Source organism: Callospermophilus lateralis, chromosome 9 (genome assembly GCF_048772815.1).
Source record: "Callospermophilus lateralis isolate mCalLat2 chromosome 9, mCalLat2.hap1, whole genome shotgun sequence".
Taxonomy (NCBI): domain Eukaryota; kingdom Metazoa; phylum Chordata; class Mammalia; order Rodentia; family Sciuridae; genus Callospermophilus; species Callospermophilus lateralis.
The window spans coordinates 93,512,473-93,584,561 of NC_135313.1; positions in this window are offsets into that span (position 1 = coordinate 93,512,473).

Here is a 72,089-nt window from a genome sequence, read left to right on the forward strand (position 1 = left end):
ACTCATCAAGTCCTGCCAGAGATAAATGATATCTCTGGTAATATTGACCTTTATCATTTAATTAAGGTAGTGTCTATCAGGATTCTTCAACTTACAGATACTATTTTTTTTCCTTTCTCTGTTTTATTCTTCCAAAGCAAGTCACTACATTCCATCTTGAGAGATATTTAACTTCAATTAGTATCTTTCTTGTCTGAGAAATTCTATCTACTTCTTCAGTGAATTTGGCTGCTTAATTTTGACTGCCTCGTTTCTTCTCATGTTTCCAATCTCCAGTTTATGTCCTTAAAGACTTAAACAGCCTTATTTGATGTTTCATTCCAGGTAAGTCCAACAGGTGAAGAATTTCTAGGTCTGGGTCTACCACTGTTTGTTTCTGCCAACTCTCATGTACAGTATAATGATTTTTTAAGCATCATGAACTCAGATTTCTTAGAACTTCACACCTGAGAATTCCTCCAAGGGAGATGTTTAGAGTGCATTCCTCCAGAGATCATTTCAGTTTGATTTTGACAGAATCTAGGGGAGTGTGTAACTGTTTGTTTCTGCTAGATTTCTAATTTAATGATTTTTTTTTAAACCATGAATTCAAGTTCCTTAGAACTCCACTTTTCAAAATTACTTGAAGGAGATATTTAAAGTGCATTCCTCCAGAGATTATCCCAGTTTGATCCTTACAGTATCCAAGGTCACTACTAACTCAGGTCTACTTTAAATTAAATTCTTAGCTTGGATACGATGGTCATAGACCTTCTCTAATGTCTGGACCTAACCACACAAAACTACAGAATTTCCAGTGAGAGATTGTTATTCACTTAGTTTTTCCTCTCTACCTGGACTTACATCTGTGATAAAGAGGCTTTCTTCTGGGAGTCAGAGTTTTCCCCCCAGCTCACCTCTGAGGAATTGAAGGTTTATGAGGACCTGATATCACCGACACAGTCTGAGAATTTCTTTCTTGAAACTTCAGTTCATGGCCAGTTTTAGCCTTTGCAAGTACTTATCAAACTAGAAGTCTCAACCCACTAATGGGTCAAGAAACAAGTTAAGTGAGCTGTGACCGGGAACACTTTGAAATGAATTAGGAATAGAAGAGACAGAAGAAAGGAGAGAAAATCTATCTGGTTGTTAACACAGTAAAATCCTACCTACTCATTCCTCAGGGACCCCACCCCACAATGGCTTTTCAGATATATATATAATGGTTTTTCTAGGGATTACAATATGCATATAAACTTTGCACAATCTAGTAATGTTTTACCACTTCAAATATCACATAGACCCCTCTTCAGTTCTCCCCTGGCTTCTTGTTAGAGTACATATTGAAACTCCCCAGTGTTAGGATACTTGCATTCAACAGTCATGTGTATTTTAAAGAACTTAACAGATGGAGATACAGCTCATTACATTTTCCCAGATATTTATCAATTCTCTTCATCTTCATTCCTAAAGCTCCAAGTTTCCCCCCAATATGACTTCCCATTTTCCTGAAAAAAAAAAATGTATCAGCGTTCATTTTTACAGTAGATCTGCTGGTGATGAATCCTTAGGTATTTGTTTGTTTGTTTTTGTTTTTTTCCATCCAAGAATGTTTTTATTTTGCCTTGATTCCTGAAGGGTAATTTCACCGGATGAAGACTTCTTGGTTTGTAATTTTATTCTTTCAGGACTTTGAATATACGGTTCCTCTGCCTTCTGCTTCCATGGTTTCTGATGAGAAATTTGCATTTATAAAAATAATTGCTCCTTCCAGTAATATGTTGGGTTTTTTTTTCTGAAATCATTAAAGATCTTTGATTTTTTTTTTAGCAGTTTGATTATAATATGTCTGGCACTGGTATTCTTCTTTGATGGCTTTAATGAGATAGAATTCGTACACCATACAATTCACCCACTTGCTGCAATTCAACAGATTTCAGTGTATTCACAGTTGTGTGACCTCATCATAGTCAATTGTAGAATACGTTCATTTCTCCAAAAGAAACCCTCTTTTCTTAGCTGTTAGCACCACCCTCACAGTCTCCTCCCTTACCAGCTGTGGGCAATGACTAATATGCTCTCTTACCACTCTGGACTTGTCAGAAAAACTGCATTCTCAAATATGTGGTCTACTATGACTGACTTCATTCACCTAACGTTATGTGTTAAAATTTATCCACCTTGAGGCATGGGTTAGCACTTCACTTTTTTTAATTGTCAAATCATATACCACTGTATGAATGTGCCACATGTCATTAATTCATTCACCAAATCAAGGATATTGAGTTATTTCCAATTTGACTACATGAGCCATGCTGCTAAGAACATGTGCATACAAGTTGGTATGAGTGTGTGCATATATATTTCCAGTTATCTTGGATCTATATCTATGAGTGAAATGGATCCATAGTATGATAAATCTGTGTTTAATAGTTTGAAAAACCACAACTATATTTTCCAAACAGGCTGCACCATTGTACATTCTTACCAGCAGTGCATGAAGATTCTAATTTCTCCACATCTTCACCAACACTTGTTAATTCTGTATTTTTGATTACAGCAATCCTGATGGGAATGGAGTGGTATCTCATTGTGCTTTTGATTTGTATTTCCCCAAGAGTTAATTCTACTGAGAATCTCTTTAATGAGCTTGTCTGATATCTGTATATCTTCTTTATAGAATTTTGTATTCAGATTATCTTTCTATTTTTAGAAATTGGGTTATTATTGCATTGTAATAGTTCTTTATAGATTCTGAATTCAAGTCCTTTATCAGATACATGATTTAAAAATATTTTCTTCCATTCTGTTGGTTTTCTTTTTTCATGATTAATGGTGTCTTGTGAAGCACATTTTTTACTTTGATGATACACAGATTATATATTTTTTTCTTTCGTTGCTTGTACTTTTTTTTTTTATTGTTGGTTGTTCAAAACATTACATAGTTCTTGATATATCATATTTCACACTTTGATTCAAGTGGGTTATGAACTCCCATTTTTACTCCGTTTACAAATTTCAGAATCACATCAGTTACACTTCCATTGATTTATATATTTTTTGTATATCTAAGAAACCACTGCCTAATCCAGTTTTAAAAAGACTTATGCCTATGTATTCACTGAAGGGACTTACATTTACATCTTTGATCTAATTTGGGTTAATTTTTGTAATAGGACACACAGAGGAGGTTGGAATACATTCTTCATTCATAGGGATAGTATCTTTGCATTTAACTTATTTAGATTTTATTGAGATTGTTAGATATATACGTTTATGTTTCTCAACAAATCAAGGAAATTTTTAGCCATTTATTATCAATTTTTTAGCACCATATTCTCATCTCTATTAGAAGATCAAAAACACGAATGTTGAAATTTTTCATATTGTCTTACAGGTCCCTGAGGATCTATATATTTTATTTTTAATTTCTTTCTGCTCTTCAGATGGAATTATTTCTATTCTTCTCTCTTCAAGTTCACAGATATTTCCTCTGTCAGCTCCATCTAACTGAGTCAAACTATCAATTTATCTTAAATTCAGATATTGCATTTTTTTCAGTCGTAAAATTTATGTTTGGGTTCTGTTTTTATAATTCCTATTTCTCCACTGAGAATTCCTGTATTTACACTTATTTCAAAAATGTTTGCTTTGACAGGGTGGGGCTGTAACTCAGTGGTGGAATACTTGCCTACCATGCATGAGGCCCTGGGTTCTATCCCCAGCACTGCCAAAAAAAAAAAAAAAAAAGAAGTTCACCTTTAATTCATGGATCACTGTTTTAGTAGTGGCTCTACAGCCTGACATGTCAGAGTTGACATCTGTTGTTTGGATGTTCTCTTAAGAATTTGTCACATTTTCTAATGGATGGAGTTAGAGAAAATAATGCTAAGTGAAGTTAGCCAATCCCAAAAAACAAATACAGAATATTTTCTCTGATATAAGGAGGCTGACTCATAGTGGAGTAGGGAGGGAGAGTAATGAACTCTAGATAGGGCAGTGGGGTGGGAGGGAAAGGGAGGGGGCAGGGGATTAGCAAGGATGGTGGAATATGATGGACATCATTATCCAAATACATGTATGAAGACACGAATTTTGTGTCAACATACTTTATATACAAATGGAGATATGAAAAATTGTGGTATATATGTGTATTAAGAATTGTAATGCAAAAAATACATGTATAAAGGCATAAATTAGCATGAATATACTTTATATACAGAGATATGAAAAATTGTGCTCTATATGTGTAATAAGAATTGTAATGCATTCCACTGCTGTCGTGTATTTAAAAAAAATCAATACAAGATAAAAAATAAATAAATAAATAAAGGTATGAAGACTACAATATTAAAAAATAAAATAAATTTTGGTTTTCATTCTCTCATAGATTTCATCTTCTATTGGTAGTAATTCATAGCATTTGCATGTATTATTAATGTTTAAACGTATACTATCCATGGTCTTTTTCATAGAATCTGCATTAGAAAGTGTCAAACATAGTATATTCATTATGTATGTAAAACTAAACAATAAATGGAATATTGGTTTCTTGTTTAAAAAAAAAGAATTGGTCACAAATTTTCTGATAACTTCAGATGTTATGTTGTGTGACTCTGGCTCAAGTTAAAATTCTCTGAAGAACATTGGTTATATCTTTGTTTTACCATTTGCTCAATCTAAAGAGTTAGATCATGAGTTCTGTCTTGTGCCTGGGATGGTAGTTCTGGTTCAATTTTCACAGTGTTAGCTGTGCTCTTTGGTCTACTCTTCACTCATGATCTGCCCCTGGACCAGGGCTGTGGATTTTATGGAACATCAGTTCTCAAAGCCAGTGCTAGACTGGTCTAGTGTATTCTGTACAGTCTCAACATCAAGGTGGTCCCAACCATAGACTAAAGATCCCTTCTGCAACTTTTTCCCGAAGTCTCCACCTCCACAAACATCCAGACATCCTTTTCTGGATTCTTCTGTCCAGAGTGACTCCACTGTCTCAGAATTCTAAACTTCTCTGCCATTCCACACCATGATGCCTGTCCTCAGGGCAGAGTAGAGAGGCAGAGAGAAGACAGCATACCTGGGAAATCCCCCCACCCACATACTCCTTTCCAAGCCCCACTTTCCTCCTAGGGCTGTAGGTGCTCCCGCCAACTTCACAGTAGTGCATTATTTGGTGGAACAGGTATTGGAGAAAAAATAGAGGAAAATCCCTGCAAAGATTCTCTCTACACCCACTGATTCACAGGTTTGTTTGTTTTTCTTCCCTGTCCTTTAACCTGAAAGACAGACATCTTCTGGAGTTTTTTTCTCACACCATCTGCTCTATGGTTTTCTACTTTGGAGTGTACTTGGTTTAAAACTAAGACTTAGAAAACAGAGGGGGTGGGAGGAGAAAAACCAGAGCTCATCACCACCAAATTGGCCTTTCTTCCCATTATGAGGGCTATCTGCCACCATTTGGATGCTATTTATTTCCCAGCATCCTCAGGTAGTTGGTGTGTGTTTGGTTGGTTGGTTGGTTAGCTGATTGCTAGCTTTGGCTTTCTTCTTTCTTCTTTTTTTTTTGTTTTTTGTCCAGCATGTCTGTTTTAAACTACTGTGAAAAATAATCTGCACTTTTCAATTCCCAGCACTGAAAAAGAAAGAAAAAAAAAAAACATCTTCAGTGAGCTTAATTTGTTTTGGCCAGAAATGGACTACTTTAAGACACTTTTAATAACATGTAATCCCCTTAATTCTTTGTTTTTTATTGACAGATACAACTTGAAGTAGCACTTGTGTGCTAGGTTTTCATTTTTAATTCACTGCTAAATTCCTGGTGTTCCAAAAGCTATCTAGGACATAGTAAGCCCTCAATAAATATTTATTGAGTAAATGAACCTTTTTATGCATCATGATTTTTCTACATTTTACTTAATATAATTTTCTAAAAGTTAAATTACAGGCCAAAAGGCATAATTAGCTTTTAGGTTATATTCAAGTTGTCAAATTCTTTCCAAACGTGTTCCACTCCACACTAATAAAGGAGAGTGCCTGTCTCATCACAATAGAAAGGAATTTTTTTTTAACATTTCCTAATTTATAGGTGAAAATGTTATCTCAGTGTTATTTTTATCTGTGCCTAATACATTTAACTCAATCATAGCTGGATCTTCTGAAGAAATCTTCATCACAAAGACAAGGACATTCTGCCATGTTGTTCTGCATGCTCTGGCCTTTAAAGTTCCTCAGCAGATTCTCTTATTGATGAAAGGAGGGAGCAGGAAGCTACTCACAACAGCCTTTTGCAAAAGTCACCTCAGGTTTGACCACTTTCTGGACCTTCCTATCCAAATACTTGTTGGCAATGCTCTCCCAAAATAATTACTGTTATTTTTCAATTAGAAAATCACCTGCAACAATCATCCCGTGGACTTCCGGTTTTAAGAAATAAGGCTAATTCATCTGAGCCCACCTTGCTAGTAGACAATTTTAAATGCTGGATAAATATCTTTTAAAAAAAATCACATATAAAAGAACAGAAAAGCTGAAGGTAGGAAATCTCATATCACCTTTTAAAGTCTTTTTAAGTAATTTCTTAAAGTTTATTTAGGCAATTGCATTGGTGTGTGTGTGTGTGTGTGTGTGTGTGTGTGTGTGTTGTTCAGGATCCAACACAGGGCATTCTGCATGCGAAGCACACACTCTTTCATGAGCTATATTCTTGGCCCCCTTAAAGTATTTAGCCAAGGAAGTATAATCAAACACCAGAGTTCCCAAGTCCTATGGGACTTGGCCAGTGTGAAGATTTTGTAATCCAGGACACCCTCAAGCTGGGAAATCTTAGAGGTGACATTTTAAACCTAATCCCTTTGCCTCATGGCAACTGTAAAACAAGCCTCGCCCCTACCCTGCTCTTTCTAACTCTAAGGGAGTATAGAGAAAACCGCCTTCTTAGGAGAAGCAGAGCAAACAAGTTAAAGAAAATGTGAAAAACAGAAAAAAGTTCTGGAAAAGTTCTGGCCTTCATATATATTTCTCTCTGAAAACATGTAACCAGGTTCTGTCCAGGGAGACTCTGCCGCACCTCAGCTGAGGCCCTTGCAGAGCTACTCATGACCAGTGTTATGGCTTGCATATGAGGCATCTGCAGAAAGCCATTCTGTGAACACAGGAATATCCACAGGTGAAACGACTGGATTATGAACTTAATTATGAACAATTATGACGGACCCTGATCAGTCCTAGTTTGAATGGCCTAGCTGGGTGGTGACTGTAGGCAGGTGGGGGGGGAGGCCAGGCACTGGGGGCACGCCCTGGAAGTCTTCCCCATGAACTGGCTGGGAGATGCCCCAAGGGTAGGTACAGAGGATCTGCTCTCTACTTTACTTCATCTGGAGCATTAAATACCATTTTTATTACTGCAGGCTCCAGTGTTGGCTAGTTCATAAAATCAGACACTGTGTGCCTTGGCTATGGGATTCATCTCCATAACATGCATTATGAGGGTTTACAGATACTCAAAAAGTTACTAAAGCACCCTTGGGTTCTACATATATAATTCTAGGATTTGGATGTGGTTTGAATGATTTTCCAAAGGTTCCTGTGTGGGAATCTTGATGCCCTGTGCGGTGGTATCGGAGTCATAGGACCTTTAAGAGGTGTGGCCTAGAGGGAGGAATTTATACCATGGAGAACCACCCTTTGAAGGGATTACTGTGATTATCCTGAAACCCTAGGTAGTTCCCAAGAGAGTACATTGTTATAAAAAGAGCAAGCCAAAACCCTGAATCTCCCTGGGCTTCTTATTTTGCCATGTGATCTCTTCTACACAACTATTTCCTTTCCTGCTACTCTGCCAAGTTATGACACAGGCAGTGAGGTCCTCACCAGAGGCCAAACAAATAAAACCACCAAGTTTTGGACTTTCAACCTCCGGAATTGTGAGCTAAATAAACCTCTTTTCTTTATAAAGTACTCAGTCTCGGGTATTTTATTATAGCAACACAACACAGAATAAAACATATTTAGAATTCAAAGAAGAGGAAGTGTATAATAAACTGGGCATTCCAGAGAGATTTGGTCAAATATTATTGTTATAGAATTAATCCAGGCACAGTTGTTCCTGCCTGTAATCCCAGCAACAAAGGAGGCTGAAGGAGTATTGCAAGTTCAAAGCCAGTCTGGGCAACTTAACGAGACCTGTCAAAAGAGAAAGAAAGAAAGAAAACAGGGATGGGATATGACTCAGTTATAGAGAATCCCTAGGTTTAATCCTTAGTGCTATACAATTCATGTAAGACTTAACAACACTAACATTTGAAGCTGGTTTTGATAATTTTCCTATTCTCTTTCTCTACTGACAGTAACTCCTGTTTAGACCCTATTCCGTTGTATGGCAAAGGCTTTTCTTCACTGTTAGAAGTCAAGATTAAGGATATTGTCTTATTCTCTGTAACCCCAAATGCATCAATGTCTTTGAAGGAGTGGATGTTAATTCTTTCATTAACTCTCATTCAGCAAAGTCTTATTGAGCACCTACTGTGCAATAGGCACTGTCGTGGACACCCTACCAGGCAAAGAATAAATGCATAAATTCTGTTCACATGAAATTTATATTCTAATGAGGGAGTAGCCAGGATATAAAAGTAGAAATTAAATACATAGTATGTCAAGAGTTGAGACTAAGAAGACAAATAGAACAGAAAAAGATCATAAACAAGGAATGTCAAAGCCAGCTGAAAATTGCAAAAGCCAACTGCTCTATTTTCAGAATTGCATGATCATTTTCTTTACTTTGGTAGCCTAAAATTGGCCATGGCAAAAGAATTTATATCATGAAAATCAGCAAAGTACTACAAATTGATGAGCCCTACCCCTCAATCTCAAACCAGTCATTGTACATTTACCAAAACACTGTGTACCCTGGGCTTCAGCAAGCATGAGGGAGAGAGAGCTCCTGTTTCAGAGAGGGTGTCTAAAGAAGGCATCCCAGATCCTGGAGGGACTTCATAATCTACCTCAGGTCTTAAAGCAGAGCAGTGCGTCTCTTCCTTTCGGGGAGATACGGCTTTTGTTCTATTAAAGCTTTCAACCGATTGTTTGAGGCCCACCACATCATAGAAGACAATGTGCTTTACCCAAAGCCCACTCTTTAAAATGATAATCTCATCAAAAAATACCTTCACAGAAATATCTAGAATAATGTTTGACCAAATATGTCGAACCACTGCCCAGCCAGGTTAACATACAAAATCAAACATCGTGGAAGGTATTTGAGAAGAGGCTGAAGTGAAGCCACCATGTGGCTAACCAGGGAGAATAGCATTTTTGGCAAACGGCATATTAATTGCAAATGCCATGAGGCTGGGTGGAATGAAACCGGACAAGAGTCACTGGGGCCAGGGAAAGCCCAAGTGCCCGATTACAATTTGAGGGGGTCACCTTAAGGACGTTGATTTTCATTCCAGGCTAGACCGAGACATCAGAGAACTGAAGAGAGGGGTGATATGATTCCATTAATATCTCAACAGGCTCATTTACACAGATCTATTCAGAACAGACCCAAGTGGACAAGGATGAAAGAAGCAGGTCCAGGAGAAGCCATCCGAGTCGCCCAGAAGGAGAATGGAATAGCGTGGTCCAAATGGAAGTGGTGAGAAGCAGTCCGTTCTCGCCTCTACTTTTATAGTAGAGCCTAGAGGATTGACTGACATCAAAAGACTCCAAATTCCCTTGAGCAAGCGGAAAGGCTGAATCGCAGCTTATCAACATCATGGAGAAGACAATGGGAGGGACAGATTGCGATGAACTTGAGACATAGAGTGGATCACCAGTTCAGGGTGGGCATGTTATGTTTGACATGCTTATTAGCAGCCCAGTGAGTGAATGCCTCCAACATGAGATTACCCCTGGTCATTCGAAGACTGCCTCCTTCCAGTTTTCCACGCACTCCCTGCCTAGAATAGTGACCTACAAATGAGCAGCTCCTCCGTGTGTTTGCAGCAAGATAGGGACGAGTCTCTTTTTGTGTTAGTTTTCCATCACTGTGGAAAAAAAAAAAAAAAAACCCTGGGGTAATCAACTTAAAAGAGGAAAAGGTTGATTTTAACCCCCAATTTCAGGGGTTTTAAGCATGATCACTTGGCCCCATTGCTTTGGGCCCTGGTGGTACAGTGTGTCATGGTAGGAGCACATGGCAGAGGACACTGCTAAGCTCATGGCAGCCAGAAAGCAAAGGGAGAGATGGAGGAGTGAGGGTTCCCATATCTCCTCCAAGGCGTGCATCCAACGATCCAACTTCCTTCCTCTAGATCTCATCCCCTAGAGCTTCCACAGCCTCCAAAATGGCACCATGTGCTGGGGACCACACACTGAACACACAAGATTTGGGGGAGAATCAGGATCCAAGCCACAACCCTCCTGTTACAGAGTTCCAGGAAGCCAATGCTCTGCCTGGAGTGGCCCAGCCCTGTTGGAATTAGAGTCACAGACGACTGGACCGACCTTGTGAAAACCATCCTTCAGCTGCCAACTGTTAATTTGGTCCAGGGCCTGGGAGGGGAGGGAGGATGGACCCTTGGGCCTGGACTTCTGATTGATACCTCTTCAGTGACTCTCCTAGGAGGACTGCCCTGTGTCTGGTGACTTTATGATCAATAGACTCAGGCTCCAAGGACACCATGGCAGGCTGCAGAAGTCAGGTCACCGCATGAAAGAGGGAAGTGGGGACAGAGTACCCACCTGCAACTAGCTGGAGAACAAGCACACAAGGATCTGGCGGAGAGTCAAGCTGTACGCCAGCATTTGCATGAGTGGGCGTGCATCCTCTCAGCATCCATCTCTCATTCCCCCAGTTTCTAACCTTGGGGCGACTCGGGAGGAAAGGGAGAGATTAACATGCAGCTGGAGTCTGGATTTTACACCTTCATGCTGCGTCTCAATTAATCAAAGATTTGCCATAAAAGTTAACCGGCAGTGCTCCACACCAAGTCAAGTCATAAAGTAGGAGCTGATTAATTTCCTTCTAATTTGTATGATAATTAAAATTCTAACTTTTAATTCCACTCATTGTCCTCCCACAAGGAGTCTGATCGGACTTTTCCTAATGCACTCAGTGACAGTCTTCTTCCCACAGGGTGGTTTTGTTGCCTTTCTGGTGCGACGTTCCACTGTCATTCATCAGGGCCCAGAGATAAATGTGTGCTTATCGCTCTCGCCTGCTCTGACATGAGCCAGCAAGGAGCTGAGCCTGTGCCCATAAATCAAACACTGAAAGTCATTTGGTATTTTATCAGGATGTCAGGCGAGCTCTGTGAATGTCCCCTTCTCCTTAATGAACAATTAACTTGCTAAATGCAATGAGGCCCCCGATGCATCTGAGCTACGCAGGGCGTGGCTGAACATGTCCTGGATGAACCAGGAGGCAGCTTTCCCATCTGCATGCACCAAGGAAGTCCAGGTGGACTCCACTGGGTTGGTGATGAGCTTCTAAAGGGCAAAGATGTCCGTCTAGACCCTACCTCAGAGCGCAGGAGTGGAGAGAGAAGAGGGATGAGCAGGAGCCAGGCTTTTTAAAAACATTGCATTGCCAGCCTTCTCTGTCATTCAGAATGGCGTAGCACCTTCACAAGTTACGTATTCCATGAGGGAAATTTTATTATATCCACCTTACATTGGAAGAAACTAAGGTGTGACAAGACTAAGTGAATCTCAAAGATTATAAAGTTCCGGAGTGACGGGATTTGAATTCAACACTATATTACGCCAAATGTCTTAAACTGGACATCATCCCATGCAGGCCTAGAAGAATTCCCTATTTGATCGAGCATCTATGGCGTGCCAGGTTCAATTCTGGAAGCTAATATATATTATCTCTAATTTTACCATAATTATCAGACCTCATCCCCCTTAGCCAGGTCAAAATAGATTTCATTGTAAATCTGTAGTATATTTTAATAATGGTCAGCTCTACAAAATGTTGAGATTAAACAAAGTAATCAAGTTCTCCTTATTATGGAATTTATGAGTGCTTTTATTCACTGAATGCTCACTCCAAAGTCATATCAGCGAGACAGCACACAATCTACCAAGGTCTGTAGCATTAGAACCCTTTATTGGGGCTCACTAGATGCTAGTGTTTGGGAGGGCACATACTGGAGGGTGTCCCTCCCACGTTTCCTCAACTCTCTCCCACTGTCCCCACTACAGCTAAAAACACACCTTCATTTCCCAGGGTGGCCACAGTCTTCGGCTAAGTGCCTGCCCTTCCTCGAGGAAGCCACACCCAATATTATAATAGAAAGACACCACTAAGTTAGATGGTACCAGGCCCCCACCAAGCCCTGGCATTTAACACCTGGGTAACATTTGGCAAGTACTACACTTTTGTCAATGATTCTGGCCAATTACTAGGCCTCACTGTGCCTTGGTTTCCTCACGCTGAGTATTTTCTATACATCAAGTGATGAACTAAGTCCTCTAATCCTCAAAAATTTTGTAGAAATCATCACCATCATCATTATCATCATTTTATATATTAAAATCCAGGACATATGATTTGATCAGCATCATGATGTGTGTTTGAACTGCCTTATAGGGCTGCCTTATAGAGCTGCAATAGAGAACAAACGTCTTGCTAATGTGATTCCTCAAGCTGACTTGTTGGTACATAGGAAACAAATAAGAACATCATTCTTGCTAACTAACCATGGTATCAGGGATAGCCAGTGTGACCCACGATTCTGTTCAAGATCCAATGACAGGAACCTGATTTGTTTTTCTACCCCCCACCTGCAACAACAAGCACATAAAATATAGTAAACATCAGTTTCTAAATCCCTGGCATCAGACAATGCAAATTGTGTATTTCTGGGAGAAGAGAATAAACTAAATGATTCCTGTGAATCCTCCAACCTGCCACTTGAAAGAGTTTCCAGGCTGGTCCACAAAGAGGGATGAGACAGAACCCAGTGTCCACAGAAGCAATAACAATCAGAGCCTGCATGATTATGGACCAAAGAAAGGAGCTTTCCCAGTGAGACACTTGGAGCTCTATGGATGGTCCTCTTTGAGATTCAGCAGAATGGTGATCAGCATCTGCACGTTAAGAAACTAGTGCAGGTTATTGTAAATGGGGTAGTTTTCCTCATTTCCCTTTCAGAGGATTTGTCATGATATGAAGAAATGCCTTCAATTTATGGGTGTTGATTTCATATCCTGCTACTTTGCTGAATTCATTTACTACTTCTAGAAGTTTTCTGGTGGGACATTCATGGTCTTCCAGGTATAGAATCATATCATCAATAAATTGTGCCAATTTGAGTTCTTCTTTTCCTATGGGTATCCCTTTAATTTCTTTTGTCTGTCTAATTGCTCAGGCCAGTGTTTCAAGAACTAAGTTAAATAGAAGTGGTGAAAGAAGGCATCCCTGTCTTGTTCCAGTTTTTAGAGGGAATGCTTTCAATTTTTCTCCATTTAGAATGAGTTTGGCCTGGGGCTTAGCATAGGTAGCTTTTACAATGTTGAGGTATATTCCTGCTATCCCTAGTTTTTCTAGGGTTTTGAACATGAAGGGGTGCTGTATTTTGTCGAACGCTTTTTCTGCATCTAATTGAAATGATCATATGATTCTCACTTTTAAGTTTATTGGTGTGATGAATTACGTTTATTGATTTCCATATGTTGAACCAACCTTGCATCCTTGGGATGAACCCTGCTTTATCATGGTGCACTATCTTTTTGATATGTTTTTGTATGCAATTTGCCTGAATTTTAATGAGAATTTTTATGTCTATGTTCATATTGGCCTGAAGTTTTCTTTTTTTTTATGTGTCATTGCCTGGTTTTGGAATTAGGGTGATATGGGCCTCATAGAATGAGTTTGGAAGTGCTGCCTCTTTTTCTATTTCACAAAATAATTTGAAGAGTATTGGTATTAGTTCTTACTTAAAGATTTTGTAGAACTCAGCTGTGTATCCATCTGGTCCTGGGCTTTTCTTGGTTGGTAGGCTTCTGATGACATCTTCTATTTCATTGCTTGAAATTGATCTGTTTGAATTGTGTATATCATCCTGATTCAATTTGGGCAAATCATAAGACTCTAGAAATTTGTCAATGCATTCAATATTTTTTATTTCTTTGGAGTACACGTTTTCAAAATAATTTTTAATTATCTTCTGTATTTCTATAGTGTCTATTTCGATATTTTCTTTTACATCACATATGTTAGTAATTTGATTTTTCTCTCTCCTTCTCTTTGTTAGCATGGCTAAGGTTTGTCAATTTTGTTTATTTTTTCAAAGAACTAACTTTTGTTTTGTCATTTTTTTCAATTGTTTCTTTTGTTTCAATTTCATTCTCTTTAGCTCTGATTTTAATTATTTCCTGTCTTCTACTGCTTTTGGTGTTGATTTGTTCTTCTTTTTTCTAGGGCTTTGAGATGTAATGTTAGGTCACTTATTTGTTGACTTTTTCTTTTATTAAGGAATGAACTCCATGCAATGAACTTTCCTCTTAGTACTGCCTTCCTAGTGTCCTAGAGACTTCAATACATTGTATCAGTGTTCTCACTTACCTCTAAGAATTTTTTAATCTCCTCCTTGATGTCTTTTGCAATCTATTGTTCATACCATAGCATATTATTTAGTCTCCATGTGTTGGAGTAGATTTTATTTTTTATTTTATTATTAATTTTTAAATTCATTTCTGCATTATACAATGCAGGGTAATATCTCTACTATTTTTATATTTGCTAAGAGTTGCTTTGTGGCATAATATATAGTCTACTTTAGAGAAAGATCCATGTGTTACTAAAAAGAAAGTGTATTCTCTTGTTGAAGGATGAAATATTCTATATATGTCAGTTAAATCTAAGTTATTGATTGTATTATTGAGTTCTATAGTTTCTTTGTTCAGATTTTGTTTGGAAGATCTACCCAGTGGTAAAAGAGGTGTGTTAAAATCACCCAGAATTATTGTGTTGTGATCAATTTGACTCTTGAACTTGAGAAGAGTTTGATTGATGAATATATATGCTCCATTGCTTGGGGCATATATATTTACAACTGTTATGTCTTGTTGGTGTATGGTTTCCTTGAGCAGTATGAAATAAAGTCCTTCTTTATCCCTTCTGATTAACTTTGGCTTGAAATCTACTTTATTTGATACAACGATGGAAACCCCTGCTTGCTTCTGCAGTCCATGTGAGTGGTATGATTTTTCCCAAACTTTCACCTTCAGTCTGTGGTTGTCTTTTCCTACGATATGAGTCTCTTGGAAGCAGCATGTTGTTGTTGTTGTTTGGATCCAATCTGCTAGCCTATGTCTTTCAATTGGTGAGTTTATGCCATTAACATTCAGGGCTATTATTGAGACATGATTTGTATTCCCAGCCATTTTTGTTATTTAACTTGACTTGGTTTCTCCTTTGATTAGCTTTTTCTTTATTGTAATACCTCCCTCTGCTGATTTTTATTGTTATTTTTTCATTTCCTCTTCATGGAATATTTTGCCAAGGATGTTCTGAAGTGCACATTTTCTAGCTGTAAATTCTTTCAATTTTTATTTCTCATGGAAGGTTTTTATTTCTTTATCAAATCTTAAGCTTAATTTTGCTGAATATAAGATTCTTGGTTGGCATCCATTTTCTTTCAGAGCTTGATATATGTTGTTCCAGGATCTTGTAGCTTTCAGGGTCTGGGTTGAAAAATCTGCACATAACCTAATTGGTTTCCCCCTGTATGTAATCTGATTCCTTTCTCTACTGGTTTTAAAAATTCTCTCCTTATACTCTATGTTAGGCATTTTCATTATAATGTTCCTTGGTGTGGTTCTGTTGTGATTTTTTACATTTGGCATCCTGTACACCGCCTCTTGTATTTGGTTTTCCAATTTGTTCTTCATGTTTGGAAATTTTTCTGATATTATTTCTTTGAACAGATTGTTTATTTCTTTGGTTTGGAACCCCATGCCTTCCTCTATCCCAATAACTCTTAAATTTGGTCTTTTTATGCTATACCATATTTCTTGAATGTTCTGCTCATGATTTCTTACTATCTTCACTATGTGGTCTACATTCTTTTCAAGATTATATATTTTGTCTTCATTGTCTGAGATCCTGTCTTCCAAATGGTCTAATCTGTTGGTGATGCTTTCTGTTGAGCTTTTAATTTGGTTTATTGTTTCTTGCATTTCACAGATTTCTGTTTTTTTTTTTTTTTGTAGAAACTTTATCTCCTATTGAAGTAAACTTTTGCTTCCTGTGTTTGCTTATGTATCTCTTTATTGACATGATCTTGTGCTGCCTATATTTACTCTTATATCATCCTTGAATTTGCAAAACATTTTAATTATGTACACCCTGAACTCTTTTTCTGTCATTTCTTCTGTTGTGCTGGCCATGGATTCTAATAGTGTGGTATCTTGATTTGTTTGGGTCTCCATGTTAGTCTCTAAACTGTGTCACACTCACCCTCTCCCTTTCTACTTCCTATTAAGGGACCTTTCTCTCCAGGGGTCTTGTGTGTTGCACTTTGTGCACTGTGCACCTGAGACACCTGTCTGGAGAGCTGTTTTGTGTTGGACAATCACTATGCCAGGTTAGCAAATGCTGAGGAGAGGAGGAGGTTAGAAACTGGGTGCCTAGCCAGCCGGAGTTCCAAACTGGGAGTTGCCCCCAATCAAGATGGTAATGAAGGTGACTCACAATGGAGGAGGCTGCTTTCAGCTATGGGGTGTTGGGTTGGATGGGGGGAGCTGAGCTATTGTGTTGGATGATGTATTCAGAGATGAGCTCTAAGACATACAGTGTGTGGCTGGCAGCTGTCTTTAGAGCCTGTGTGATGTCCCCAGGTGCAGGCAGGCTACCATGGATAGTGGACTATCTCCATTGCTGCAGAGTCCCAAGATGGAGGCCACTGGGGGAGCCCCACACTGTTAGATAGGGGCCCACACTGAAGTTGTGGCTGGAGTTCCTGCACATGGGTAGCTGTTGGATGTCCTGCATGAGAGCGGTGTCTGGAATTTCTGCTTGGATGGGTGGCCAAAACTTCTGCAGGGGCGTTGATGCTGGTGGTCCCACTGGGGTGCCTGGCAGCCCTGCATGGGCAAGTAGTTGGGAGACCCACTCTGACACTGAGGCCTGGAGCCCTGCACAGGCCCAGCAGCCATGATTCCTGTGCATGATTCCTGCACAGGGGCAGCTGTGAGTGTGTCCTCTCTTGTTGGCAGTGTTCTCACTACTTGAGTCCCAAGTCATGGAGCATCACAGAATGCTGGCCCACCATCTTCGTTACTTATATTCTTAATAATTGCCATTCTGATTAAAGATGAGATCTCCATGTAATCTTAATTTGCATTTCTCTAGTTGCTAAAGATGTTGAACATTTTTTCATGTATTTGTTGATCACATTTCTTATTTTAAGAAGTGTCTGTTTAGTTCCTTTTCCCAATTATTGATTGGGTTACTTGGGTTGTTTTGTTTATTTGTTTTGTTTGGGGGTTTTTTTGGTGTTAAGTCTTAAGTTCTTTGTATATCCTGGAAATTAATGCCCTCTCTGAGGCAAAAGTGGCAAAGATTTTCTTCCGTTCTTTAAACTCTCCCTTCATGCTCTATGTTTCCTTTGCTATTAAAAAGGAGTTTTAGTTTTTTTTAAAATTAGTTGTTGATGGACCTTTATTTTATTTATTTGTATGTGGTGCTGAGAATCGAACTCAATGCTTCAAGCATGCTAGGCAAGCACTCTACCGCTGAGTTATTGATTTTTGATTTTTACATTTTGTTTTAGTAACCTTTTGAGGAAGCCAGTTCCTATATGAAAATGTTGAAGTGTTGAGCCTATATTTTCTTCTAACAAGTGCAGGGTTTCTAGTCTAACTTGATGCATAGGTTTTTGATCTACTTTTAGTTTTGTGCAGAGTGAGAGAGAAGGCTTAACTTTCATTCTTCATATGAATTTCCGGTTTTCCCAGCACCATTTGTTGAAGAGGATATCTTTTCGCCAGTGTATGTTTATGGTGTATTTGTCTAATATGAGACAACTGTATTTATAGGGATTTGTCTCTATGTCTTCTGTTCCATTGTTCTTCATGTCTGTTTTGGTGCCAATAACATGTGATTTTTGTTTCTAGAGCTCTGTAGTATAATTAAGTTCTGGTATTGTGATGACTACTGCTTCACTTTTCTCCCAAAGGATTACTTTGACTATTCCAGACCTCTTATTTTTCTGTATGAATTTCATGACTGCTTTTTCTATTTCTATGAAGAACATCATTGGAGTTTTAATAGGAATTGAATTAAATCTGTATAGCGCTTTTGGTATTATGGCCATTTTGATAATATTTATTCTGCCTCTCCAGGAATATGGGAGATTTTTCCATATTCTAGGGTCTTCTTCAATTTCTTTCTTTAGTGTTCTATAGTTTTTATTATAGAGGTCTTTCACCTCTTTTGTTAGATTGATTCCCAAGTATTTTTTTAGGCTATTGTGAATGGGATGGTTTTCCTAATACCTCTGTAGCTGATTCATCACTGGTGTATAGGAACAAAATTGATTTATGGGGGTTAACTTTGTATCCTCACATCCTTATTTGCAATAGCCAAAAATGAGAAACAACCCAAATACCCATAAACAGGCAACCAGATAAAGAAATTGAGATGATTCAGAAAGAGAAATATGACTTGGCAATGACAAGGAATGATCCCCAACCCATGCAACAACTTGGATGAATGAGTTATTTAAATGATGAGTTATTTAAATGATGAGTTATTAAAATTATGAGTTAAAGAAGCCAGACCAAAAGAGAGTACATGCCATAATATTCCTGTTCCAATATAAAACTGTAGAGAATGCAAACTAATTAATAATGACAAAAAGAAGATCAGTGTTTGCCTAGAGGGGTAGCTGATTGAGGGACGGAGGGGATTACAAGGAGGCACAAGGAACTAACTGGGGTTGGTAGATGTGTTCACTCTCTTGATTGCAGTGTCAGTTTCACTGATGTGTACAAAGATAAAAACTAAGCAAACTGTACAGTTTATATACGTTTAATTTATATGATTTTAATTGATATAATTGTATATCGATTATACCCCCCAATAGACCTGTCAAAAATGCTGTCCAACCAAGCTCACTCCTTCCTCACATTAGCTCCAAAGCTCTTCCTCCAACCCACCAGGCACGGTTATGCTCTGGCCTTTTGCTCCCTATGGTTCCTGTTTACTGCATCAGATATTTACTCAAATTTCTTTTTCTCAATGAGCCCTCCCATGCACTGCCTACTGTCCGTTGAAACAAATTCCCACAAAATAATATCTTAAAACATCACACATTAATTCTCTTATGGTTTTGGAGATCAGGAATACAAGGGTATCTCAAGGGGATCGAGTCAAGATGTTGGCAGGGCTGGTTTCCTTCTGGAAGTGCTTCTAGCTCGGAGGCTGCTGCTTGGCCATATCTCTTCAATCTCTTCCTCTCTCCCTGCATCACTATCTTCTCCCCCATAAAAGGTCCCCTGTGATTGTTTTTAATGCTCACCTGGGTATTCCAAAATCATGTGCCTATCTAAAGACATCTGCAGTGTCCTTTTGCAACAAAAAATAACATAGTCGCAGAACCATGGATTAAGATGTAGAATTCTGGGGCACGCATGAATGCTTCCTATCCCTCCTACACTTCCTTACTTTTTCTGGTTGACATTTCTTAATGCCTAAAATGATGTGCATTTTAAGTATTATGTGTCTTCGCCAATAAACTCTAATATTCCCCAAAACAATGATAGTTTTGTCCACTGTGCAATGTCCTAGTATTGCTCTTAGCCTGCGGAAGGGGTAGAAGATAATATGTGATCATTAACTAAAAGAATGGGTTATGTCTGAGCCTTGCACACACCTTGCTTCCCACATTTTCTCTATCCACTTGGCATCTCAGGGGGGGAGACACTCTTACTCCCCGACTTCTATGTGGCCACTCTAGGAGTTGTCATGGAGGCTTCTGGAAATTAAGAAAATGGGATTATTCAGTTCTATCCCCCAAATCATGGCCTTTTATACCAGCATCACAAGGGCAATCATGTGATGTTAAAGAATGCGATGTCTGGGGAATAATGCTGCCAACCAATGCAGCAGTCAAGGGAATTCAGTCCAAATTCCACCTCGAAAGCCCCCCTCAGGCCTTCTTGATCGAAAGTTCTCAGTGAGTAAGACTTTGTCTTCACTCTTCTCGAACCACCTTCCTCACAAGAAAAGATCCATGAATCTTCAACTAATTGAGTCAGATTGAATGGACAGAACCTCCTGCTCATTCTTCATTTTAATAGGGTAGATTTTGTCTTAAATTTTTAATGTTGTCTTTTTAAGTGTACTTAACTCTTTATTAGGATTCTAGAACTTTACAAGCAAAACACCCCTCAACTTTCAAATGATGTGGTGGATTTCCCCTTAACAGAGTAAACCACATTATTGGGGAAAAAAAATGATAATTTTGCTACCCAGTTAGTAGCGTTGACCCAAGGTCAAGGCAGATATGTTTTTCTGCTTCCCTCAAGGTCAAGTGCAAACTTGACCCAAAAATGACTCAACGGGGAAGAAACTTACAATGAAGACAAAGGAAGACATTTGGGATGACAAAATCGACTCTGATATTTAGTTATTTGTGGAGTACTGATATGTGAGAAACCTTGTATAAACCACTGTAAACACAGGCTCGCCTTTTATCACTAAGAGAGCAGAGGATCAGAGAAGCAATAAGTGGCCCAGTGGATCCCAAATCACACACTTCCCACTTCTCATGATAATGTCAAAGCTGAGTGAAAGCCCTTATTTTTTTTAAAGGGCTTTAATGATGTTAGTTAATAGTGATGATGATGAAGAAGACTGTAAGTACCTGTGCTGTCATTTCCACTGAGCATGCCATTGACCAATCCCCTCTTTAAATGTTTAACCCTCCCTCCCTCCCTCCCTTCCTTCCTTCCTTCCTTCCTTCCTTCCCTCACTCGGTAGGTAATTATTCACCTACAGAGAAACTTTGATGATACACAATATAAATTTTAGGTGCCAATTCTCAAAAAAAAAAAAAAAAAAAAAACCTAATCCCCAAAAAAGAATTACTTTCAAAACTATGAACTATGATCTCTGTTGTGCTCTTTTATCACTGTTGATGTATCATTTCTACCCTTTTGCTCTTCACTATAGAAGTTGCTTCTTAGTGGATTCTAGAAGAAATAGGAAAATACAGTAGGGTATGTAAATCACTTATGAACAGGAAGGTGACCAGGTCCTTTCCTGCTCTTCAGAATACCATCTCCTGTACAGGGAAATGTCATGCTCAGTGGCAGCCTGTTTCAAACACCAGGAGCTGTTTTCTCTCCTACTTATCATGGACACAGCCACCTTGAGAACCCACAAAGCTTCACCCCTCACTGCCATCCGGGCTCCTCTGAGTCTGCTCTTTCAGAAGATAACCAGGGGTACAAACAGCAATTTATCAGCTCTCCCTCCAAAAGCCTCAAGAACAGGAATCTGGTAAAGGTAGATGGGAGAAGATAGGCTCAAGCTATTAGGACAAGAAAATGATCAACTTTCAGGAAATTATTCAGATTTAGGAAGAACTTGAATGGCCAAGGAATAGGTAGGTAAGAAGAGAGTAGGAGTAGATATACTGCCAATTTCCCCATGAGAACCAACAAAAAGACTAGGATCTTTGATCAAAGGAGAGAGTCTTGCTAACCATATAGACAGTGGGTGAGCTCCATACCAAACACCAAATGCAGCTGCAAAGAAGCTGGGTGCCACAGGTGACCCTGCTCCCAGCCAAAGCAGAGACAGTTCCTGACTCAGGCATGTGGGTAACTCATGGTTTTTACTTCAAGGCACTCTTTTGAGAGTCTGAGGGGTATGATGAAAGAGGAAGGAGGTGTTAACTATTATGCAAATTTGGACAAGGTAGCTACAACCTAGTTCACTTACCTCATTTATCAAAAGGAGCCTATTGAGTAATTCAATCTCAAGTAACAGAGAAAGCATGCTTCCAAGATTTGGAAGTCTCTATTCTAAAACTGTTGGGAATTGATGGTTGTCCATAAATAAGGAAGAGTACACTCATAGTGACAAGAAAATTAAGAAAAACAAGTAAGAATAAGGCCAGCAAGTGGGGAAAGCTAGTGTTTCCAATGAATGCTTAGGAACTGGCCCTCCCTTTGCTTTTTCATGCGCCACCCAAGGAATCTCGGGCACAATTCTGTTCCTGATGTCTGAGACCATCCACGTCCAGCAACGACACACATGGCATATTTAGATTTGACAGATGTGCCTTACAAGAGGCCTGTCATACAACCTTCACAGGCGGAAGAATCCTCCTCTTCCAAGAAGGCCCATTTACCCACTTGCCTGGCCTTTGTCCACCTCTCTTCCTGTCTCCTCACCACCTCTCTGCCTTCCAGAAGTGCACGGCTCTCCAAGGACCAGCCAGCCTCCTCTGCCTTCCCCGATTCACAGTCTCACCTGGGATTTCTCAGAGCATCTATGACATCCAACACATACGGTGTCAATCACTTATTGTCCCGTAGGACCACTGGACTATTCCATGTCTGTTTTCTGTCTAATTAGATTCTCATAGCACATTGTATTTATTGATTTTGAGAGAAAAATAATACATATTCATATTATCAACTTTGGACTTTGGAAAAACAGACAAAGAGGAAAATAAAAACCACTCTAACCCAATCACTCAGAAATAACTCTAAATTTCATATAACTATAAATTTCATATCTATATTTTTCTCATCTGTTTTCTGTGTGTGGAACATAGTAGTTTAACCAATTCTCCAAATAAACTTTAAAGCATATTTTAGTTTCTTTTTCATACCATCTTTAGAACCTAGCAAAAAAATGCTAATTGTTACGAATATTAATGAAAATTCAGAGATAAAATAGGGTGATAGAGAAAAGACCTGGGGATATTAGTATCTGAGTCTATAATTAGCCATATCTGAATCTATAATCCTGAGTAATTTCAGTTAACTTTTCTGATCCTAATTATACGAACTGGTAAAAATGGAAGTGATAGTTTTTTATTAATGTTTGTTGTAAAACTTGAAAACAAATAGGCACTACTTTCCTTAGTGTATGTGATCAATAAACTATTCTACTAATAATTATTATTAAAAATGAGTTAATTTATGTTGAAAAATAAAGAAAATGAATCCTATAGAAACTAGATAATAAAAACAGAAGATGCCTTCTAACATTCTAACCGCTATACTGCAGATGTTAATCAAACACATACATATACTTAAAAACATCTGTAACAAAAATGCATATTTTTTATTCTCATAAAACATCTGCTGCCTTTTAAATAGGAAAGACAAATGTTTATGTAAAATTTTAAAAAGGAAACCACACTATTCAAAGTTAATACTCATGTTTCCTTCTAGAAATATTAGTGAAATTTTCGTATATTCCAGTGTCAACCTCAACACAAGTTCTGGCCAATTAATAAACTTTCAAGGATTTGTTTTTGTTTCTCTGCCCTGTATGAAAAGGCCCAGGCCTCACACCATGGGATACTTTGCAGAAAACACCCACCACATTGATGACCAAATAGCAAATAGGCTCAATTGGTCAGAAGATGGTTTCTTGGAGACAGTGGATCTTGAAAGATGGGTTTGATTTTCCTACAAGGAATGGAGGAGAAAGGGACAAAAACACAAGAATTCTGCCCCACTGTGGAAGAAAATGAGCATAGAAAATGAGAATCTGGCCCTTCCTCTGCTGTTTCATGTGCCACCATCTGAGGAATCTCGGGCACAATTCTGTTCCTGATAGACTGAGACAATCACATCCAGCAACGACACACATGGCAGATTTGGATATGTCAAATGTGTCATTTCTTGGGTCTCCCAGGGGGAACTGAAAACAGCAAGGGGGAAGACCTGAGAAGAGACCAGCCTGCAGGGGGCTGACGATTCTGGAGACTTGACGGAAAATTTCTCAGATTTAGTAGTCAGTAGAATCACCTGGGAGCTTTAGAAAGTCAGATGCCCAGACTATACACAGGACAGCAATATCAGGATTTCTGGGGGAGGGACCTAGGTATCGGCATTTTATAAATCTGCCTGGGGATTTCAACTCTCCAGCTGTGAATGGCTAGAGATCATGGTAGTCGGCTTGACGTGTTGTGGCCACCTGCGGCTTGTTCCCGGGTGCTGCTGTTCTTGCTGTCTTTGATGACAACCAGGATTTCACTAACAGCACTGGCCTTGCCCTCAGGGGCTCACCACCCCCTCTGACAATATTGCTTGGCACTAAAGATGTTGTCACACCACCATCATAGTGCGCCATCCATCAGCCAAGGCAGCAGTGTGTCCAGGGGCCTGGGTTGGGCTCTTGCAAAATATTTCTTTACTTAAAGTATTTGATGCTCTCTATTCCCTTAGGTAGAAGTAATCTAACAAACTTCCTAACAAGTGTGGTTAAGATCAATTGTTTCCAACTGTTAAATTGCCATGCTAATGGGTTGGCGGTATAATTCCACCATGTTAGATACTTGTTTAGCATGTACAAGGTCCTTGGTTGTATTCCCAGCATTTGAAATATATATATGCACACACATACATATATATGTGTATATATATAAAATTTTATATATACATAAAATAAAATGTATAAACAAACATATGTGTGTTATATATATACATGTATATATGTGTATGCACACACACAAACGTATATATATATATATATATATATATATATATATATATATATATATATTTTTTTTTTTTTTTTTTTTTTTTTTTTTTTTGCTACCTTAGACTTCTTCCCTATTATCTCAAGATCTGAGATCATTGGAGGAAAAGTTAATGGTGAAAACAGCACTGGCCAATCCTTGGCATCTCATCTTAACCCATAATATTATGACAAGATGCTAGGACTTTTTTTTCTGGTCTTAGAAAAACCTTTGCTTTTTTAAATTTGATTTTTAATTGGTACATATTTGCACATATTTAGGGTGTACAATGAGATGTTCTGATATGTATATGCATTGTTCAATGAGCAAATCAGAGTAATTAGCATGACTATCATATCACACATTTATCATTTCTTTGTGATAAAACACTCAAAATCTTGTCTTCTAGCTATTTTTAAATACCCAATATATTATTCTTAGCTATGTGCAATAGCACACCAGAATTTATTCCTCCTACCAGTAACTTTGTGCCTTTGACCAACCTCTCCTATCCCTCTCTTCCTATTACTCTCTGATGATCACCATTCTACTTTTTCTACTTCTTTGAGCTCAGCTTTTTCGGATTCTTCATATGAACAGCATCCCATGGTATTTGACTTTTTGTGTCTGGCTTATTTCACGTATATTGGTCTCTCTGTTCATCCATGTTGTCACAAATCACAGGATTTCAACTGGCTTTGGGGAATGAATAATATTCCACCATAAATACGTACCATTTTCCTTATCCATTGATCTGTCCTTGGATTACCTTCTCTCAGTGTCTCTGTGGCCTTGCCCTGTCTGTAGGCTGCCCAGAAACTTATGAAGATTCCATATTTAGGACTTGCTTTCATAGCACATGGAAAAGAAGGGGCCTGGAAGAACCTCCCCCAGTTCCTGCTCCTGCCTGGACTCAGCTGAATCTGGACATCACCTGCCTCCTCTCAGAGACCTGCCAAGCCCTCAGCCCAAGGCAAAGCCAAGACCAACGTCTGGATGATTCAGCAGGTGAAGTCACAGGTTCAGAGAGTGTATTACTGACATGGGGGCAACTAAGAGTGACCAAAGGTGTCAGCTCTCCCTGACCCCTGTTCCACACACCAAAAAGAATGATGCTGAACAGGAGGGGCTGGATGAGTGGGAGTGAATGGAGACATTTGTTCCTGAGGAGGCCAATCTAGACTGTAGCTAAGGTGTTCCAGAGTTGGCAGCTTGAGCAGGGCTAGAGCTCAGGCCTCATCAGAATCTGGGAGGTGATAAGAAACTGTCCCATGACTGCCTCCTAGAGGTAGATAGACCAGTGAGATAGAGTCTCAGAGCATCTCCTTATAGACCTTCACCCACTGGTGCTCCAGGGGGACCAAGGATGTCCTGCCAAGATTCAGATCTGTGATGAGTCTTTGGCTGTGTGGTCTGTGTGGGTGACCGTGAGGTCACTGGGTGTGCCAGATAACTGTTTGTCACTGTGACCTTGGTTAATCTACTTCATTGCTCAGGCCTGAGGTGAGGCACAGCATCATGGTGGAAGGGCTTGGTGAAGGAAAGCTGCTCAGCTCCTAGAAGCCAGGACACAGGAAGAGAAAGAGAGATTCCCAGGGACAAAGTATAAACCCCAGGGACCTACTTCTTCCAAACGTGCCCTACTTGTCCAGTGCAGTAGGCCTTTCAAATGATTAATCCATCCAATGGATTTAATGCATTGATTAGGGTGCAGCTCCTATAACCTAATCATTTCACCTCTGAACACTCCTGCGCTGTATCTCACACACGAGCTTTCAGGGGAAACCTCTGGTTCAAACCCTAACACTGGGGCACCAGGGCAGAATCCCTTCAAGTCTCAAACACTCTCATATCCGCTCAGTCTGTACCCCAGTGCAATGGGCTGAATGGACATCCACAGGGCCTGAAATATAGGGCAAGGGTGTACAGCAGGAGGGAAGGGGCTCCAAAGGCTGGGCCCCAGACTTGTCAGTCCCAGCTCCAGCACGGGTCAAGAAGTGGAAGAGGCGATATTACACTGAGGGCTGTCTCATTAGTTCAGACAGATGCAGGCACGTGTGTAAGGTATAGACATGGACAGAACCCAGAGCTGTCTGGAGGCAGGGGAAGATATCCTTCTGAGTGTTGAGGGCTTGTGAAGTCAAGGGGACACAGGGAGTCAGATGGATGCCCTGCCCTCCAGCGTGGGGGACTGTATTCTCTGAGACAGGGAGCACTAGAGGGAGCCCACTGGGGAAGACCCTGGTGAACTCTGGCCTAGACCATCTGCATGCCAGGTCAGGGGTCCTGACAGCAGCAGGCAAGGCCACGTGAGTCTGCACATCAGGTGGGCACCATGCAGAGACTCTCAACAGGGCCATAGCAAGGGGAAGCCCAGGCAGGATCCTGAACATTCTGTGAAGATGCCTCAAAGTCAGAGCAACAAAATAAGAGTGGCCCAGGGGAACACATAGACAAGGAATTGCAATTAAAACAGAGAATCCTCTGGCCTAAGGGAAAACTTAGCCAGGAAGGGATACAACCTGCAATCTGAGGTTTGAAGCAGTAATGATATGGCCTGAATGCTCCCTCCAAAAATCATCTTGATATTTAATTGCTACTGTAATAGTAGTAAGAGAAGGGGCCTTCAGTAGGTCAGTAGGTCTTGGGAGCACCTCCCTCATGAAGGCATTAACACTATTTTCACAGGAGTGGGTTCCTAACGACAGGATGAGTTGGGCCCCCACCCTTCTCCTCTGTCTTGCACATGAGAGCTTGACCTCTATGATGTTACAGTGCAGCACCAGACTCGCCAGATGCCAGCACCACACACTCCAACTTCCCAGCTTCCAGAACTGGGAGTCTGATCAGCTTCTATTACTTATAAATTACCCAGTCCTTGGTGTTCGGTTACAGCAATAGACAATAGGCTAAGACAAGAAATAAAACATAAGCAGGACATGGGAAGGGGGTATTGGACGGATAAGAGGCAGAAAGCCATCTGTCTTGAGAGGCAACTGTAACACAAGGCTGTGTCCAGGGTGCTCACAAGGGATGGTGACAGAGGGATCCATACTGACAGGGTATGCACAGACCTAATAACCACTCACAGGATGTTGGTTGCCATGCCCAGTGGAGTCATGGCCTCATCCCAAGCTCCTTGGCTTTGACCCATCATTTGTACAGACATTGCCAATTCTCCCCCAAGCAGGACAGAGTTCAAACAGAACAGTCAGGCTGTGGAGAGCCTGAGCCAGGATATGGTCTCTGGAAAGAAAGCAAATGTATAAATGACAGTCCCTCCTGGACTCCCATTTGCCCCATCTACATAGGCTTTGAGACATTAGTACCATGCATTATAGGGAAGCTATGTCTGATCAGGGATTTGAATAATGGAGGAGGAAAAATAATCCAACATCAAGTGAGCACTAAACGGCTTATTTTTTCTTTTTCATTTGGTATAGTGAACTAGAATTCTTAGAAACATTAAAGCTTAAAACATAAAATAAAAATTGATTTTCATCTATTTCAATGAACTGAAAGAAGTGAGTCCTAACAAGCCTTCCTCTTTCTCCATTTTAAATGACATGATGGGCTTCTCACAGTTTAGACGTCCTGGGAAAACTTCCTCTGGACACAGATTTCCCTGTAGGGAATTTTTGCCTTCTGGGTGGCCACCCAACCTAAGAAGATTTTCCATAGTGCACATCTCTAGGAATCTGCATGCTAAAATTTCCTAATATCATAGACTGTTATGGATACCTTACATATTCTATATTTTCATTTTTGACAATGAATGCCCTAAAGTGCATTTGCAGGTGTGTTCTTGTTTAATAAGCACATCTAAGATTTCTCACCCCTGCATGTCCAGTAGCATGCATGTAAATTCCATTGCTCTGTTACAAATTCCATGCATGCTAAGAGACTTTGTCCTGTCTTTCATATAACAATCGTGCATTTGTTTAAGTTTTTATTATAAAACTAATGAACAGTCATTAATTTAATTTTGAGAAATAAAGAAAATAGAGTCAGATACAAATGCGCTGTTGAAACAAGGCCATTTTTCTTTTGATTCTATCACCCAAGTTCAAAGGCATGCCTCTTGCATTCTTTGGGGCTGCCATGCAACACAGGCTTCTGCTTTGGCCTCTCTCTCGGAGCCTAGGGACCTCCTCCCAGAGCTTCCTCTGTGCTTCCCAAAGCACTGGACCAGTCTCTCCTGGACTCCTCTCTACTTCAATAGAAATTTCAACCCGCAGGGTGCTTCTCCTTGATTCTTTTCATTAGGAGAGATTCACTCTTAATTCCTACTGAAGTCAAAGTTCATGAGATTGCCAAGCAGGTACTGTCTGTTTACTCTGGGAGACTGTAAGAGGGACCACACACCTGGGCAGGAATGTATGTCATGTCCAGTTAAATCTCTATTGCTCTTGCCTCCAGGAAACTGAGAGCCAACTCTGTTGGCTTTTGGTCTCTTAGCCTTTAGGCTCTGTGAACCATCCAGAAAGAAATGAACTCAGAAACTGCAGACTGTCATGGGTCTTTCTGATGCTACAGCATAGCCTGCAAAGTCCAATTTAGGGCACTTATTATATATAGAACCAGTGCCAGGAAAAAAACACACATTTTTTTTTTTCTGTTATCTCTCAGGAAACCTTATCTACCATTATTTAGAGGGAAATAGAGTGGAAAAGTAAGGCCATTATCCAGTTGATCAAAAGTAGAAAAAGAGTAAGGCAACTGCTATTGCTGACAAAGAAATGTTTAAATCCAGAGTATCCACAGGCTCTACCTTGACTGAATCCAACAGGCACATCACCACCTTCACAAGGGCTCAGTGTGGTCATTAGGAAAATCACAGGCTCTCTCATTGCATGGATCTGGGGTGTCCACCCTGGGTTCTGTGATTTCCAACATTCCTGGGGTATTTTAGTGAAATTCTGTGCTTCCCATCAAAGCTGTAGAGTCTAACTGCAGTTCTCAGTTTGTTAGGTGAGTCACACTTCATTCCTTTGCATTGCTAAGCAATATTCCATGGTATGAATATGCCATATTGTGCTTACATCTTCACTTACTGCTGAACATTTCCTACGAATGCTTGTCTGCAAAACATCATAAGGACCTGTGCCATCATTTTGTTCACAAGGTCCCTGTGCTATCTGCAGTAGGGTTCTGTGCTCTCCATCAACCCTCAGTGCCCACATCACCCTGTGTTCCTTCACTCTCCGGAAGACCTATAGTGTCCACACTAAGTTTCTTCTGTGGTCACTATGGCTGTGCTTAGCTGTCTACCCAGTCATACGGTGACTGAGTTGCACAGGACCATTTCTTCAAGACAGGCTCTGTGCCAGGAGTTGGGTATAAAGATGAAACAGAGTTGCTACCTTCAAAGACAATAAAGTAGATGTCAAGGAGTGTCAGTGACCTCTTGCTTGGTGGCCCAGCATTGAAGTTCTGTTCTTAAGGATCCTAATCTGACGTTGTGGGTGGGCCTGGTAAGTATAGACCCTGCACACACCTGTGCCCCTGCAATATTCTTCTTTATTTCAGGATATCTAGAAAAACTACTGGTACATAGCTGTAACTTAGCCAGCTCACCTTACCCTAGATACTAGTATGGATAAGTCAGAGGAAGGCAGATATAAGCCCAAAAGTTCAAAAGCATTACGGAAAATCAACCTCCAATTGAAGAAAATGCATCTCTGTACTTTTATTGAGAATGAGGAAGGATTTAACCACAGAGCCTCTTGGCTCAGCTTGTTTATCCCCAGATTTAAGCAGGAGAAACACTAATCTACCTCATTAATTGCAAATATCCCAGCCATTGTGGAAAACTAATTAATGAGGGTTTGTAATGATGTCACGAGGCACAGGCCTGTCTGTCTTTAGTAGCCACTGCCTCGGGAATGCTTTCTCTTTTCTTAATTATGTGGAGATTAGATGGTGCCACTGAATATCAAATAAATAGTGTGAATGAGCTCATTCTGCACTCAGGTGCCCACATTATGAACCTGCAGGTGCAGAGATTCAAAAAGACACTTTCCATCTCCCTGACTTCCTCCTGCCCATCCATATTTTCTTCCATTTTTGATCCAGACAAGCAATATCACTAATATCAGGAAGAGAATTTTCGAAGGAAATGTTTAAGGCTGGTTAATATACAATTTTATCTCTGGTGGAGCATCACCTCAACCAGAGTCCATGGGAGCAGCCACATGCTGCAATGTCCCTGGTTTCTGGTATATCTACCAGGGCTGTCCCTCACAAACAAAGTAAAAACTCACTGCTCCATTTTGGAAGAACATATCTTTTTTGGCTAGAGCAGTCTGTCTATTTAAAACACTTAACATCTACTCATTTATTCTCATCTATTCTGATGTCTGAATAGTTTTGTATTCTCTGTATAAATAGATCACGAAGGGTTTGTTAGGTAAGTCACACTGCACGTTCCTTTGCATTGCTAAGTAATATTCCATGGTATGAATATGCCATATTGTGCTTACATCTTCACTTACTACTGAATATTTCGCACGAATGCTTGTCTACAAAACACTATAAGGACCCGTGCCATCATTTTTGATCAGAAGGTCTCTAAAAGTTGAATGATTGGATCATATGATAGGTTTATCCATCTTAGATTTTTAAGAAATGTTGAATGGTTTTCCAAAATGATTGAATCATTTATCATTTAATATGCCAACTCTTACATTATGTTACATTCTTTCCAACACTTGGTATGGACAATTATATAAATCTCATTGTTCCAATAGATGTGTAAAGGCATCTCATCATGTGATTAAAATCTGTTTTATTGAGGTATAATTGCACCCATTTAAAGTGTAAATTTTGCAAGTCTTAGTATATGAGTGTGTGTGTGTGTGTGTGTGTGTGTGAGTGAAATCACTCATGAAGCATCTCCACCATTAATGTACTGAACATAACCATTTCCCAACTGTTTCCATGTGTCCCTTTGCAGTTCCTCCCTCTTACCACTCTCCATCCCACCCCACTCAAGGAAACTGCTGATCCACTTTCTGTTACTATAGATTGATCAGTGTTTTTAGGCTTTCAGATGAATGGAATTGTGCAGTATGAACTTTTCGGCAGGGGGCAGTGCCAGGCTTCTTTTGGTTACCATGTAATTTTTTAGACACATCTATGGCATAGTGTGTATCAATAGTCAATTTATTTTTATTTCTGCATAGTACTCCACTTCATGAATACACCACAGTGTATTCATTCATCTTAGACATTTGGGTTGTTTCCAATTTGGAGCTATTACAAATAAAAATACTACAAACATCTGTGTACAATAAATGCCCTTGGAAACATATCTAGGGGTGGAATTACTGGATCGTGCAGTGGAGAAAATTGGTTTTTAAACAAAGTGTCTCTCAGCAGAGCAATGGTACGATAGGACATTTTCACCAACAGCCCATGAGAATTACTTTCTCCTCATCCTTGTCAGTACTTGCTAGGGCCAGGTGTTTAGATTGGTTTTCTCCATCTTCTATTCTGGTACAATACACGTAACATGGAATTCACCAAATAAGCCTATGATTTCAGCGGTGTTAAGTACATTTACATGTTGTGCGACCACCACCACCTCTATCATCTCCCGAATTTTCCATTTGCCAAATGAAACTCTGTTCATATTAAACAGTAGCTCTGTTCATTTTTCAACCTTTTTTTCCTACTCATCAAATTCTACAACTTCAATTGTTCTGTTTCCTAATTCTTATTTCTGCCCATTCAAATCCACTCATAAGTCCCTCTTTTGAATATTTCGCTTCAGTTGTGTTTCTCAGAAACGGAATTTCTTCGTGTCTATCATTCATGCTTTTCCTCTCTTTACGTTTTCTCTCTTATATTTCCATGTAATGTTTTCTCAACTGTGTCCTCATCTTCCACTAGTGTTTTGAGCATCTTTAAGACAGTCGGAAGCCTTTGTTTAGTGAATCTGCCCTCTGCTCATTCTCAAGGATATTTCCCATTGACTCAATTTCTTTCCTTTGGATGGGCCATACTTCCCTAATTCTTTGTTTACTTCATAATTTTTTGTTATGTGGAAAATTAGACATTTGAATCTTACGGTAATTTTGAAAATAAGATTATCCCCTTTTTCTGGGATCTTTTTATTAGTTTATTGACTCTTAGGGTTTACTTCTGTGGTACAGATCAGTGTGAGGTATTGATTTAAGGCTCTCTTGCATCTCTCCTGAGGGTATTACTTTCTCTGGTCATGCTCAGTGACTTTCCAAATCACTCCACTATTTGTGGTGGTTTTTGGATGTGCTAGTCTTTAAATGCATGACCTACAATTAAAGGGAAAGATAAGAAAAGAAGTCAAAGTGTCTCTGTTTGCCAAGGAGATGATCTTATGTCTAAAAGAGCCAAAAAAATTCCACCAGAAGACTTCTAGAGCTTATAAATTAATTTGGCAAAGTAGCAGGATACAAGATCAATACCCCCAAATCAATAGCTTTCCTATACTCTAACAGTGATTTGGTCAAAGAAGAAATCAGGAAAACCATCCCATTCACAATAAGTTTGAAACAAAATACTTGGGAATTGATTTGAACAAGGAGGTTAAAAAAAAAAATCTACAGTGAAAATCATGGAACACCGAAGAAAGAAATCGAAGAAGACTTTACAAGATGGAAAGACCACCCATGCTCTTGGCAGGCAGAATTAATATTGTCAAAATGGCTATACTACTGAAAGAAATACACAGATTCAATGCAATCCCCATCAAAACACCAATGACATTCTTCACAGAACTAGAAAATCAAATTCTTAAATTCATTTGGCAGAATCAGAGACTCAGAATAGCTAAAGCAATACTAAGCAAGAAAAATAAAACAGGAGACATCACAATACCTGATCTGAAATTATACTACAGAGCTTTAGTAACAAAATCAACATGATGTTGGTACCAAAACCGTCATGAAGACCAATAGCACAGAATAGAAGACACAGAGACAAACTCACAAACCTCTAGCTGTCTGATATTTGACAAAGGTACCAAAAACATCTTGGAGTAATGACAGGAAATTAGACTCCTATGTCTATGTCACCCCACACAAAACTCAAATTGAAATGGGTCAAAGACTTAGGAATTAGATCAGAAACCTTACAACTGCTAGAAGAAAACATAGAGTCAACCCTCCATCATATAGATGCTGGCACAGACTTCCTTAACAAGACCCCCAAACCCCAAGAAATTAAACCAACAACCAATAAACAGGATGCCATTAAAACTAAAAAGCTTCTGCACAGCTAAGAAAATGATTAAGAGTATGAAGAGAGAGCCTGCAGAATGGGAGAAAATCTTTAGCCAGCTAACTCCTCTGATAGGGGATTAATGTTGAGAATATATAAAGAACTCAAAAAACTTAGCAGCAAAATAATGAATAAATCAATAAATAGACAAGAGAATTAGACAGAGACTTTTCACTAACATTTCATTTCACTCCAGTCAGAATGGCAAGGATCAGGAATACAAACAATAAATATTGGTGAGGTTGTGGAGAGAAGAGAACTCTTATACACTGTTGGTGGGACGGCAGACTAGTGCAACCACTCTGGAAAGAAGTTCAGAGATTCCTCAAAAAACTAGGGGTGGAACCACCATATAACCAGGCTATCCCACTCCGGGGTATTTTTCCAAAAAAAAAAAAAACCTAAAATCAGCATACTACAGCAACACAGCCATATCAATATAGCATCGAAATTCACAATAGCTAAATTATGGAATCAACCCAGATGCCCATCAATAGATGACATGTACAACCATAAGGTGCTAATAAAAAAAAATACATTTTAAAAAATGTGTGGTTTCCAAAGTAGGCAATGAGATCTGTGAATGAGTAAAAAGAATCTGGTCCCTTAAATTCCCTAAGGCCACATTATCCAGAGGAGTTTGCAACAATAGCAATGTGTGGGTGCGACAGTAGTTATCAATGTCTGCATTGTACCTCTGCATCGAAAGCAGACCTTTAGAGAAAAAAGTCCTTATTGCCCACCCTGGCTCCAGCAAGCTATGTAAGATGTTCCATAAATACAGGTGTGGCTGTCTGATTTGGTTCAGGAGACTGAGAGATTGGTCACTATCACAGGTAAAGCCAAAACTAACTGAAATTAGGAGGCATTTAATTCAAGAAATAACCATTCAAGACTTGGCCTAGAAGCCTGCAAATAAGCTCCAGAGTTTAGGATTTGACATCTCATTGTGCTGTTACTTTGCATTTACCTCATGATTAATGGTGTTTTATGTTCCTATTTGCACAATTTATTTGGGAAAATGGATTTTCTAGCCTTTCGATGATTCTGAAAATCAGACTGTTTGTTTTTATATTATTAAGTTTTGAACATTCCTTATAAATATGAATACAAGTTGCTTATCAGATATAAGCCACACAGATATTTTCTGTCTGTCTTTTTGCATTTCACTGTCTTTTGAAGAGAAGACTTTTTTTTTTGGTATGATGAAATTGTATTTGTCAACTTATTATTTTATGGGAAATTCTTTTAGTGTAAGCAATCATCACCTAGGCAAGGTCAGGAAGGCTTTTCCCCCCATGTTTTCTTATAAAGATTTATAGTTTAGGTTTTACATGATTTACTTGGAGTTAATTTTGTGTAGAGTCAACAGAATGAATTAATGCTAATATTTTTACATATGGTTATTGAATCGTTGCAATAGAATTTATCGAAAAGCCTATCCTTCTACAGCTAACTGCACTTTGTTGAAAATCAGTTGTCATTATATAAATGGGTATATTTCTGGACTCTCTTCTGTTCTATTGATCTGTTTGTCTATCTTTATGACAATATATTACACTGCCTTGATTCTTATAGCTTTATAATAAGTCTTACATCCAAAACTTTTTCTCATTTTCAAAAGTTTTTTTTTGTCTTTATTTGTATTTTTCTATTCCAAGCCCTTTTAATTTTCAAATAAACATTAGAATCCATTAATAATTCTTTATAAAAATCATACTAAGGTTTTATTAAGATTGTACTTAAAACTGTAGTTCAAGCTAATATCTTAACAATATTGAGTCTTCTCCCCCAAGAGGATGGTATCTCTTTCCATTTCTTTAACAATATTTTAACATGGCTTTCAACAATGGTTGAAATAGTTCCTTCATAATTATGTTTTGTCAAATTTACTTCCAAGTACTAATGCTAGTATGAGAAGTGTTATTGCTGGGCAGGGTGGCATCCTGTAATTCCAGCAATTCAGGAGGCTGAGGCTGGAGAATTGCAAGTTCAAAGCCAGCCTCAGCAACTAAGTGAGGCCCTAAGCAACTTATTGAGACCCTGTCTCAAAATAAAAAATAAAAAGCACTAGGGATGTGGCTCAGTGGTTAAGTGCCCTTGGGTTTCATCCCTGGAGCCAAAAAAATAAATAAATAATGTTATTTTCCAGTTCCACTTTTTAAACTTTTTTTTTTATTGCCACTGTAGTGATTTGTTAAATAGAAGTGGTAGTATTGGATATCCTTGACTGCTTTTTGTTTTTGCTTTTTCTTGGCTTGTGTGTATAGTGTGTATTCCTGCTGTTTTATAGGGTGTTGTTGCTATTGTTTTCTCTGTTTTGTTTTGCTACTGAGGATTCACACTCAGGGCCTCACATATGTGAGGCAAGTGCTCTGCCACTGGACTGCTCCCCGAGGCCTGCATGTTCTTGAGCCTCAGAGGATGAATAGGGTTAGCTCTAGGGAATTCTCCTCTATTCCTTCTGTGTTGAGGCTGTTTTCAGTAAGAAAGCATACTCAGTTTTTGTTAAGTACACTTACTGAATCCTTCAAAATTATCATACATTTCTTTTTTTATCATTTCAGTGAATTATATTAATTATCCTTTAAATGTCAAACCGACTTTTTAAACTTTGTAAAAAACATTTGGTCATGATGTACTTATTTTAATCAGCTGCTTTGTTGCTGAGACTAAAAGACCCAACCACAACAATTGTAGAGGAGAAAAGTTTATTTGAGGGCTCACCGTTTTAGAGGTCTCAGTCCATAGACAGCTGGCTCCATTCCTCAGGGCTTGAGGTGAGGCAGAACATCATGGAGGAAGAGTGGGGCAGAAGGAAATGGCTCACATGATGACCAGGAAGCAGAGAGAGACACTCTCCAGGTACAAAATATATACCCCATAGCCACGCCCCCAATGAGCCATTTCCTCCAGCCACGCTCCACCTGTCTCCAGTTACCCCTCGGTTAATCCCATTAGGGATGAATCCACTGGTTAGGTTAAGGCTATAGCCCAATCATTCCTCCTCCAAACCTTGCACTGTCTCACACGTGAGCTTTGGGGGGACACCTTACATCCAAACCATAATAGTACTATACTTTTTGGTCTTTCATAATTGAGATTTTATGGGTTGTATTGAGGGTCACTACACATAGACATTTCACTTTGCACATAATTCTCAACACACTTACCAAAGATCTAAAAGGCTTTATGCTGTGATTCTTTTTCAGTTATTGCAGACTTTCCTGCTTCAAATTTGAAGGCAAATTTTGAGAATATCAAATACCAGTGTCTTCAACTGCTGATAAACTATCACCTAAGTCCCATCAACGCACAATTTCATGTCATATACACTACACACTCAAATTTTCCACCATTCACAGTACATTTAAAAAATTATTAGGAAACCTGGGCTACTATGACCAAAAATGTTAGAGTCCACAGGATTCTGATAGGGCTCTCTGCTCCTGGAGTGGTTTTCTTTAAGGAAACAATTCTCCCGAAAAACAACATGGGAATAGAAGTAATTTTAAATATTCAAGGCAGGACTGTGACTACAAATTTAGTACTCACTCCCACTTGTGGAATGTTAAGCTGACACCTGAGACAGTGTATCCGTGTTGTCATTCAGTATCTCCCTCCTTTCCCCTGCCTTTGGGGGCTGTGCTTTTGCTTTTGCAGGAGCAGGTTTACCTGAGGACCTTGCCCGTCTCTTCTGGGGCTTCTCCTTCCCATTCCCTGAGGCAGAGCTGACCTCCCTCTTGGGCACCCTGCATCCTGGCAGACCTAGCCACCTGAGCACTTGGGCTCTGCTCCTGCCTCTGTCCTTCCTGTCCCAGGAGCTGCTGGGACCTGCCACAGGAACTGCAGTAGAACTGAATGCAACTCATAGACTTTTTTTTTTTTTTTTGGTTTGCTAAAAGTGAGGAAGATGTTAGGGAATTTACTAGTCTTGCAATAATCTGAATCTTTTCTTATGTAATGTTTATCGCTTCCAGTGTGTTTTATTGTTTGTTTATTATTTTTTTTATTTGTACCCAGGATAGAATCCAGGGGCACTCAGCCGCATCCTCAGTCTTTTTGTTTGTTTGTTTGTTTGTTTGTTTATTGTTTTGTAACAAGCTCTCACTAAATTGCTTAGAGCCTCTCTAAATTACTGAGGCCGGCTTTGACCTTGTGATCCTCCTGCCTCAGCCTTCCAAGCCACCAAAATGACAGGCGTGCACCCCTCTTCCAGTGTATTTTCATATACATATGCTTTATTTGCTCTCTTAAAATACATTTTGCAATTGGCTTCAACGTGTTCAGTCTTACTTTCCATCATCTGTGCTAGTTCTGGGTCTCTTTGTATTGCCCCAGGGGGCTCCTGTTCTTGGCCCTCTCCAAGCTTCATCAGCAGTTCCCTCTAATTCTTTCAGATGGTTTTTTTCTGGATGTTCATGCTCTTCCTACCCGTGCATGGCTCAGACTCCCAGTCCAATCTCCCCAATTCAGGGAGACCCCCAGAGTCTACCTGGGCCCACCCCTGCTGGGCCGTAATCTGAATAATCCCCAAGCAGTAAACTGGGGAACCCAGGGATCAACTCATCCTGTTTTCCCCTTTCAGGGAAGTACTGCCTGTTGCCCAACCTCTGAAAGTGCTGTTTTTCTACATCTTGTCTATTCTTCCAGTGTTTTCAATGGAGTGGATGAATTTGATCCCCTCTTGGCTAATAGCCTAAGTCTACTTAAGGGTAAATAGTAACCTTACTTTCATTCACCCTGAAAACTCCCTTTTTGTCCTAAAATAGCTGACTAGATCATCTACATTTTTCTGTCCCCTCATATGACCTTCACGTAACAGTCTGATATCTCTTTTTCTCAACTTTATATTGTTTCTTTCTTTTTCCTTTTTACAGAAATCCAATAGGACACAATAAATACCAAATAGGATTATTCTTCTCATATTTATTAAACACGTTTATTGTTCTACCATTAAATATGTTATTTATAGGAGGTTTCAGTATAAGACCTTTATCATTAAATATCCTTTATTTCCCCAGCTTGCTTGATGTTTTAATCTTTAATAACTCATTGTTATTAAATGCTTCTTTGGGGACTCTTGAGTTGATCATCTTGTCTCCTTCAACTGTTAATGTGGTCAATTACATGAATATGGATTTCTTTCTATTTCGTTTATGTTGCTTTTAGTGCTTGGGAATGAACCCAGGACTCAGCACATGCTCTACCACTGAACTACACTCCAACTCCACTAATATGTTTTCTAATATTAAGTCAACTTGTTCACGAAGTATTATCTTTTCAAATAAATTTTGGATTGATTTGGGCAATGTTTTGCATAGCATTTTTCAAGTTACGTTGGTGAGTAATCTTTCTTCATTCTGTTCTTGTCATATTAGTATGATTTTTCTTTAAGTTCTAGAAGAGTTTTTAATTGGCATTATCTGTTCCTTGAAAGTTTTATAAAACTTCTAAAACAACTAAGGTTTAGTCTCCCCCCCACCCACTACACACACACACACACACCGGAAAGCATATAACTCTACTCAATCAATTTATTTAATGGCTACACCATTATTCAAGTTTTCTATTTATTCTGGAGTGAGACTTGCTAAATTATATTTTTAAGATGTGTCAAAAGTTCTCAAATTTATTGATACAATTTTTCATGTATTATATTTTTTAAAACATTCTGTTCATCTTACAGTAATCCTTCCCTTTTATCTTGATCATTCTGTCAGAAAAAAATTATGTTTGGTCTTTAAAAAGACTCGGCTTTTAACATAATTGATTCTATTATATCATTTCTATTTCAGAAATGCTTGATTTTCTCATCTTCATCATTTTTGACTTTCACTTTGATTTTTTTTCATTTGCTATTTTAGTCAGTTGAATGCTTTACTCATTATGTCATTATTTTTCTGAATTTGTCTTTTTCTAATAAGAACATTTAATGTTACATATTTCCCTTTGAACATCTTATAGTTCATTCCAGGCGTTTTTTAATAGTGTTTTCAATATCATTCAACTCAAATTATTTTAGCTTCCGTTATTGATTATTTTATGAATTTTAAATTATTTGGATATGTGTTTTAAGTTAAAAACAAATGACAGTTACAGGCCATTTTATTGATTTATAAGTTAATTGCAAAAATATTGTTTATGTGATTTCATCTATGAAATTTGTTGTGACTTGCTTTATGATTTACTGTTTGATCACTTTTATAATCTATCTGTGTATGAATATTGTATAATCTATGTTTTTCCATGTAAATTTTCAACATAAGGTTATAATTTAAGTTATATAAAGCTGATTTATTGTATTGGTAAAATCTCCCAAATTCCTACTAATGATTTTATTTCTTATTCATCAATTGCTGAAATAGCTTTGAAATACTCCACTATTTCATCAATTTGTTCATTTTCCAATGTAGATCCTTTTTTACTTTTAACAGGTGCATTTAAGTTTAGAATTGGCTACTCTTTTTTTTTATTGGTTGTTCAAAACATTATAAAGCTCTTGACATATCATATTTCATACATTAGATTTTGGAAAATTGAATTTCTTGTCATTATGAATGGTCTTATTTATCCCTAAAAAATGTTACTTATCTAAGAGTCTTTTAGATATGCATCTTATAAATTGTATAGAGTTGGATTTTGTTTCTTATTTAATGTGGTAACCTTCATATTTTAATGACTACTTTTATGTCTCTACATTCTTTTTCAGATTTGTTTCTGCCAATTTATTTTAAATTTTCTATTTTCCTGTGCCTCTTTGTTTTTCTTCCTTGGACTAATTGAAGGGATAAATTTGTATGTGAGTGTTTTTCTTTTGAATTTCCAGATATATATAATATGTATATTTATGGCACACAGCATGGTGTTTTGAAATCTGGAAACATTGTAGCATAACTAACATGGCTACATAGAGCTAATTCACATATAATTCTCATATAATTTTCATTTTTGTGATGAGAATATGTAAAGTTCTAATTTTTGGAGATTTTCAGATATGCAATAACATGTTATTAACATAGTCACCGTTTTGTACAATATCTCTCTTGAGCATATTCCTCCTAACTGAAGTTTTGTGTTATTTAATCAACATTCCCCAACCTCAGCTTCTGGAAGACACCATTCTGTTCTATACTCTGCTCAACTTTTTTAAAATTCTACCAATCAGTGAGATTGTTGTGTCATTTGTATTTGTGTATCTGGCTTATTTCACTTAACACATGATCCTCCAGATTCATCCACGTAGTTGAAAATGAAGGGAGTTCCTCTTCTTTGAAGATCATTGCAAGAGAGACATGACAATGTTGGCCTGAGCAGACTTTGAGCCACGAGTAAATGAATTCCGCTCTAGAACCTCCATAAAGTAACACAGTCGTGCCAGCATTCAGCCTAGTACAATGAGATCCACGTGGGACTTCTCACCATGGTATGTATGGTAATTTGTCACAAACACAATAGAAAACTAATACATACACTCAACAAGATACCAAGCTGTTAAGTATCAGATGGCGTGAGAAAGGTGGCAGACTGGGAAAATCCAGATGTCTCTTATTTTTCCACAGAAACACAAAATAACCAACATACAAACCAAAATAGCTAGTAAGACTGTGCAAACCAGTTAAGAAACAGCAACAACTAAGAAGAAAAAGCTACATTTTGATTGGTAAGACATATCACTGCATTTTTGCTCAGTGTTGTTCTACCCTCTCCTTGGATTGGTACTTCACAGTTGGGAAGAGAATGAAAAATTCCTGATTCTCCCACTAGATAGAAAGAGAAGAATGGAATTTGCTTACAACGTTCTGTCTTGTCTGGGTGATGCCTCCAAGGACTTGTTTCTGTCTCATTTTACTTATAATCAAAAGACAGTGGGAAAAGAAGGAAAGACAGATTTACAGAATGGATATAAAAAAAGCTAAAATCCAATTCTAAGCTGTCTACAAAACATTCATTTTATTTTGTTCATTTTTTGTTTGTCCTTATTAGTTATACATGATAGCAGAATCTATTATGATAAAATTATACAAGCAGAGATTATATCTTATCCTAAATAAGACCCCATTCTTGTGGATATACATGATGGTGGGATTCACTTAGGTATTTTCATATATATACATAGGAAAATTATGTTAGATTCATTCCAGTGTCTTTCTTATTCTTATCCCCCCTCTCTTCCCTTTATTCTTTTTTGTCTAATCTAGGGAACTTTTATTCTTCCCCTCCCTGTCTTTATTGTGGTTTAGCTTCCACGTATCAGTGAAACATTCTTTTTTATAACTGAGTAATATTCCATTGTGTGTTTGTGTATATATACCACAATTTCTTCATCCATTCATCTGTTTAAGGGCACCTAGATTTAGTCTAGAGCTTAGGTATTATAAATTGTGCTGATACAAACAATGATGTGGCTGTGTCAGTGTGCTGATTTTCAGTCTTTTGGATACATGGAGTGGGATAATTGGCTCAAATGGTGGTTCCATTCCCAGTTTTCCAAGGAATCTCCATACTGCTTTCCGGGTGGCTGCATCAATTTGCAGTCCCACCAACAGTGTACCTTTACCCCCACACTCTCACCAAAATTTACTGTTGCTTGTATTCTTGATAGTTGCCATTCTGACCTGAGTGGGATGAAATCTCAGTGTAGTTGTAATTTGCATTTCTCTAATTGATAAAGATGTTGAATGTTTTTTATATGCATATCGACCATTCTTATTTCTTCTTTTATTATAGATCTCTTCAGTTCCTTTGCCCATTTATTGATGTTTTTGTTTGTTTTGTTTGTTTGTTTGTTTGTTTTTGATATCAAGTTTTTTGAGTTTTTTATTTCCTAGAAATGAATGCCCTATTTGGGGTACAGGTGGAAAAGATTTTCTCCCATTCTGTAGACTTTCTCTTCACACTCCTGATTGTTTCCTTTGCTGTGAAGGAGTTTTTTAGTTGATGCATTCCCATTTATTGATATTTGATTTTATTTCCTGTGCTTTAGAAGTCTTCTTAAGAAAGTAAGTTCCTGAACCAATATGTTGAATTGTTGGGGCTATATTTTCTTCTAGTAAGTGCAGTTTCTGGCCTAATACCTAGGTATTTGATTCATTTAGAGTTGATTTTTGTGCCGGGAAAAAAGAGGGGTTAACTTTCATCCTATTATATAAGAATATCCAGTGTTCCCAGCACCATTAGTTGAAGAGGTTATCTTTTCTCCAGTGTTTTTGGCACCTTTGTCTAGTATGAGAGAACTGTATTTATTTTGGTTTCTCTCTATGCCTTCTATTCTGTTCCATTGGTCTTCTTGCCTGTTTGGTGTTCATACCATGCTGTTTTTTTCACTATAGCTCTGCTGTATGATTTAATGTTTGGTCATCATGATGCCTCCTGAATCGCTTTCCTTGCTAAGGATTGCTTTGGCTACTCTGGGCCTCTTATTTTTCCAGATGAATTTCATGGCTGATTTTTTTTCCTATTTCCACAAAGAATGTCAATGAAATTTTAATAAGAATTGCATTAAATCTATATTTTGGTATTATGGCTATTTTGACAATAGTAATTCTGCCTATCCAAGGACATGGGAGGTCTTTCTGTCTTATAAGGTCCTCTTCAATTTTCATTTACTGTTCTATAGTTTCTACTGTAGATATTCTTCAGCTCTTTTGTTAGGTTAATTCCTAACTTTTTTGTTTTGTTTTGTTTTTTGAGGCTATTGTAAATGGGATGGTTTTCCTAATTTCTCTTTCATCTTATTTATCTTCAGAGTATAGGAATGCAATTGATTTATGGTTATTAATTTTGTATCCTGTTACTTTGATGAATTCATTTTTTAGTTCTAGACATTTACTGGTGGAGTTTTTTTTTCGGGGGGGGGTCTTCTAAATACAGAATTATGTCATCAGCCAACAGAGATAGTTTGAGTTCTTCTTTTCCTATTCATTAATTTCTTTGTTTTGCCTAATTCCCCTGGCTGAGGTTTCAAGTAGTATGTGGACTAAAATTGGTGAAAGGGAGCATCTCTTGTTCCTGTTTTTAGAGGGAAAACTTTCAAATTTTCTCCATTTACAATAATGTCAGGCTTGGACTTGTCATATGTACTTTTACAATGCTGAGGTATGTTCCTTCTGTCTTTAATTTTTCTACTGTTCTAAACATGAATGGACGATGTATTTTTTCAAATTCTTTTTCTGCATCCATTGATATGTGATTCTAGTCTTTAAGTCTATTTTTGTCATGTATTGCATTTATTGATTTCCCTATGTTGGTTCACCAACCTTGCATTTGCAGGATGAAATCCACTCAGTCATGGTTCACTATCCTTTTAATGTGTTTTGTGTGTGTTCTAATGAACGTAGATGTATTTCATTAAGAATTTTTACATCTACGTTCATTAAGGATATTGGAAGTTTTCTTTCCTTGATGTGTCTTTGTCCTGTTTTTGTATCAGGGTGATACTAGTTTCATAGAACATGTTTGGAAGAGTTCTCCACTATTCCTTTTTATGGACTAATTTGAGGAGGATTAGTATTGATTCTTCTTTAAAGGTCTGGTAGAACTCAGCTGAGAATCCATCCAATCCTGGACATTTTGGTGGTGGTGGTGGTAGGCTTTTGATGACTTCTTCAGTTTTATTACTTGAAATTAATATGTATAAATTCTCTATATCCTCCTGGTTCAATTTGGGTAGGTTAGCTCTGTCTAGAAATTTGCAAATATCTTCAAGATTTTCTAATTTATTGGAGTATGAATTTTCAAAACAGTTTCTGATTATCTTCTGTATTTCAGTGTCGGTGGTTATATTTCCATTAACATCCTGGATTTTAACAATTTCAGTTTTTTTCTCTCTTCCTTTTAGAAAGCTTGGATAAAGGTTTATTCATTTTGTTTATTCTTTCAAAGAACCAACTTTTGTTTCATTGATTTCTAAATTGGTTTTTTAATCTCAATTTCATTGAGTTTGGCTCTGATTTTAATTATTTAAAATCTTCTATTGATATTGGTGTTGATTTTTTTTCTTTTCTATGGCCTTGGGATGTAATGATATATTTGGTATCTCTCTATTCCTTTAATGAATGAGCTCAATGCTGTGAATTTTCCTCTTAGAATCACCTTCAGAATATCCCAGACATTTTGGTATGTGGTATCATTATCCTTATTTACTTCTAAGTATTTTTTATTTCATCCTTGATTTCTTCTGCTATTCATTCATCATTAAATAGTGAATGATTTAGAGTCCAGGTGTTGGAGTAGCTTCTACTTTTTGTCTTATCATTGATTTCTAATTTCATTTCATCATGATCTGATAGGATGCAGTTTATTATCTCTATTTTTTTTATTTGCCAAGAGTTGCTTAATCCACAACTAGAAAGCTGGAACTACAAAACATACTTAATAAAACATTTCATGAAGAAGAAATGGAGAATAAAAATTAAAACCAGCAGAGGGTGAAACTACATTAAAAGAATAGTCAAAGTAAAATGCAATTTAATCTACAAACTACAAATAAATTAAAATGACAGAAAATAAAAAGCATCTCTCAACAATAATGTTAAATGTCAATGATCTAAACTCATTAATCAAAATGCATAGGCTACTGGGTACAGTGGTTTATGCCTGTAATCCCAAAGGCTCACTAGGCTGAAGCAGGAGGATCACAAGTTCAAAGCCAGCCTCAGCAACCTAGCAAGACCCTATGAAACTCACTGAGACCCTGTCTATAAATAGAATACAAAAAAAAGAGCTGGGGATGTGGCTTGGTGGTTGAGTGCCTCTGGGTTCAATCCTCAGTACAAAAAAAAAAAAAAAAAAGACATAGTCTTGAAGATTGAATTAAAAAAACAATATGCTATCTCCAAGAGACTTAACCTCATAGGCAAAGACATCCACAGACTGAAGGTGAGAGGTTGGGGGAAAATGTGGATCTTATAAACAAGCTGGGGTTTCTATTCTCATATCAGATAAAGTGGACTTCAAGACAAAGTTAATCACAAGAGACAAAGAAAAACATTTTATACTACTTAAAGGAAACCTAAGACAATAACAAATCACATTCAAAAATATTTATGCCCCCCCCAAATGGTGCATCTAAGCACATCAAACAAATATCAAGAATCAAAGAGACCACAACATAACAACACTGGATGATTTAAACACCTCTCTCAACACTAGATAGTTCATCCAAGCAAAAACTAAATAAATTAGCTACAGACCTAAAAAGCACAATCAATAATCTAAACTTAACAGACATGTAGAATAGTTCATCTATCAATGACTGAATAAACCTCCTTCTCAGCAACCCATAAGACATTTTCTAAAATGACCATATTTTATGCTACAAAGCAACTCTTGGCTAATACAAAAACATAGAGATAATACACTACATCCACTTTAGACATAAGGATAGGCATAGATTAAAAGTTACAAAAATGAAAAAAAAAAATAATTTCATTTAATTAGCAATCCAAAGAAAGCAGAAGTGATTATATTAACACCAGACAAAATAGAGTTTTACAAGAAACAAGGAAAGACATTATATAATGATAAAAGAATCCATTCAGCAAGAAGTTTAGAAACAGTTATAAACATATATGCAGCAAACATTAGAGATCCTAACTAGACAATTCTCCACTATAATAGAAGAAAACTTCATTACTCTGATTTCAATGAAAAATAAAACAACCAGAAAGAATATCCACAAGAAAAGGAAATAAACAAATCTATAAAGCAATTTGGCCTAATAAACATAGAGTACAACCCACCAACTCTCACAAAATACTTATTTTTGCCCACTCTGCATGGAACATTCTCCTGGATAGACCATTCATTACAGCATAAAACAGGTATTAATAAATTTGAAAAGATTAAAACCATACAAACTATTTTTATGATAAAAGTTGAATTAAACTAGAAGTCAATAGCAGAAGGAAAATGAAAAAAAAAATCCAGAAATATATAGAACTAAATAATTCACTCTTAGTCAACCAACAGATCAAAGAACAAAGTACAATTGTAATTAGGAAATACCTGGCAATAAAGGAAAATGAAATGAAAATATAACATAACAAAACTTGAAGGGTGTAATGAAAGTAGTACTAAGGAGTAAATCGACACACACACACACACACACACATATACACACAAACATGCATATATAAATATATACATATAAATATATTATGCATATGTGTGTATATATATTTTCTTTCTTTCTTGTATTGGGGATTAAACCCTGGGCTACTCTACCATCAAGCCATACCCTATCCCTTTTCCTATTTTATTTTGAGACAGAGTCTTTCTAAGTTGCCTAGGTTGAACTTGAACTGTGATCCTCCTCTTTCAGCCTGCCAAGCAGCTACGATGACAGGTTTGCAACATCCCATTGAGCTTGAAGGAGGAAATTTAAAGCTTACATTTTTAAAAAGGAAGAAGATGTCTAATCAGCAACCTAACCTTATATCTTAAGGAATTAGAAATAAAACAAACTAAATGCAAAGCTATCAGAAGGAAAGGAAATAACCAACGCTAGAGCAGAGATAAACAAAATGGATAAGAGAAAATCAATGGAAAAATCAATAAGCCTGGATTAATTATTTTAAGAGATCAACAAAAAATGACATAATTTTAGCTAGTGAGACTGCAAAATAGAGAAGAATCAAATAACTAATATCAGAAATAAAAGAGGAGGCATTTTAAGCTAAAATAAAAAGGATTATTAAAGTACTATAAACCAAAAAATCAGTCAATTTAGATTAAATGGATAAATTCCTAGCAATGTGCAGTTAAAAGCCTGAAAAAAAAATGGAAACTTAGAAAAATTCTAGAACTAGTGAGAGGATGGAACCACTAATCAAAAACCTCTGGACCAAGAAAAGCTCAGAATCAGATAGCTTCACGGGTGAACTCTACCAATTTTTAATGAAGAATTAACATCAATTCTGCTCAGATTTTTCAAAAAAGAAATATTAGAGGAAGGAGCATTAGCAAACCTAATCTATACTAAGAGAGCTCCACAGGCTTCAATCTGGGGGTCAGGGGAAGAAACAGGGAGAAAAGCAACATCTTCAAAATCATTTGTATGTTCTTGTATCTTGAATTCCAGGCAGGAGGGGGCTGGAATCAGAATACTTCAGAGTGGGAAGGGGCTCGTTCACCTGCCCTCTTCACACAGCAATCCCTCTGACCTCAGGGGCCCTTCATAAAATTTCAGTTGTAATCTACTGTTTTCAAATATGAACCTGAGGCCATAGCAAACGCCGGAAGGTTCTTGATCTCAGTAGAACCTGGATTCTACCTGGGCACTGACCTCTTAATTTTGGGAGTCACCCTTTCCCATCTGTCTGAACCTTGATTGAAAGAATGAAGGATGTCTCTCTAGTGAGGGGTCCAAAGAGTCACCTGGTCTTGGGATGTAAGGATTCTGGAACGATGTCTCAGGAACACCACGGTGTCCAGGAGAAACCCAGCATCCAGGAGTCTGGGCTACTTAGCACAGCAGCCCACTTACTTAGGGAGATTCCTGCAGTACTGTTCTGAAAACCGGGTCCTTTGACCCAAGAAGGAAAAAAAAAAAAAAAAGGCAAAACTCACTCCAAGAGGGTAATCCAGTTCACTAGTGGACTTCTTTCTGTCCACGAGTGACAAGGCATTCAAACAGTAACATCCTCCTGGGGGTCCTTGAAGTAGCAGAGGAGGGACATGAGCAGACCTGGGCTTGGAGGACAGAGTGGATGCCTCTCAGAGCATCTACTCAGCACCTGCCTGGCACAGAGGGTCTGGAGACGAACACTCATGTTCTAGAGAGACAAAGGGGCATGAGCACAATGTTGAGGGGTACCTGGGCAACCCAAACCCTGAGGGCATGCCTCCCAGCAAGCAGACAATCAGCAAGGCCAAGGAATTGGAAAAGCAAAACCTAGACAGAAATCTACGACAGGAAGGGGATTTAGCTGGGTGCCAGAGAGAGAGGAGTCCAGTTTCCCTCTCTGCTATTCAACCATGGGCAGGAGAGAAAGACTTAAAGGTCCTCTGTCTTGTCCACTAAGTGAAACTCCTAACAAAGGGCATCTTGAGGAGATGCTGAATCAAGAACTAGGAAGGGGAGGGAGGGGCCCAGAACATCCTGAGGCTGTGGTCCAGACCGCCTGGGCACGACAGTGAAGGCCTGCCACTTCCATTAGTATTCGTCAGTTGTTGTTGATCAGAGCTTGTTGGAATGAATTTGCATTCTGCTTTGCATAAACAGACACAGTATAATTTGCCTGTGTGTGTAGTATTTGTTTGTTTTTAATTAGCCTCCAAACACTTCAGTTCCTGGGAGCTTCAAAGAACAAAGCATTCCGTTTGGACTCCACCCCTGGGTTTATTTTCCTGGAGCCTGAGCAGTGACCCCTCTCTCTGAGATGGAAAGTTTATGGGCCCCAGCAGTCAAACCCTGCACTTGGAAATCCATCATGACCTCTATAGCCACGACAACTACAACTACTCATTAACTTAAAAAATGCAAGTCAGCCATTTGGGAGGTTGTCCACTGGATTTATCACTTCATTAGCATTTTATGAGTATTATTTGTTAAGGATGAGGAACCAGCTTGCGGGAATGGCTTTCCTTCCCTTTTGATTTCATGAATGGGTTAGAAGAAGTGAAGCCTTTGATTAGCAAATCAGACTTTAGGTATTGCCGTAAGTGGGCCCCAGGGAATCCACAGGTGCTTCAAGTATTACTGGGAGAGGGCTGCATACATGAGATACGAACTGATCGGTGCCCTTTGGCATTCTCTTGAATTCCTTAAATGAAAGGATTTGAAAAAAATTGTTTGTGAATTAAGAATATACAGCTTAGGTCAGGAAAGCAGTGCTACCTTCCTCCATATAACTTGTGCATCCATTTGACAAATACCCTCAAGTTCCAAGTCTGTGCCAGGAACGGGGATGGGAACCTGACATTCCACAGTCAACAAAGCAGCCAAAGCATTGTCTTGGCTTTTGATGCAGTGAGAGAGCCAGGCGTTAATCAATCAAGTAATCACATAGTGGCCAGTGTAGGTAGAAGACAGATCCTGATCTTGGTCTGAGAATCAGGAAAGAGTTTTCTGTGGACATTCAAACAGGTATCAAAAAGGCTCTGGGATACACTTGGCAAAGCAGAGCTTCCCAGGAGAAGAAAATGGCAAATACCAGTGAATGATTCTTATATCCAAGGCACCAACAGTAGGTTCAGTTGGTAGAGAAATAAACACAGCTCTTAAGCTGGAGAAGGTGAGGAATGAGACTATGGCCTTCAAGCTGTATTTCACGAATGATCTATGAGCATGGACTAAAAGCAATTAATTGCAAACAATTTGCACCACTTGGAGTCCTCTAGGAAGCAGGCACTAGAAAAAAAGAAGTGTCAGTCTGTTTTCTGTTGCTATAACAGAATACATGACGACTAGACAGTTTTTAAAGGAAAGAAGTTATTTTGTGTTTTGATTCACATCAAGGACTCTGGGAAGTCCAAAGGCCAGATGCCAGCAGTCTCCAATGCTGAAACTGATTCTGAGTCCCTGTGAGGGTCCGATGCTGCTTCATGACATGTGGAGAGCAGAAGGCCAAGTGGTATGTGCAAAAGAGACCAAACATGAGGAGAGATGACAGGATGGGAATGTGTGTTGGGGAAAACCACCTGGACAAACAGGAAGACAGAGAGACAGGCTTCAGCATCCCACAACAGCCCTCTTCTGAGAACTAACCAGGTCCTATCAGAAATACCTGAATCTCTTTCAAGGGCACATCCCAGTGACCTAACAACCTCGCATAAGTTCTACCTCTTATCATCCCCACATTAAGACCAAGCCGGCAACACAGGAAACATGCAGAACAAATTACATGAAAACAAACCAGAGCATCAGTGCAGAATTTTCCTATGTTTTGGGTACAAAGGCTCATGTGTAAAGGCTTAGTCCCCAACCTGGCACTGTTGGGAAGAGGTGAAAACTCTAAGAAGTGGGGCCAGTGGGAGGTCTTCTGATCATTGTATGGGTGTCCTTGAAGGTAAGAGTGGAACCTAGTGACTTCCTCTCTCTCTCTCTCTCTTTCATTCCTGGCCATCACATGAATGAGCTTTCTTCATCACAATGACATATTGTCTCATCACAGACTCAAAAGCAATGGGGCTAACTGACCACAGACTGGGAACCTCTAAAACTACGAACCAAAATGAACCTTTCCTCTTTTTAAGTTGATTATCTCAGGAATGGTGTTATAGTAACAGAAGTCTAATATAAATATGAAGTGCTAAAGTAGAATTATTTGACTGTTTCTCATTTGCTTTGTTAAATGAAACTATTATATATTATGATATATTATGGATTTGCATAACTATAGGAAACAAAATGAAGAGATTCCCATACCCTTTATTAAGCTTTTCTCAATAATAACATCTTAGAATAACTACAGCACAATATCAAAATCCAGATATTGATTTTTATAACAGAGTACCAATCTCATTCAGATTAATCTAGTTGTATTTATATTTTTTTGTGTGTGTGCATAGGTAGTCAGTTCCATGAAATTTTGTTACATGCTTTCTTCCAAGTATCCATGACTAGAGTCAAGATACAACATAGCCCAGTTAATACCTTGTTGTCCTGTTACATCCACACCCAACTCCTGCCCACTGTGTCCTCAATACCATCCAAACCCTTGGCAACCACTGATCTGTTCTCCATTAACATAATACTTTGATTTCAATGATGTAATATCAACGGAATCATGCCATATATAAGCTGTTGAAATTGGAATTTTTCACTCCACGTAATTTCTTTGAGACTCACTAGGTTGTTGCATGTATTAAAAATGTGTTCCTCTTTATTTCCTGGTAGTATTCCATGGTATGTGAGTAGACTGTCTAACTACTCACCTGTTTAAGGACATGAGTGTTATTTCTAATTTTGGGCTATTATAACTACAGCTGCCATGAACATTCTTAAGCAGGGTTTTGCGCTAACGTAAGTTCTCATTTCTCTGAGATCAATGGCCAGGAGTACAGTTGTTGGATATGGTGACTGCATGTTAAATATTATAAGAAATTGCTAAACTGTGTTCTAGAGAGCTTTCCCATCTTACATTCCACCAGCAATGTATCAGTAATCCAATTTCTCCTTTAGTACTTTGTTGAATGTATGATTCGCAGAGATTTTTTTCTCCCACTCTGTACTTGTCTTTTCATTTGCTTAACCAGGCTTTTCACACAACAAAACATTTTAAAGTTTTTATGTTTTTATTGGTACACTATAATTATACATAATTGTGGGATTCATTGTAACGTATTTGTAGATGCACATGACACAGTTTGATTAGTTTCATTACCCAGTACTTCCTCTCCTCCCTCTTCTTGATACTCTTCCTCTCCTCTACTCTTCTATTTTTTTTATTTTAATAATCCCATTTATTAATTTTTTTCCTTTTGTTGATAATACTTCTGGTGCCAAATCTAAGAACTCTGCCTAGCTCCAGATCCCCAAGATATTTTTTTTACTTTTTTTCTGGAAGAAGTTATGCAGTTTTACACCTTACATTTAAGTATATAATCCAGTTCAAATTTCTTTTTTTTTTTAAAGGGTGAGGTTTAGTTGAAGTATATCTATTTATTTGCTTATGAATGCACCATGGCTCCACCACCATTCCTTCCAAAAGCCATCCTTCCCTTCTGTGTACCTTTGTTGAAAATCAGTTGGAAGTGATGTTACCAAAAATCACGGAGTAATAAACTCAAAATTGATTAAGATGGTTATAAAAAAAGGTGGGGGGCGGGGGAGCCATCAGAGTGTATTTTCTTTAAACTCTGGAACATAATCAGAAACTTACAAACTCCAAATTGATTAAGCTGGTTAAAAAAAAAAAAATCAGACTGCATTTTCTTGGAACTCTGGAACGTAATGAAAAACTCACCACAGGGCTGGGGTTGTGGCTCAGTGGTAGAGCGCTCGCCTAGCATGCATGAGGTAGTGGGTTCGATCCTCAGCACCACATAAATATAAAATAAAGATATTGTGTCCACCTAAAACTGAAAAACAAACTTAAAAAAAAAACTGCTTGCATGTATAACTAATTAGAACAAAAATTTTTTTTTAAAAAAAAAGAACTCGCAACACCCTAAGAAATGCCCGATGCAGAAGGAAGCTGCTAAATTTGAGTAAGAGATCCCTCCTTCTATTCCCCACGGCCCAGCTCATTCTATCTTGACTTTCTCAGGTCTGATGTGGTCTGAATTCTGAACTTAGTCTGAACTGAAAATGTTCAAATAAAGTTCCAAGCTCGACGCAGGTTGTAGAGCCCAGAGGACCTTCTAAGTGACAATCTCCAGATACGCAGCAGTGAGTGCAGGGAGAGCTGTGGCGTACCTACATGTGTTCCCTCACCAGGGTCATCATCTGGGGGCCTGTTCAGCCCCTCACCGCCAGCACCATGAATGTCATCTGATAAAACTTAAGTACATTAAGATTTCTTAAGAATTCATTTGGGCCTTCAGGGATTCGTGAATTGGGCACCACTAGAGTACAAGAGGTCAGCACTCACAGGTAAGGGGAGACGGGAGATTTTGTAACGTGTTCATAGAAGCTAAGATAAAGAAATGATGGGGAGGGGGGATATTCCAAAATATGTCAAGTAAAAAGAATATCTCATTTGAGTCTCAGGAAAAAAGGAAACATGTCTGATTGTCTAGAGTGTCAGATCCCTCGTTAGAGATTAGTTGGAAGTTTCTGACTGATAAAGTCCCTAGTTTTGTTTATCTCTTTATATTGACGCTTTGTTTATTCACATTGGAACCTAAAATGCTATGCCTCCCTCTGAGTCCAACGGCAGTTCAATTAAATCTTAATTTTAAGACCAGACACTCCAAAGGCACTAAGATGACTTCTGTCTGGCTCTCATCCCAATGCTCCAATAGTGCCAGGATCCCTGGTCCACACTGCAGGATGGCCCTCTGTCCACCTGCGGAGGAGCACTGGAAGTCAGGCCTGGCAGTGTGACCTCCAGGCCCTGCTTACAGGCTGTACACGTGTCCCAACTTCGGCTTCAGTGTGTTCTCAGCCACAGGAGCACATGGCCCTGCTCCCAGCCCCACATGACCCCTCTATTCTTCTGAAGGACGCTGAGCCCAGGGTCTCCTTACAAGGTCATTTCTTTTAACAAGTGGGTATTGTCTCTTACCTGCGGGATGTCCTCAGTCAGCATGTGCGTGTACACCCCTCGCAATCACCTGATGACACCAACCTACTTCCCCCCGACACCATAGAATCATTGGGGAGCACATGACTTGGGCAGTGGGGAGCAGCAGGTCTTGAAGACCCATGAAGCACTGGCACCTTCCAGGCACTGGGATAAAGAAGGGAGCTCTGGTGGCTGCTTCAGCCAACACTACCACACACATGCCCTTTCTCCACCCTGGGTGACGGGGGAAGAGAGAAGTCACCCAACTGAGAACACCAGCTACAAGGATCAGCTAGGTGGGTTCCAGAAGCAGTGGCACCCAGTACTCAGGGGGAAAACAATCTCCTGGAAGTCACATCTCCTGGGGTCAGACCTCAGGTCCCCTCTCTTCCTGAGTAGCCAAAGAAGTGGGCTGTACCTCTTACTGTGCTAACACTTTAACTGTACCTGGAAATTATGATAGATCACGTTCGCTAGGTCCTGATGGAGGCTGAATGAATGAATAGCTGTGAACCCAACGTGTCGGAGAAACATCCCCAAGAGTGGCCCATCTGTACCTTCAGACCTGCCCTGAGACCTTGGGTCTGTGGGCAGAGATGCAGGGAGGTCGGTGTGCAGGACACTGTTTTCCTGGTGTGACTTTCCCTGGTGGGCCAGGCTCCCGGCACCTAGGAGCTCTCGGCCGTGGACAGTTCTCCAGGGGAACCTGGTCCACTCCTTCTCAGGCAGGTTTCTGAGTACCTTAGTTCACTGGGAGAGCACTTGCTCCAGTTGAGTGGGTCCAGAATGGTCATCTGGGAGCATGAAAGCACAGATTCCTGACTTCTACTCCCAGGGATTCTGACTCTGGATGTCTGGAGTAGGGCCCAGGAGTCTCATGTTAGGAAGCTTGCCAGGAATCCTGATGTTCAGCCAGGTTGGGGGTCCAATGACCCAGATGACCCCTGAGAGACTACAGTGGTATTCGCTGTGGCAGCTTCTCCCTCCTCTGGCCACGGAAGGACTGCCTGGCTCCTGCACGAAACTCCCACCCTGTGTTCTTTCATCTCACAAAAGTCATCGCACCCAAGGTTCATACCTTGACAGAAAAGTAAGGCCTCCCGGACCCTCTGAGTTGCCAGGACTCCTACATTAACTTGCTCTCCTCAGCAGTGGTGTGGGGACCATGTCGGCTTCCTGAAAATCTGCTGGTGTAGAAGAGAAGTCCCCACCTGATATGAATATAAGGAAGAGATTGTTACAGCAATGAAACTTCCCCATGGAGGGAGGGAGAAAAGGGACATGCCTAATGGCCTGGGATGGGATTAGTAAGGAGCCCCCCTGTGCTCAGGACTCAGTTTTGCTCCCCGGGAGTACCTGCCCTGTCTGCTTTTCCGCATAGCTCTATCGGAGCAGATGGTGGGGATTGTGTCTCTCCTAAGGATGCCTTCAACCATCCATGTTTCTGGATTACGGGTCTTGGGGTTCCAGGGTTGCAGAATGGGAAGCAAAAGGGAAAGGGGTTGGTTCATGGTGAGACAGTGCCTTATGGGACACTGGGTTCTGGTGAAGCCAAGATGGCATAGGTCATACCCCTTCCCACTAAGCACAACTACAAACCTTGGACATTAACCAGGAGACGAAGCAGACGTCTGAAAGGTGGGAGGGGAAGGGAAGCCAGTTTGAGGCCTCATGTATGAAGAACGGGATGTTGTGTATCCCCTCCCAACAGAAGAAGGTGACCCAGACTCCCAAACTGCAGCAGGAGGCAGCAGGGTGGGCTCATTCCTCCCCCAGACCACCCCGGAGATAGCTCTCCACATCAGCCAAGCTAGACACACTGGTAAGGAGGATCCACTGGGAGACCCAAGAGGTCCAAGGAGGTGCTCTCCTTTCCCCCTGAAACCCCCTGTGTTCAGTGTCTCTGGGAAATACTGAGGCAGATGAGTGGGCAGAGCTGGTAAAGATCTGCGAGAGGTGGCCTGGTCTGGGATTTCTCTCTGTCCCTGTGAGACTCTTTCCCACCAAGCGCCTATGGTACCAGGGGCTCTGGTAGGAGATCTCCTCCTCCCACTGAGACTCCTGGCAGCACAGCTTACAAAACCCTTCTTGCCTATTCAGGTGGCATCAGCAGGGACCAGTGGCAGCAAACTCACCAATCAGACCCAAGGAACACTGCAAAGTCTCAGAAAATTAATTCCACCATTGGAATCACAGTCCACAAAAGAAGGCCAGGAGCTTCTTTAAGGTTACTGCCCATTGAAAGTCGATTTAAATGGTTTCCAAGTGACTACGATGACAAATAGACAAAATGTCCAAGTCACAGCAACAAAAGATCACCTGTCAGCAACAAGCAAGAAAATCAACAACTTGAATGAGAAAACAATTTATACAAACACCAAAATGAATTAAATGTCAGAATCATCTGCCAAAGATTTGAAAGTGGTTATTATAAAAATTCTTTAACGGTCCATTACAAACTCTCTTGAAACAAGGAAAAAGCCCAGAACAAAATAGATGTTATAAAAAAAAGGAACCTAAAGGAAATTATAGAACAGGAAAAAAAATCAATAATAGAAATGAATGGGCTCAATAGTGGAGATGATAGAGGTTAGAGCAGGGAGCTTGGAGTCAGCTCAATGGGGCTCACTTACACTGAACAGTAGAGAAAACAGACTGAAAACCAAAACAGCAAACAAACAAATAAAAAGATCAGGCCTTCGAGAACTAAAGGAAAATAACAAAATTCCCAATATTGTATATTCAGTGTCTCAACAGGAGACAAGAATGAGGACCTGGAGAAGTGTTTGAAGAAATAATGGCTGACGACATGCTAAACTTGTTTAAAAATATAAACCTAGAGATCCAATAACCTGAGTAGACTTCAAAAGGATACAAACAAAGAAATCTATGCTGAACACAATTAAACTTTTAAAACCTAAAGACAAAGACAAAGCTTTGAAGCAGTCAGAGAGAAATGAGGCCTTATGTATGGGAGACGACCAGTTTGGATAACAGCAGAAATTATGGAGGCAAGAAATGGCACCATGTTTTTCAATGCTGAAATTAAAAACCTCCCAGCCACAAATTCTTTATCTTGTGAGATTATCTTTCGGGAATGAAGGGGATATAAAAGCACTCTCAGGCTAGAGACAATTGGAAGCATTTGCCATTAACAGATTTATCTTTAAAGAATGGTTACAGGAAGTTCTTCAAACAGAAAGGAGATTAGGTGGTTTTGGATCATCAGGGAAAAGAAGGACCAATGGAAAGAGCAGAAACACGGGTACAAATGATACTGTTTGCTCGCAAGTTTTTATAAATAACATTTGACAATTGAAGCAGAAACTATAACATAATCTGACACCAATAATAATAATAATGAAGGAAAAGAGAAATGGAGGTGAGGTTTTCACACTTCATTCAAAGTGGTTCAATGTCGATAGCAAACAGCACTACAAGACACATATGCATATTATGACTCTCAACCAATAGGGAAATTATACAAAGAAATATTCTCAACCACATCATAAATAAATCAAAAGGTAATCAAAAAATATTTTCAGGTAACTGCAGGGAAACAAGAAAAAAAACAGTAATGGAAATACATTAATATGATACATTAATAATTAGATTAAATCCAAATAGCCAAAAGTGTATTCAATCCAAATATACCAATCAAAACATGGAGATTGGAAGTAGAAAGTAAAAAGATGGGAAAACATATACTGGGTAAACATCACTCAAAACATAGTGGAGAAGAAGCTTTTTTTTAGTTTGAATCCATCCCATCAATTGATTCTTGATTTTACTTCTTGCACTTTAGGAGTCTTGGTAAGAAAGTCAGATCCTAAGCCGACATGATGAAGATTTGGGCCTACTTTTTCTTTTTGTAGGTGTAGAGTCTCTGTTCTAGTGGATAAGTCTTGGATCCACTTTGAGTTGAGTTTCATGTAGGGTAAGAGATAGAGGTTTAATTTCATTTTGTTACGTGTGGATTTTCAATTTTCCCAGCACCATTTGTTGAAGAGGCTAACTTTTCTCCAGTGGATGTTTTTGGTGTCTTTGTCTAGTATGAGAAAAATGTATTTATGTGGGTTTGTCTCTGTATCTTCTGTCATGTAGACCAATGGGTCTACATGTTTTGGGGCTAATAACAGGCCATTTTTGTTACTATGGTTCTGTAGTACAGTATAAGATCTGGTATTGTGATGCCTCCTGCTTCACTTTTCTTGCTAAGGACTGCTTTGACTAGTCTGGGTCTCTCTCTCTCTTTTTTTTTTTTTTCAAAATGAATTTCATGATTGCTTTTTCTAGTTCTATGAAGAACATCAAGAATACCTACACAACAGGAGAAAATCTTTACTAAATGCTCCTCAGAGCATCAATCTTCAGGGTATATATAGAACTGATAAAACACCCCCCAAAAATAAAATAAATGGACTAAGGAACTGAATAGACACTTCACAGAAGAATAAATAAAATTGATCAGCAAAAATATGAAAAAAAAAGTTCAACATTTCTAGCAATTAGAGAAATGCAAATCAAAACTAATCTAAGATTTCATCTCATTCCAGTCATAATGACAATGATCAAGAATACAAGCAACAATAAATGTTGGTGAGGATGTGGGGGGAAAGGTACACTCATACAATTTGCTGTTGGCACTGCAAATTGGTACAACCATTATGGAAAGCTGTATGGAGATTCCTTGGAAAACTTGGAATTGGACCACCATTTGACCCAGCTATCCCATTCCTTGGTTCATACCCAGAGGACTTAGAATCAGCATATGACAGTGATGCAGCAACATCAATGTTTATAGCAGCTCAACTCACAATTGTATGCAACCAACCTAGGTGTCCTTCAGCAGATGAATGAAAAAAGAAAATGTGCTATATATACACAATGGAATATTAGCATTAAAGAAAAATGAAATGAGGACATTTGTCAGTAAATGTATGGAGCTGGAAAATATCAGACTAATCAAAATAAACAAATCCCAAAAAACCAAAGGCTGAATGTTTTCTCTAATATGCAGATGCTAATTCACAATAAGGTGGGGTGGGACTAAGGAAGAATAGAGCTGCTTTAGACTAGACAGAGGGGAGTGGAGGGAGGGGAGGGGATATGGGAGAAGGAAAGATATTAGAATAAATCAGGTATTATTACCCCATGTGCATGGATGACTACATCACCAGTGTGATTCTATATCATGTGCAACCAGAAGAACGAGGAATTAATCTCCATATATATATGAGATGTCAAAGTGCATTCTATTGTCATGTATAACAAATTAGAACAAATAAAAAATCTTAAAAAAAATTTAAAACCATGGAGCAGAGTGATTACAATTATGTCAATTGACCTAATCCTCACACTATACATGAAAAGTAACTTGAAGCAAAGCAAATCACATACTTAAACATAAAATGAAAAACTCCAAAACTTTGGGGAAAAATAGGAGAGAGCCTTTAGTACCTAAGACTAGGCATAGAATTCTTATATTTGACATCAAACACACAATTCATGAAAGGATTATGATAAATGACACATTATCAAAATTAAAAATTTTGCTCTTTAAGGACTTTATTAAGAAAATGAAAAGGCAACATACAAAACAGGAAAAAAATGCAGAGCACATATCTGATAAAGGACTGACATCTAGAATATATAACAAACCCTCAAAATTGAACTGGAATAAAATAAAGCAATCCAATCAGAACATGGGCAAAAATATGAGCAAATATTAAGAGGGTAACATATGGCAAATAAACACATGGAAACATTTTAGAAATGGAGAACATATTAGTGGTTACTAGATTTTAACGAAAAGGTACAGGAAGTGTGTGTGTGTGTGTGTGTGTGCGTATGTGTGTGTGTGTGTGTGTGTGTGTGTGTGTGTAAAAAGACAGCTAAAGGAATCCTTGTGGTGTTGGAACTGCTGGGTGTCTTAATTGTAGTGATGGCCCTCTGTATCTTAATTGTAGTAGTGATAAAACTGAGTGGAGTCTAATAAACATAATGTACACATAATGAGTAGAAATCACACTGGGGAAATCTTAATAAGATAGGTGAATTATATCAGCATCAATATCCTGTTTGTGATATTGTAGTACAGGCTTGCAAAATACTACTATTGCATAGTTTGGGCAAGCTGTAATACACAGAGATAATACACGGGGATCTCTGGGTATTATTTCTTACCACTGAATGTGAATCTACATTTATCTCAACAAATTCATTTAAAAAACAAAACAAGGGATAGGGTTGTGGCTCAGTGGTAGAGCGCTCGCCTCACACGTGCGGGACCCTGTGTTCGATCCTCAGCACCACATAAAAATAATAAGTGAAGTAAAGGTATTGGGTCCAATTACAACTAAAAAATAAATATTAAAATAAATAAATAAACAACAAAACAAAAAAAAATTAGTGTGGTAGAAAGCCATTATAGCTGCTTCTGGAAACATATCCCTGACACTGACATAAGCTAAAGATCCTGCCTAGACTTTGTCTAAAGTGTAGTTTAGTGGTTGAGTGAATAACAATCAGGATTTTTTTTAAAAGAATATAAGCATTGTTAGAGTGCTCCAGTGTGATAAGGAAGAAGTTTGCTTTGTGAAATCGTGTACATATGTTTCAATCACATCCTTACCCAGTTTATGCATACATATATTCTGCTTTCTGTGTCTCTCTGGGGATATATTCAGGTTCCCACCTGAACCTCCACTTCTCTGCCTCTTGCTCAATGGAGAGCCCCAATTGCTTCTGCAATCAATTTTTCTTCTACTTCTGCTACTGATACTGGCTTTCTCAGATACCCACAGGATGAAGGCCAAGCCCTGGCCACGACCCCATTGCATCAACTGTGGGAAGAGTTCAGCAGCTGCAGCTACCTGCTCAACCCAACCAGACCCATGGAGGCTCTGCCTGAAAATTCAGGCATACTGCTGAACAGCACCTGTGGATCGATGAGAGACAGGAGATGAAGGGAGCCCTCCTCCTTACAACAGACGTTTTTTAGGGTGCAGTGGTTCCTCAGAGCCTTTCTCTTGCCACTCTGCATAGCCAGAAAACCATGGTGTTAGCAAATAAAACCACAGCCAGCCCAGGAGCAAACCTCCTTGGATTTGCTTTCTTCCTTTCCTGCCTTACACCTCACCTAGAATAAAACATTGGTCATAAAGCTGGCCTCGGGTTGTTTTCCAAGGAGACTGGATTAGAATGAAGCAAGTTTATATTCATGGATATCCATGTTACAAATATAAACATTTTGTTCCCCTGTGTGTGTGTGTGTGTGTGTGTGTTTGTGTGTTTACACACGTGTGTTATATTCAGGCATGAGCTCATAATTTGTCATAGTGCAAATGTATTTCTGTAGGTTGTATGTAAAATCTGCCTGTCACTCTCACTGCATCAAGTGCAGTCTGGGTCTGCAGCTTGATGGTACTTGTATCATCGATGTTGGCCTCACCAGGCACTGTCCATGCACATGGTGCTTGGGTTAATGGCCTCCAGCTTGGAGGTTGGGAGTCCTCTGAGGGAGAACATCACTTTCATCTGTGCTCTGCCTTCTGAACAGAGTCCAGGTCTGGAGTCGAGTCAGAGGGCCAGGAAACTATCCAGATCTGTCCATAGGCATGAGTCTAAGGGAGGGAAGGGGCCCTGTGGACTCCTCACCACCTCTCCAGTACCCAGTCCCTCTCAGGAATCCCTGGGCAGAATGTGATAGCCTTGAGGGCTGGGAAGGCAAGAGGAAGGAACATAACCCTCCTTGCTTATTTCTTCTTCCTCCCAATGCGTCCTTGGAATAATTTCCAGGATTCTGAGATTCCTTTCTTCTCAGCACAGCAATAATTCCAGCAGGTTGGCTGCATTTCAGGAAACTGCAAAGACTTAGGGAAATGGCAGCCAGAGACACGGTCTCATTAAAGGGAACTGCTCAGTTGAGCTCTGTGCACAGGCCCCAGCCCTTGGTTTCTTTTCTGATCCAGAAACAAAAGTCCAGCCATGGATCTTCAGGCACAGCTGCTACAAAAGACACTTGCTTGCCACTTTTGAGCTTTGTGAGTTAAAGGTAAGTTAGGGGATGGTTGGCCAACTCTGTCTCTTGTCAGGTACTACCACATTGGGTCCTGGCATCACACATATGGCTTACCTGAGCCAGGGGAATTAGCAGATTCTCTGGGTTCCCAGGAATAGAAACCCAAGTGTTTTGCACCAGTCTTCTGAAATGGCCTCTGGAGGGGAATTAGAGGACAGACCAGTGGGCAGGTGGATAGGGATGTTGCTGAAGGAGATGGGAATAAGACGGCCAGCGCTTAACCTGGGGGCCAATGTTTCCCACTCGAGTGTCAGCCCAAGCCCACCATCTGCATTCTGCTCTGCAGGTAGTATGCAAGCTTCATTTCTCAGATTCCCTTCCTAACATATTTTCTCATAGGTCCTATCTGTGAAAGGCACCCGCAGAAACAGGAGGGCCAGAAAAGGAGAAAGAAGTACTCTTCTTGTTCCCAGCTTTTGTTAGAATGTCTCCCTCAACTGTGCAACACTCTAGCACCTGAAGCATGGTGTGCCCCAGTCATGAGACACCAAGCACCTGCTCCATGGATAGAATCCACGCTCCTTCAGCTGCGTCTCACCTCCTTTGTTGTCCAAGAGCAACTCTATTTCCTGCTCCAGGCTCACATATCCCCCTCCTGTGCTTCTTTCCTTTTTATTCCCCAGCTCTAAAGATATCGGCTGCAACTGACACTTCCTGATCCCTAAATTAATACATCAGACTCTTTTTGCTCTTTCAACCTCCCATACCTATGTAGTCAGTTCCCTGTCTAAATACCCTCCATTTGAAATACTGTGTATGTTCCGTTTCCTGACGTTGACCAACACAGCCTTATTCATGGAATATGCACCATTTGCTACGAGGTGCCGTAGAATGGTGTACCCAAAGGAATCTGAGTCATGGAGTCCAATCTACAACCAACAAAAAAGATAGCTTCTATGGAGGCCAAGTGCCTGGGACAAAGTGATGCAACACCTTAGCAGATGGCCCAAAATTGAACCCAGGTTTTCTACCTCCAGCCTGGCATCTTTACTGTGCCAAGCACCATGTTCAACTTTCCCTGGCTCTGCTCAGGAACCCAAATATGCTCGTTATGCAGACATTAAAACATGGGAGCCCCGGGGGATCCCAGCACACACCTAGGCACAGCAAAGGGTGTCAATCTCTTCCTCCATCTCCTCTGGGTTTTTTGGTCCCTCCATTCTGAAAGAACTACATCCAGTGTTAAGTCTCCTCCATTTGAAATACTGTTTATGTTCAGTTTCCTGACGTTGACCAACACAGCCTTATTCATGGAATATGCACAATTTGCTATTCATTGCATCTACCCTGTGATTATAAGTGGAAAAGTGTTGGGGACCGCATATCAAGTCAAGATGGCGCCTGGCAGTTTGCCAGGAGGAGTGGTTTGTGAGGCAACGCCACTGAGCCATTAAGATGGTAGGGATTCCTTATTGGCTGATTGCTGTAACTGGATGATGCTAATTGAGTCAAGCTGTGTGTAATCAGTTAGGTATATATACCTCTGCTGCTCCGCAATAAAGCAGTTCCCGTTTCAACCTTCAAGTTGCTTGTCATCTCCCGGTTATTTTGCCCAGCAGGGCTGCGGCAGAAAAGCAAAGCTAAACAACAGTGTGTAAGTGAGCTGGAGATATGCAAACGATAGCCTGAATACAGCTTTTCTATGAATTCTCAGAAAAGCCGCTGAGTATCTGATTTTCCAAATAAGAGATGGAAACTTGCCTTGGAAGTCAGTCAGGAAAGCAAACTCATTTTGATAAATGCAAGCTGAGGTTCAGAGAAGTTCACTGGTCATTTGTCCAGGTTCACAAAGTCATTTAGGGGCAGCAACAAGAACTCAGGTTCCTTGGTTCTCAGACAATAGATTAGAAAGCTGAGTAGGACTATTGAGCCCAATTATGAAGGTCAGCGTGGGGGTTTGGCACTGAGTTACCCAGAGATGCTTCTGTTTGCTGATGGCTGGGAAAGATCATCCCCCTAGGAAGACAAATGGGCCTGCTACAAGCAAGGACTAACAGGTGAAGGGTCCTGACCATTCATTTCCGTGGCCAAGAGTCCTCTGGCTTCTCCAAGGCCTTGTGTAGTCTCCATCAGATGCATGCTATTTCCCCTGAATTTAGAAAGAGCCATTCCTTTACCTGAGGACCACAGGAAGGGGTGAGGAGGTAGGAGGATGTGCAAGTCTGAGGCTGACTAGAATGTCTTTCCAGGGTCCCCCAAACTAGTTAATTCCAATCCTGCACCTCCACCTTCCTCCGGTTGATGCCCTTCTCACCTTTTTGTGAATTACTTCCAAAACTAGTAATCATGCATGCAAATACTGTAGTATTTATACACCCTACAGTCTCCACTGTAGTTGCTTTGTATGCAGAAATCAATCCAGCTTCAGGAAATAAGGGACTATTCCACATCTTATTTGTTCATCCACTAGATCCATTATGTGTTATGGGAAGTACATATATCCATGACAGGATAGGGTGCTGTGATGGTTAACCTTATGCTGTGATGGTTAACCCTAGGCTACTGTGCCCAGGTGTTTGGTCACAGTCCAGGTGCTCCCATGAGGCTATTTTTAAAATTCAATTAGTATTTAAATCATTAGATGTTGAGTAAACTTCCTTACCCTTCATAATTTAGGTGGGACTCATCCAATCAGTTGAAGGTCTTAAGAAAAAACACTGAGGTTTCTCACAGAAGAAGAAATTTAGACTCAAGTGTGTAACATCAATTCTTATCTTAGCCTCCTGCTTGCTCTTCTGCCCTGCAGATTTCAGACTTTGAACTTGTCACTCCTCCTACTCACATAAGTCACTTCTTCAAAACCATTTATTTAAAGTCAATCTCTGTGTGTTGTGTTGTATCTGTTTCAAAACTACCCGAATACAGCACACCCTCCACCTGTCTCTCCCTTCCTCTCATATTTCTAAGACAACCCTGTTGCAAAAGTAGGTGCACCCAGAGTGAAGATCTGCTGGAACTTGCTATCTGCAGGGTTAGGATTAAGGTTTGTTGAGAATCTACTAATCAGAGATGAGATGCCCACCATGAGCTGTGGAATGGATGTTTTGTTAGCAGGCACGGAAACAATCGTCACCCCACTGAATTTCTCCATTGGAGCTCTTGGGTGGCCAGGTGCATTGCCACTGAGAGGTAATATTTTGAAAGGAATATTTTTCTGAGCAGTAGTTCTTAAACATTTAGTTAAACCATGTGGTTATCACACGTGTATCATATAGGATATGTTGCTCCATTTACAAAGCACTGGAAGCATAGATTTAGCATGATTCTAAGGACCCTAGTATTTTTGGAATGGCAAATGAACACTGGCTTCCACTTGGAGTCTTGAGCTGCCTCAGCTCCTAATGTGAGAGTCAGAGAGTCAGAACTGGAAGCCGGACTGCTCCTCTCTACCTACGAATGTCTTAGGTGGCATCTTCTTCTAGCATGCATGGTTTCATCTACACTGAGAATCTGCTGCTTAGTGTTGCCACCTTCATCAAGTATCTTCAAAACATCTTCTGGATAACCGGTTCCAGCTTCTGCATCCGCCCTTGCTGCTTTATCTTGCATATTTATGCTACAGAGGCATCTTCTTTCCTCAAATCTCATGAACCAACATCTGCTAACTTCAAACTTTTCTCCTTCAGCTTCTGCTCCTCTTTCAGCTTTTGCAGAACTGAAGAGAGTTAGGGGCTTAACTTAAGGAAATGTTGTGGTTGGCTTGATCTTTGATCCAGGCCACTAAAACTCCCTCTATATCAGCAATAAGGCTGTTCTGCTGTCTTATCATTTATGTGTTCACTGGAGTAGCACTTTTAGTTTCCTTCGAGAGTGTTCACTTTTAATTTTCTTCAAGAACTTTTCCTCTGTGTCCACAACTTGGTAACAGGTGCAAGAGGTTTAGCTTTAGTGCTGCCTTGGCTTTCAACATGTCTTCCTAACTAGGCTTAATCATTGTTAGCTTTTCATTTAAAACGAGAAAGATGTAACTCTTCCTTCCGGGAAGGCCCAAGGATGGGGAGGTAGAGAGGGAGAATTGAACAACGTGTGAGGCAATCAGAACGTACAACAGTTATCAATTAAATTCACTGTCTTCCATGGGCATACTTCTTGGTATCCCCAAACAATTTATAATAGTAATATCAAGGATCAATGATCATAGAGCTCCAAAACAGATATAATAATAATGAAAAGCTTAAAGTACCATGAGAATTGCCAAAATGCAACACATTTTGCCATTTTACCATGGAGACAGAAAAATGAATATTTGCTTTGGAAAAATGGTACCAACAGACTCACTGGATGCAGGTTTGCCACAAATCTTCAATCTACAAAATACACGGTTATCTCCAAAGTACGAGAATGTAAAGCATAATAAAATAAGATATGCCTGTATTTCTGGCTAGCCCTGAGCTTGCTAAAGCCAAAGAAACTACACATTTTCACAATGACAAGTGCTTCTCTGTGAGACCAAGGACCTGTGCCTTTAAGGTAGGCATGTGACACAGAATAAGGCTGCTGATTGGAGGAGGAAGGGGACAGAGGACGGGGTGCTGTCTGCTTCCTGCCACCACCTCCCAACTTCCTTGATATTGCATGAGAGCCTGCTCTGTGACCTGGGCATTGCTCTGCTCTTGGATGGAGAGGGATAGAGCTGAGTGGTTCTGAATGGTGCCCTCTGGGTGGGAGCGTGGCTCCAGTGTTGACAGAGAAGGTGAAGTTTCATGTCATCCTTTGAATAGAAGGGCTGCAGTAACCAGAACTTGTCAGGAGACATGACAGCTTCCACAGATGGAAAGTGATTTTTAAAGAAGTGGGAGAGAGAAAAGGGGTTAGCAAGAAAACAGCTCCTACCAGTGGGATGGGGACTTCATCAAATGACAAGGAAGTCCCGATGCACTAGGGCTAAGATGCACTTTTTCATGTTTTAGCATCTCTGCAGTTAGATATGTCTCACAATTGATAGTGTCTGATGTCACGGTGCCCAGGAGGTAACATGTGTGATGGACTAGTCATTGTTTGCACATGTTGAACTTAGCTGGAACTGAAGTAACGTCATACCCCATTTTGCTGGGGTCTGTCTCTGCTAATGTTAGTTCCCCTGAATTAATTATTGTTAGCCTATTTTTATTTTCCGATGGGTTACAGTGGGATGATGAATTGCGTAGTCTCCTAATCCATAGTTAGAGTCACTTCATTCATTTTATGTGCATCGTTGATATTGTGTCTGTTGAGTTTAATTATCATTAAAAGCGTCTTCCCAGAAAGAATATGACATGGCAATGAAACAAAACATTGTGTACATAGAAAGGAGTAAAAACACACCAGAAAGCAGTATGGACTGGAAAACTTGGAATGGAACCACCATTTGACCCAGCTATCCCACTCCACATTCCACAATGTGTACTCAAGGATTTAAAATCAGCATACTATAGTGATTTGTCTACATCAATGTTTATAGCAGCTCATTTCACAATAACTAAGCTATGGTACCAACCTAGGTGCCCTTCAACAGATGAATGGATAAAGAAAATGTGGTATATGTACACAATGGAATATTATTCAGCTGTAAAGAAGAATGAAAGTATAGCATTTGCTGGTAAATGACTGGAACTGGAGAATATATGTTATGTAAAATAAGCCACTGCCCCAAAACTAAAGGTCAAATGTTCTCTCTGATAAGTGGATGCTAACACAAAATAAGTGGAAGGGGGAGGAAAGAAAAGAAGTTCATTGGATTAGAAAAAGGTGAATGAAGGGAAGGGAGAGAGTATGGGAATAAGAAAGACAGCAGAATGAATGGGACATATCTTTCCTATGCTCTTATATGAGTACATGACCAGTGAAATCACATCATGTACAACCTCAAGAATGGAAAGTTATAGTTCACGTATTATATGTCGAAATACATTCTACTGCCATGTGTATCTAAAAAGAATAAAAAAATTTAAAAAGGAAGGAGTGAAAACAGCAAAGGGGATAATCTTGACATTAGTAATGTACATTGTCATTGAAGTAGCTTATGAAGTCCAGGCCAGAAAACCCCACAGGAGAGGTAAACTGGATTGTCTTAACTGAGATTATGTGAAAGTACCCTACGAGCAATATGATTGGAAATGGGAGAAATTTCCAGATGTTTCTCACAAATGAGTTTATCCACTGTGTTACACTGAGAAATATTACATCAAGAGGACAGGTGGCTGTGCTTGCTGGAAAGTAGCTTCTCGTGGGGACAAGTCTATACCTGGGGCAAAACAACAGTAACAGTGTCACTCACGGGGAAGGGTTGCTGTTGCATTTCAGAGGTACGAGACACAATTGGTCTTGTGACCACTGTGATGAACATGACAAAAGGTAAAAGGTCCTTCAGGCTTTGGAGCTGAACATTTGGGTAGGAACTTGTCATTTCCCTGTGTCTACAACCCAGGCTTTGGCCGTCTTCTGACAGCCAGACAATCTCTGGAGCCCTTTTGCACTCCCGTCTGGCTGGGGGTGAACTCCTTACTCTCTCTCTCCGCTATGATCATTTCTTCTGAGAAATGGGAGATAAGAATGTATCTGCTTTAAGGAAATGTATAAGGAATAAATGATACTGTGGAGTGCTCCTTGCAGATTCTGGAAAACACACAAGTGTTAGTTTCTTTTCTTTTTTTTTTTTTTTTTCTTTTTCCTGTTGTTGTTAAACCTCTCCACCTCTCACAGCATCAACTGTAGTCCTGATGTCTCATGAAATCTTCTGTCCTGAGGACCAGTAGGTGCTTTGACTGTAGGTGAGTTCCCTGAAGGCACCCATATTAGTTAGGGTTGCCTTAGAAATATGAGAGGAAGGGAGAGATAGGAGCTTCTACTGGAAACATGTCAAGGTTGAATGAGGCACCCCCTTCTGCATCTCCACAAACCCCGACTCTTCCTTCCACCCTGGCCCTGAGCAGGTAAGTATTCATGTATTTGCTTGGTAGTTTCCCAGCTCAGCTTGGAGATGCTTGGAGGGAGAGAGCTAACCAACCTGTCTCTCTTATGCCCAGTGCCTGTGAACCCCCTTGGTACACCAGACTCTTGAAAACTGTCAGACCTAACCCTACTAGGAACCCCAAAGATTGGATATCTCTGCATTTGTCTCAGGCTAGGATGCTGGGGTCCCTCCCACATAGCGTCTGCAGAGTGAGTGTGGGTTCCCCAAAGAATAGGGAGGCCCACTATCCTCAAAAGGCCAATCCCAGACAGAGAGATGCATACATAAAAAATGGACTTAAAGCAAACAGACTTTCTCAAGGACCTCTTGTAGGTAAAAATGAAGTCGAAGTCTGCCCAGGAAACACGCCAGAATGACCCTGAACCTTGGACTGGTCTCCGCAATACTTTTAAGCACAGAACTACAGTCATGTCCAGCAGGTATGGGAAGACACACTTAGCCAGTTTAGGGAAATGCAAAAAATAAAAACAAATAAATATATATAAATGTGTGTGTGTATCATAACAAATATATATGTGTAAACATTTCAGTATTCGGTGTGAAAGGTATCTTTCATTTTATGTGTTTTGTTATACTGGCAACTTAACACTGTAAACAAAAAAGCCTCTGGAATCCTGTTCTAGCAGGGTAATTCTGAGGAGGTTCTAGAACATTCCCCCAGGATAAGTCTTGAATAGAGTAAATCAAGAGCGCTGGGATCCAAAACGAGTGTGTGTCTGTGAAGCCAGATTTAAAGTTAGGTAGTCAGTGTAGTTAGGTAAATCGGGTCTAATAGCGAGTGAAATCTAAAATGGAGGCCATGCTGGGAATGACTCAGGGAAAACGCAGGACAACTCATGGAATGTTAATGAAGTCCTGAAAAGGCCCTAGGCCAAAGTCCATCCCAAAGCAGTGTTAATGAAGTCCTTCCTGCTCAGACTACTTCTTTGGCCGACCTGTGTCCCACCCCTCGGGCCTTCCCACCTACATTCCATCACTGAAAGAACTATAAAAAGGGGAGACAACCGCACTTCCATGGATTCCACCTCTTGGGTCCCCTTCTTCCTCCGGGAGAAGTCTTTTCTGCTGTCCTTTAATAAACTTCTAATTTCTACTCTGACCTTGCCTCGGCGTGCTTCTTTGGTGTTATTCTTCCACATTGGGGAAGCAAGAACTCGTCACCGGTCAACAGTGGTAACATCTGGACCTAGAGATGGAACAAACCGGTTCCAATTTCTAGAACATTGAAGAAGAGGGTTTCATTGACAGGAACTAGGGACTTGTGAGCCTGCACTCCTCCCAGAGTTGGGAACCAGTGTGGCTGAGAGGATGTGAGGGAGACTCAGGGAAGGGGGGTTTCTGAAATGTGAGTGGTCTCCCCGGAGGTGAGGGGCCAATTGAGCTGGATTTTCACTGAGAGCGGGTCAAATAAACACATCATTCTCATGGATTCTGGTGAGGGTTTCTCTTAGTTCTCAAGGTCAGGCCTGGGTTCGCTGCACCTGGGTTGGTGCACCTCAGAAAACGGAGGTCTGCATACCTGCAGAAGGTGGTCAGCCCCCGCCCCCCAGAGCCAGCTGCCCCCAGGCTCACAATCCTCATGACTCCTGGCTCCTTTTACTCCAGAGCACCTGAGATCTGTGCTTCCCACTCACTAGCAATGTCTTCCCAGGGGATCCTGGGATCCCTGGGTTCACTTCTGTCCTTTGTCCTCCTCTGTTCCTACAAGGTCCAAGGTCCACCCATCACAGAGGCTGATTAGCAGGACTCTCCCTGGGAAGACAGATTCCCAGGCTTGGCCGCAGAACATAAGCAGTGTAACTGGAAAGCACCAAAGATTATGGAGAAAGATGGAAGAGAAAGTAGTGAGAGCTGTGAAATTCACACCAGCTGATTTTAATCACAATATGCATTTTAATCACCCAGGCAGCTTGAGAAATGAATGCGGTTCTCAATGTGTTTCTTTAACAGCCTGCTAGGGGCCCTGGAGTCCTGGACCAGAAATGGAGACTTATGGGACCCCTTCCCTATCTACACGCCCCTCCCCCCCCCACTAAGAACACCAAGGATTGCTTGTTTCTGCCTCAATTTCTCCACTTTCTCACTTACGCTGGCTGAAGGGAGGAATCAGAAGCCACATCCATACATTAGCAAATTGTCATGTAAATGTACTCAAGCAAATTCTTTTTCTGCATTTTTTCTCTAAGGCAGAGGTCTTCTGTGATTGCTGCAGGAATACCTTGCTTTAAACCTGTCAGTAGATATTTGCACTATGTGGACACAATGCTAGGGCTTCCTCAGTACCATGGAAGGGGCCAGGAGAGTGGCTAGGCCTGAAGGTTGCTACCCTCTGGGCACCTGCCCAAGGCATTGGTGAGAAGGTCCAGAAAGCCAGCACATGCTTATCTCATGGTGGCCTGCCAAGGACAAAGACCAGGCTGGTGCATTTATGTGAACAGAACAAAGACACAGAAAGGGACATATATTGTGTTTGCACTCAGAAGCAGACCTGAGCAGAGACACACTCTCAAACAGTTTTCTGCACACTCACTCGGTCACTCACAGGTATGTGCCCATTTCCCCAGGGGAAGGGCTTACTCGTGTAAGTCAGGGATGCTGCTAAGAGAAGATTCTCTTATTTCGATCCTTTTGATAACAGAATAAGTAATTCAATTCAAAGGCATGTTGATAATGCCCCAAACTGGAAATGACCTCATTGGTGCTGTGTGCGCATGAAGGATTTATCAAGATCACTGGAGTTCTGTACACTGGGTACTCTTGAGAATGACCAGCACCGTTTTGTCACAGTACCAGATGGGGTCATCTGCCAAGATCTTGTCCTTAACATAACTGGGACTGATTCTTCCCCCGATGATACTGCAAGCACCTGAGCTCAGATTAATCTTCCAACACCAGGGCCCAAACATTCAGACTCATCGTGAAAGTTCTCCAGAATC